The sequence below is a fragment of the Lolium perenne genome, chromosome 3 (genome assembly GCF_019359855.2).
Source record: "Lolium perenne isolate Kyuss_39 chromosome 3, Kyuss_2.0, whole genome shotgun sequence".
Lineage (NCBI taxonomy): Eukaryota > Viridiplantae > Streptophyta > Magnoliopsida > Poales > Poaceae > Lolium > Lolium perenne.
The window spans coordinates 85139715-85211803 of NC_067246.2; the positions used below are offsets into that span (position 1 = coordinate 85139715).

At 44.6% G+C, this 72089-nt stretch overlaps 1 long non-coding RNA gene across 22 annotated transcripts; it reads right to left on the bottom strand.

Annotated features, from left to right (window-relative positions):
- Positions 1 to 22161: 22161 nt before the first annotated feature.
- LOC127341743 (uncharacterized) lies at positions 22162 to 31665 on the bottom strand. Of its 22 annotated transcripts, none has more exons than XR_011755031.1 (16): positions 31208 to 31664; positions 30387 to 31114; positions 29381 to 29525; positions 28934 to 29008; positions 28376 to 28523; positions 28160 to 28277; positions 27998 to 28046; positions 27535 to 27758; positions 27263 to 27348; positions 26802 to 26857; positions 26513 to 26700; positions 25105 to 25179; positions 24773 to 24851; positions 24018 to 24115; positions 23120 to 23217; positions 22162 to 22520 (listed from the first exon to the last, which is right to left on the bottom strand). It is a non-coding gene; the product is annotated as an uncharacterized lncRNA (long non-coding RNA). The 22 variants fall into 22 exon arrangements; XR_011755029.1 differs by adding an exon at positions 24399 to 24516 and having other exon boundaries at positions 30387 to 31664; XR_011755036.1 differs by adding an exon at positions 29226 to 29308 and having other exon boundaries at positions 28962 to 29008; positions 30387 to 31664.
- Positions 31666 to 72089: the final 40424 nt, after the last annotated feature.

Consider the following 72089-nt stretch of genomic DNA (forward strand, 5'->3'; position numbering starts at 1 on the left):
TGCCGCCGTAGGCAGAGCTATGTTGTCTATATTCTGTCTATCTGTTGTCCTCCTTATTTCGGGTACCCTGGCTAGCTTTATATATGCAACCAGCCTAGGGTTTTACAAGAGTCCTAGTCGACTACTTCTTCGGGTTGCCTTGTTGGGCCTTCTCCATATTTGGTGTTCTCCATATTGGGCCGAGCCAGGTATACTAATAATGGGTACCCGAAGGGTATGCCCATGTCACTGAAGCTCTGACTTAATCCAACCTTCAGCAGAAGGACGGAGCCCTTGCCAGCTCTACCGCGCCGGCTGCCCGCAAAGCATATGGAGACTTGATTATGTTGTTGGAAGTGACTACCATTGTCGTGCTTACAGGGCTGTTGGAATCCGTGGTTGGCTAGCTTTTATCAGGTGCCAAATCGAGAACCACTCCCTTAATTATGCAAGCTTCATCGCCTTCCAGCTTTGATGTTGGATCTTCTCATTAATCTTTCTGCCATGTAGACTCTGATAGATTTACAGGGAAGCGCATGGGCCGTAGGTCCAGCCGTTGCTTCCATCGGTGCAATTCTGGGCACCAGCGACCTGGTGAACGGAGGGATACGGAGGGGCACCCGCCGCGCTAGGACCATATCGGCAAAGGCAGCCCTGTACGGTGAAGCCTAGGGAATCACACGGGGGAGGAGCATAGTCGGGTGGTGCCGACCTGGTTTGCCGCGGCATATGATATATCGAACTGCTGATTCGGCAAGGCCGGATATATGTACTCTATTCAAATACGGCCACATGATTAGCTATAGGACACCGCACCCAGGGATCGGTCGCGTGATCAGCTAGGACACGGCAGAAGCGATCGGTCAAAGAAGGAAACGATGGACGAAACAAGCACGACGGACGAACGGACGAATGGACCATACCACGGAAACGTTTCTCCCTTTATTATTATTGCCCGTGAAATTTTACCACGGAAAATTGCCCGTGCGTTGCAACGGAAAACATAAAAATCATATTCTAAAAAACCAATGTTAGCGTGACCTAAAATTTTGTCCCCAAACTCCCCAAACGGATGAGAAGAACTTCATTTCATGGGCTTCTTTATCGGCGAAACGGGCTACACTTCGTCTCTGAGAACATATCCTCGCCAGTTAGCAATACCTATCGAAAAGCAAGTAGAGTTAAGAGGGTTAAAGCCACGAACGAAAAGAGAACCAACAAACTCAAACGGGCGAAACCAAGAAAACGTGGATTCATCCTTTTCACATTCTTTATTTGAGTATAGAGCACCGGATTCTTGTTTATTGAAGGCATTGGACTGATCTATACACTATTAGTTAATTTTAAGTTTCTTTTGCGAATTCAGTTGGTTTTAATTTTAGTCATCACACATTTGCTATGAGATAATACAAAATATTTTTACGAACCACAGAGCTTCTTCCCAACAACATATATAAAAACAATGCAAAATCTGACGATAAAACGAGCCACAAATTGAGAATTAAGCTGAAACCCCTCTTTTTTCTCCTGGCTTTCGAAAATTTGAGTATTCGCCTCTATTTACACACATCGAGAAGGGCATAAGAAGAATTGTGGGATAAAGGCCTGATATGCAAGCAGTAACAAGCAAACATGCTTGTCCTCATGGTTTCATGGAGCTTCAACGCTGTAACAAATTAATGGTCTTCTTTACTGAACCGCTGCCTGCAGGATGACGCGAGGGATTGGACGACGCTAGCCCTGGTGATGGAGGCTGCTTGCGAGCGTACGTTGCATCAAGCTCAGAGGTGAGCATGTAGAACATGAGGTCATGACATACTCGTCCTCGCGGAGCTTCCGTATGCCAGCGCTGCCTGCATTACTATGTGCAGGTTCAGTATCAGATGAGCTTTCTCCCGAAGGTCTTCATGGTGCACCGCCCCATGCCCGAACTCCGTGCCGTCGTCGTCTCATTGTACCTGAAATTCGGCGACGTACGCGAGCTCACCAAGAAGCACGACCTCAGTTGCGTGACCCGGTCGTGGAGCCTAGCGTGCGGGTCCTAGTTGGCTGTCGGCAACGCTCATGTTCGCGCTAGATATGGTGCATGGTGGCAGAGAGAATAACTTGGAGAGAGCTCGTGTCATTGTGCCATGGAAAAAAGTCAGCACGACCGCCATGGGCCATGGCCTATCTCAGTATGGTCTCCATGAGCCATGGTCGCTCTCAGCACCATAGATGTTTGGAACCGCTAGAACTGCTGCTGGATGGAGTCGTCTTCAAGTTCATCTCCCCCGCCGGCAAGAAAACCGCCGCCTCCTACAGCCGACCTCACAACACCCCGGTAGCTAGTTTCCTCTCCTGTGATGCCGCGACGTTCTCTGGCTATTCCCGTTTTCCCGAGAGACCGACGGATGAAGACTGATGAATTAAACTGGCAGTGGACGCCGCCTCAGAAGAACCTGCTGGTCGGCAACGGACAAGCTCAGTCGCGCGCAGAGGAGCTAGGCTATGGCGTCGCATCTAGCCGGCTAGCACAAATTAGTATATCTCTGCCCCGTCGAACTTCCTCGCCGTCGGCTAGCTGCACAACGATTTCCACGAAGCCTACTGCGTCGACCGTCGCCGAGGGACGGGATCCCTGCTCTCGATCCCTTATTTGCCTTCTTCCGTTCGACCAGCTGATGTACGATTTGGTAGGGGTCGTGTAGATTATATATGGTTGGAAGATTACGACCTTTGATCCCAGGAGGTCCGCGTGGTCTATTATTTGGCGAAGAGTCGTATGTGTCGTGGATTTCTAATTGGTTCAGGCAGGTTATCCTAAACCGTATCGAGGTAGAGTTAGTTTTCTTCGAGGCTTCCACAGCAGCTTTATCGAGACGGAACTACAGCGGATGAAGGCGCACTTCACGGCGGACGAAAGCGTAAAGCGACGGACCAAACCAAGGAAACGTTAGCTCCTTTATTATTAGGTATAGATTATTATTAGGTAGGTATAGATATAGATATAGATTAGGTGCATGAATGTTTAGCTGTAGTTAATAAGAGACGAGTAGTTTGGCCATTGCTTTCTACATGTAGGATGTCCATTATAGGTTTTACCGAAATACATGATAAACAAGTGAAAACTTAAAAAAATGGAATATTGTGTAGTTATATTTACTATACACTAAAATATTTACATGCATTTTATTTTCACGTGACACGAAGAAAAAACATTAAGCCTTGTGGCAACGCACGGGCATTCAACTAGTTCTAGAATAAAATAGAAGTAAAAAGTGCAATAATTGTGGAATAAGTATAGACTAGGGAATATATATTTAGATACTTTGGAACAAGAAAATTATATATGAGAAAACACATCTCGTATACCCGGGGAAAAAATATTATTTCCAAGAAATACATCTCGTATATTTGGGGAACAAGAATATTTCATCCGAGGAACACATCTCGCCTACTCGGGGAACTAGAATAATGCTTCTCAGGAACACATCTTGTCTACTCGAGGAACAAGAATATTGGTTTCGAGGAACACATCTCATCTACTCGGGAACAAGCATATTAATTCTGAGATATCTCGTTTACTCGAGAAACAACAGTCTGAACAGAGGGACACAACAACTTGAACGAAGGGGAACAGCATCCTGAACAAAGGGGAACAACATCCTGAACAAAGGGGAACAAGATCCTGAATAAAGGGGAGCAACAACCAGAATGGATGGGAACAACAGATGGAGGGGAACATTAGCCGAGAGAGTGGGGAACAATAGTATAGACGGAGAGAAACAACATCGTAGAGATTGAGTAATAATAACCTAGACGGAGGGGAATAACATGATGGAGGGGCGTAAAATAGCCTAGACGATGGAGAACAACAGCCTGAACGGAGGGTAACAAGAAACTGAATGGAGGGGAACAACATCCTAGACTGTGGGGAACAACAACGTAGATGGAGAGGAACAATAGTGTAGACGGTGTGGAACAAAAGGCTAGACGGATGGGAACAAGAGCCTACACGAAGGGGAACAACTGGACGGAGGGAAACAATAGCCTAGACGATGGGGAACAATAGCCTAGACGATGGGGAACATCAGCCTGAACGGAGGGGAATAACAACCTGAATGGAGGGGAACAACATCCTAGACTGTGGGGAACAACGTAGATGGAGGAGAACAATAGTGTAGACGGTGTGGAACAAGTGGTTAGACTGATGGGAACAAGAGCCTACACGAAGGGGAACAACAGGAAAGAGGGGAACAATAGCCTAGATAATGGGAAACAATAGCCTAGACGATGGGGAACAACAACCTGAACGGAGGGGAACAACAACCTGAATGGAGGGGAACAACATCCTAGAATGTGTGGAACAACAACGTAGACGGAGGTGAACAATAGTGTAGACGGTGTGGAACAAGAGGCTAGACGGATGGGAACAAGAGTCTAGACGAAGAAAAAGGGCGGAGGGGAACAATAGCCTAGACAATAGGAAACAACAGCTGAACGGATGGGAACAATATCCTGAACAAAGGGGAACAACATGTTATACAAAGGGGAACACCAACCTAAACGGAGGAAAACAATAGCCTACACAGTGAAAACTGTAGGGATTCGTTGCATAGAAAACAAAAAAATTCCTACCGCGAACACGCAATTCAAGCCAAGATGCAATCTAGAAGACGGTAGCAACGAGGAGATGATCAAGACTCACCCTTGAAGATTTCCAAAGCCTACAAGATGAGGCTCTTGTTGCTGCGGTAGACGATCACTTACCGCTTGCAAAAGCGCGTAGAAGATCTTGATCAAGGTGCCACGATCGGGCAACACCTCCGTACTCGGTCACACGTTCGGTGTTGATGAAGTCGACGTCCACCTCCCCGTTCCAGCGGGAAGCGGAAGTAGTAGCTCCTCTTGAATCCGGCAGCACGACGGCGTGGTGGCGGTGGTGGTGGAGAACTCCGGCGGAGCTTCGCTAAGCGTGCGGGAGTGTTGGAGGAGAGAGGGGGCGGCTAGGGTTTGGAGGGGGGCGCCGGCCACTAGAGGGGTGCGGCCACCTTGTGGTCTTGGGGTGGCCGGCCCCCTCCCCTTGGCCCCTCATTATATAGGTGGAAGCCCCAAGTGTTGGACTACAAGTTTTCGAATAAGACCCCAACCCAAAACCTTCCATGTAGTAGGGAAACCTACCCAAGGTGGGAATCCCACTTGGGGTGGGATTCCCCCCTTCCATGTGGGGGGGTGGCCGGCCCCCTTGTTGGAGTCCAAGGTGGACTCCCCCCCTTAGGGTTGGCCGGCCATGGGGAGGTGGAGTCCCTCCGGGACTCCTCCTTCCTTAGTGATTTCTTCCGGACTTTTCTAGAACCTTCTAGAACCTTCCGTAGAATCTTCCGGATCATTTTAAATCTTATAAAATGACTTCCTATATATGAATCTTATTCTCCGGACCATTCCGGAACTCCTCGTGATGTCCGGGATCTCATCCGGGACTTCGAACAAATCTTCGAACTCCATTCCATATTCAAGTTCTACCATTTCAACATCAAACCTTAAGTGTGTCACCCTACGGTTCGCGAACTATGTGGACATGGTTGAGTACTCTCTCCGACCAATAACCAATAGCGGGATCTGGAGATCCATAATGGCTCCCACATATTCAACGATGACTTCAGTGATCGAATGAACCATTCACATACGATACCAATTCCCTTTGTCACGCGATATTTTACTTGTCCGAGGTTTGATCATCGGTATCACTCTATACCTTGTTCAACCTCGTCTCCTGACAAGTACTCTTTACTCGTACCGTGGTATGTGGTCTCTTATGAACTTATTCATATGCTTTCAAGACATTAGACGACATTCCACCGAGAGGGCCCAGAGTATATCTATCCGTCATCGGGATGGACAAATCCCACTGTTGATCCATATGCCTCAACTTATACTTTCCGGATACTTAATCCCACCTTTATAACCACCCATTTACGCAGTGGTGTTTGATGTAATCAAAGTACCTTTCCAGTATAAGTGATTTACATGATCTCATGGTCATAAGGACTAGGTAACTATGTATCGAAAGTTTATAGCAAATAACTTAATGACGTGATCTTATGCTACGCTTAATTGGGTGTGTCCATTACATCATTCATATAATGATATAACCTTGTTATTAATAACATCCAATGTTCATGATTATGAAACTAATCATCCATTAATCAACAAGCTAGTTAAGAGGCATACTAGGGACTCTTTGGTGTTTACATATCACACATGTATCAATGTTTCGGTTAATACAATTATAGCATGGTATATAAACATTTATCATAAACATAAAGATATACTCCCTCCGTTCCTGTCTATAGTGCCTATAGATTTTTGGCATTTGTTTCAGAATATAAGGTTGTAGCTTAGCTATTTTTTAGTTACGCCCTCCCTGTTCAGCTCCCAAATCGTTCAACTCCCAAATTTATTATGATAAGTTAGGAAGATATGGATTTCCCAAATTTTACGTTGATCTCAAATCGTTTAGCTAGGGGTCTTGTGTACAAAATACACTTGCGCTAATTTCCGTGCCAAAAAACTATAGGCACTATAGAATGGAACAGAGGAGTATAATAACCACTTTTATTATTGCCTCTTGGGCATATCTCCAATAGTCTCCCACTTGCACTAGAGTCAATAATCTAGATTACATTATAATGTACCTAACACCCATGGCATTCTGGTGTTGGTCATGCTTTGCCCTAGGGAGAGCTTTAGTCAACGGATCTGCTACATTCAGATCAGTGTGTACTTTGCAAATCTTTACTTCTCCATCTTCGATGTACTCGCGAATCGAGTGGTAACGCAGCTTGATATGCTTCAGCCTCTTGTGTGACCTTGGTTCTTGTGCATTGGCGATGGCACCCATGTTATCACAGTAGATGACTAGTGGGTCCAATGCACTAGGAACCACACCGAGCTCTACAAGAACCTCTTCATCCATACCGCTTCTGATGAAGCCTCTGAAGCCGCTATGTACTCTGATTCTGTTGAAGACTTCGCCACCGTGCACTGCTTCGAGCTTGCCCAGCTTACTGCAGCACCATTCAATATAAACACGTACCAGCACCGTGACTTAGAGTCATCAGGATCAGTGTTCCAACTTGCATCGGTGTAACCGCTTACAACGAGCTCTTGGTCACCTCCATAACAAAGAAACATATCCTTAGTTCTTTTCAAGTACTTCAGGATATTCTTGACCGCTGTCCAGTGTTCCATTCCTGGATCACTTTGATATCTGCTAGTCAAACTAACAGCATGTGCTATATCCGGTCTAGTACATAGCATGGCATACATGATAGATCCTACTGCCGAGGCATAGGGGATATTACTCATCCTTTCTCTTTCTTCTGCCGTAGCCGGTCCTTGAGTCTTACTCAAGACCTTGCCTGGTAACATAGGTAAGAACCCTTTCTTATTTTCGTCCATTCTAAACTTCTTTAGAATCTTGTCCAGGTATGTACTCTGTGATAGCCCTATTAGGCGTCTTGATCTATCTCTATAAATCTTGATGCCTAATATATACGATGCTTCACCAAGGTCTTTCATTGAAAAACTTTTATTCAAATAACCTTTTACACTGCTTAATAGTTCTATATAATTCCCAATCAATAATATGTCATCTACATATAATATCAGGAATGCTACAGAGCTCCCACTCACTTTCTTGTAAATACAGGCCTCTCCATGACACTGTATAAACCCGAAGTCTTTGATCACCTTATCAAAGCGTCGGTTCCAACTTCTTGATGCTTGCTTCAGTCCATAGATTGAACGCTGAAGTTTGCATACTTTGTCAGCATTTTTAGGATCTACAAAACCTTTGGGTTGTACCATATACAACTCTTCCTCAATGTCTCCATTAAGGAACGCCGTTTTGACATCCATCTGCCAAATCTCATAATCGAAAAATGCAGCTATTGCTAACAAAATCCCCATAGATTTTAGCTTCGCTACAGGTGAGAAAGTCTCATCGTAGTCAACTCCTTGAATTTGTCGGAAACCCTTTGCGACAAGTCGAGCTTTATAGACAGTAATATTACCATCAGCATCTGTTTTTCTCTTGAAGATCCATTTATTCTCGACAGCCTTGCGGCTATCAGGTAAGTCTACCAAAGTCCATACTTTGTTATCATACATGGATCCCATTTCGGATTTCATGGCTTCTTGCCATTTGTTGGAATCTGGGCTCATCATCGCTTCTTCATACGTCGCAGGGTCCTCATCATTGTTGTCCACAATCATGACATTTAAACAAGGATCATACCAATCAGGAGTGGCACGTTCCCTTGTCGATCTGCGAAGTTCAGTAGTTTCCTCGTTCGAAGTTTCATGATCATTATCATTAGCTTCCTCTGTTACCGGAGTAGGCGGTACAGGAACAGTTTCCGGTACTGCGCTACTCTGATCAACGAGTAAAGATTCATCAATCTCATCGAGTTCTACTTTTCTTCCAGTCACTTCTTTAGTGAGAAATTCTTTCTCAAGAAAGGTTCCGTTCTTAGCAACAAAGATTTTGCCTTCGGATCTGTGATAGAAAGTGTACCCTATAGTTTCCTTAGGGTATCATATGAAGACGCATTTCTCCGCTTTGGGTTCTAGCTTGTCCGGTTGTAACTTCTTTACAAAGGCTTCGCAACCCCAAACTTTAAGGAACGACAGCTTAGGTTTCTTATTAAACCATAATTCATACGGTGTCGTTTCTACGGATTTCGATGGTGCTCTATTTAAAGTGAATGCAGCCGTCTCTAATGCATAACTCCAAAATGATAACGGCAAATCAGTAAGAGACATCATAGAATGAACCATATCTAAGAGAGTTCGATTACGACGTTCGGACACACCGTTTCGTTGTGGTGTTCCCGGCGGTGTCAATTGTGAAAGTATTCCGCATTTCTTTAAATGCATGCCAAACTCATAACTCAGATATTCACCTCCGCGATCAGATCGTAGAAATTTAATCTTCTTGTTACGTTGATTTTCTACTTCACTTTGGAATTCCTTAAACTTCTCAAAAGTTTCGGATTTATGTTTCATGAAATAGATATACCCATATCTACTCAGATCATCTGTGAAGGTTAGAACATAACGATAACCACCGCGCGATGCTACACTCATTGGTCCGCACACATCTGTATGTATGATTTCCAATAAGTCAGTAGCTCGCTCCATCATACCAGAAAATGGAGTCTTAGTCATTTTTCCCATTAGACATGCTGCGCATCTATCAAGTGACTCAAAGTCAAGTGATTCAAGTAATCCATCGGTATGGAGTTTCTTCATGCGTTTCACTCCAATATGACCAAGACGACAGTGCCACATATAAGTAGAATTATCATTCAATTTAATTCGCTTAGCATCAATGTTATGTATATGCGTATCACTACTATCGAGATCTAACAGAAATAAGCCATTCTTTTCAGGTGCTTGACCATAAAAAATATTATTCATAAAAATAGAACAACCATTATTCTCAGACTTGAATGAATAACCGTCTTGCATTAAACAAGATCCAGATATAATGTTCATGCTCAACGCGGGTACAAAATAACAATTATTTAGGCTTAAAACTAATCCTGAAGGTAGATGTAGAGGAAGTGTGCCGACAGCGATCACATCGACTTTGGATCCGTTTCCAACGCGCATCGTCACTTCATCTTTCAGTAGTCTTCGTTTATTCTTTAGTTCATGTTTCGAGTTACAAATATGAGCAACCGAACCAGTATCAAATACCCAGGTACTAGAACGAGAACCAGTGAGATAAACATCTATAACATGTATATCAGATATACCTTCTTTCTTTTTCTTGACAAGGCCGCTCTTCAGATCAGCCAGATACTTGGAGCAACTACGCTTCCAGTGTCCCTTCTCCTTGCAGTAATAGCACTCAGCATCAGGCTTAGGGCCGTTCTTAGGTTTCATAGGAGGCGTGGCAGCTTTCTTGCCACCCTTCTTGAATTTCCCCTTAGACTTGCCCTGTTTCTTGAAACTGGTGGTCTTGTTGACCATCAACACTTGGTGCTCTTTCTTGATCTCAATCTCAGCAGCTTTTAGCATGCCAAAGAGTTCAGGTAACTCCTTGTTCATGTTCTGCATATTGTGGTTCATCACAAAGTTCTTGTAACTTGGTGGCAGTGATTGAAGGACACGATTAATCCACAGTCTGTTAGGAATCACTATTCCCAAGTCACTGAGTTTCTTCGCATGCCCGGTCATAACGAGCATGTGCTCACTAACGGAGCTGCCTTCTTCCATCATACAGCCGAAGAAGTGTTTCGATGCTTCATAGCATTCCACGGCCGCATGCGTCTCAAATATAGCTTTCAGCTCATTGACCAACTCATGAGGATCGTGGTGCTCAAAACGTTTTTGAAGATCGGATTCCAGACTGCACAGGATGGCACACTGTACTTGAGAGTACCGAGCTTTCCGAGTTGCGTAAACATTCTTTACTTCCTCGGTTTCAGTTTCTGCAGGAGGGTCACCTAGCGGTGCATCAAGCACATATTGCAGATTTCCGCCAGCGAGGAAGATCCTCACATGACGGAACCAGTCGGTGAACTTGCTACCGTTGCTCTTAAGCTTTTCTTTCTCTAGGAACTGGTTAAAATTGATTGGGGACGCCATCTCTACAATATATATTTGCAAAAGTTTAGACTAGGTTTATGACAAATTGATTTCAAATTTTAATTCAACATAATTAAAAATCTAGGTGAACTCCCACACAAAACAATATCCCTCGCATTGTCTTAGTGATCACACGAACCAAATCCACCACACCTAAGTCCGATCATCACGAGACAAGGTGTAATTTCAATGGCGAACACTCAAAGTGTTCATCATATCAACCATATGATTCATGCTCTACCTTTCGGTATCACGTGTTCCGAGACCATGTCTGTACATGCTAGGCTCGTCAAGGCCACCTTAGTATCCGCATGTGCAAAACTGTCTTGCACCCGTTGTATGCACTTGTTGATTCTATCACACCCGATCATCACGAGATGCTTCGAAACGACAAGTCTTGGCAACGGTGCTACTAAGGATGAACACTTTATTATCTTGAGATTTTAGTGATCGAGGGATCATCTTATAATGCTACCGTCGCGATCTAAGCAAAATAAGATGCATAAAAGGATTAACATCACATGCAGTTCATATGTGATATGATATGGCCCTTTTGTCTTTGCGCCTTTGATCTTCATTTCCAAAGCACAGACATGATCTCCATCATCTTCGGGCATGATCTCCATCATCATCGGCGTAGCGTCAAGGTCAATGGCGCCGTCTTCATGGTTGTTCACCTCATGTGGCAACTATTACAACTACTTTGAAACACTACTCAACATGAAATTTAAAGACAACCATGTGGCTCCTACCGGTTGCCACAATACAATAATGATCATCTCATACATATTCATCATCACATTATGGCCATATCACATCACCAAACCCTGCAAAAACAAGTTAGACGTCTCTAATTTGGTTTGCATATTTTACGTGGTTTAGGGTTTTCGAGAGAGATTTAATCTACCTACGAACATGAACCACAACGGTGATACTAATGTTGTCAATAGAAGAGTAAATTGAATCTTCACTATAGTAGGAGAGATAGACACCCGCAAAGCCTCTTATGCAATACAAGTTGCATGTCGAACGAGGAACAAGTCTCATGAACGCGGTCATGTAAAGTTAGTCCGAGCCGCTTCATCCCACTATGCCACAAAGATGCAAAGTACTCAAACTAAAGACAACAAGAGCATCAACGCCCACAAAACCATTGTGTTCTACTCGTGCAACCATCTATGCATAGACACGGCTCTGATACCACTGTAGGGATTCGTTGCATAGAAAACAAAAAATTTCCTACCGCGAACACGCAATCCAAGCCAAGATGCAATCTAGAAGACGGTAGCAACGAGGAGATGATCAAGACTCACCCTTGAAGATTTCCAAAGCCTACAAGATGAGGCTCTTGTTGCTGCGGTAGACGATCACTTGCCGCTTGCAAAAGCGCGTAGAAGATCTTGATCACGGTGCCACGATCGGGCAGCACCTCCGTACTCGGTCACACGTTCGGTATTGATGAAGTCGACGTCCACCTCCCCGTTCCAGTGGGCAGCGGAAGTAGTAGCTCCTCTTGAATCCGGCAGCACGACGGCGTGGTGGTGGTGGTGGTGGAGAACTCCGGCGGAGCTTCGCTAAGCGTGTGGGAGTGTTGGAGGAGAGAGGGGCGGCTAGGGTTTGGAGGGGGGCGCCGGCCACTAGGGGGTGCGGCCACCTTGTGGTCTTGGGGTGGCCGGCCCCCTCCCCTTGGCCCCTCATTATATAGGTGGAAGCCCCAAGTGTTGGACTACAAGTCTTCGAATAAGACCCAACCCAAAACCTTCCATGTAGTAGGGAAACCTACCCAAGGTGGGATTCCCCCCTTCCATGTGGGGGGGTGGCCGGCCCCGTTGGTGGAGTCCAAGGTGGACTCCCCCCCTTAGGGTTGGCCGGCCATGGGGAGGTGGAGTCCCTCCGGGACTCCTCTTTCCTTAGTGATTTCTTCCAGACTTTTCTAGAACCTTCTAGAACCTTTCGTAGAATCTTCCGGATCATTTTAAATCTTATAAAATGACTTCCTATATATGAATCTTATTCTCCGGACCATTCCGGAACTCCTCGTGATGTCCGGGATCTCATCCGGGACTTCGAACAAATCTTTGAATTCCATTCCATATTCAAGTTCTACCATTTCAACATCAAACCTTAAGTGTGTCACCCTACGGTTCGCGAACTACGTGGACATGGTTGAGTACTCTCTCCGACCAATAACCAATAGCGGGATCTGGAGATACATAATGGCTCCCACATATTCAACGATGACATCAGTGATCGAATGAACCATTCACATACGATACCAATTCCCTTTGTCACGCGATATTTTACTTGTCCGAGGTTTGATCATCGGTATCACTCTATACCTTGTTCAGCCTCGTCTCCTGACAAGTACTCTTTACTCGTACCGTGGTATGTGGTCTCTTATGAACTTATTGTTATCACCAGAATTTGACCGAGTCAGGGGTGGGCCGCGATCAAGATGGGCTTGAAGAATATACATGGAAGAATATACGTGAATCGGCCTTATATGCAAAGTTTGGGCTAGTTTGCCCGTGTATCTGTAATATAGTAGGATACGTATCGATTAGTTAGAGTTTGGCTCGTGCCCGGTTGGGATTATTCCCACGTTAGAAAGTCTACGGACTATAAATATGTATCTAGGGTTTATGAAATAAACAACAATCACGTTCACCACAAACCAATCTAGGCGCATCGCCAACTCCCTTGTCTCGAGGGTTTCTTCCGGGTAAGCATCATGATGCCTAGATCGCATCTTGCGATCTAGGCAGTACAAGTTTATTCGTTGTTCATGCGTTGCTCGTACTGAAGCCTTTTTGATGGCGAGCAATGTAGTTATCTTAGATGTGTTAGGGTTCGCATTGTTCTTCGAATCATATGCTGTCGTCGTGCAACCTTTAGACATCTAGCCGCCCTTACACCTATCTTAGGTGTAGGGGCGGCACCCCGCTTGATCATTATTTAGTAGATCCGATCCGTTATGGTTGCTCCTTGTTCTACAAGGATTAGTTTAATATCTGCATAGTTAGGCCTTACAAACGGGTTGAAGGATCCAGTGGCGCGTAGGGTGTAGTTTGCTAACCCTAGACAGGATGTTCCGGGGATCAACTTCGTGTTGGTTTTTAGGCCTTGTCTAGGGTCGGTTTACGATCACCGTGCGTGGCCGCCAGGCTCAATCACGAGTAGGATGTTCCGATTATGTGGTGAAAACCCTAAATCGTAGTAGATCGTTTTAGCTTTATTCTGATCAAGCAGGACCACCGTATATTCGCACACCTCGTGCGAATCATGGGTGGATCGGCTCTTTGAGCCGATTCACAGGACAACCTGAGAGCCGATCGAGGCTCGTATTTAATGTTTACGTGTATGCCATGCAGGAAACTAAGCAAGGCACATCCATCACCTTCCTGACCAGGTATAGGTCAGGTGGCACGCCCTTGCACCAGCATCGGACGTGCGTGCCGAGTCTTTGCGGGCCGTCGCTCGGAGGGACCAGGGCCAGCCGCAGTCCTGGGAGCCTCCCGGCTCTACTGTGTTGCCCATCGCTGCTCGCCGGTGGGTTTCTGACCGCAACACATTCTGGCACGCCCGGTGGGACAAGATCAACCGCATCGCCATCTACATCCGAGATGGCGGAGGGCACTCCAGTCACGTACGAGGATTTGACCGAGGAACTCAAGAAGAAGTATGACGAGGTCAAAGCAATCCTCGAAGCCGACCTCATCGGCTCTTTTCACAGAACCCGCTCACATGGCGTCAGGTGGAAAGCGTTCTCCCCTGAAGGCGCGCTCGATGGAGTGGACCTGTCCGCCCCGTCCGAAGAACGCACCAGGTCCCTGCATCAGGAGATTAACTACATGGTAGCTCACTCGCTGCACCGCCATTCTGAGAGCCTGGTGAACACTTTGGAGCGTGTCGCTCTTCGGGTGATCCAGGAAATCATGAGGCATCAGTACTCTCCGTCAGGACCAGCTCTCGGGACTTACCAAGGAGAGATGCCACTCCAGTCCCGTCCACCGCTGCCATTCGCGTTGGCAGCACCAGAAGTGCCAAATTCACTGGCATACGTCGTCTACAAGATCGGTGGTGACCCTAGCGACTACCAGTTCTTGCATGAGGCGCCTAAGGAGATCCCTCACGAATACACGTGCACATACGTGCCAGACTACGGTAACTGGGCACTCACAAACCAGACTGCAACAGCAGGGACTTCTGGAACAACAGGAGGGACTTCGGGAACAGATCTTGAGAAGCAGACGTGGCTAGCTAAGTATGCCACCCCGACAAACCTCCAGAGCTCAGCTCCTGCAGTAGGCTCAGAGCTGGAAAAGCAAGCATGGCTGGCTAAGTATGCCACTCCGGCGAATCTTCAGAGTTCGACTCCTATAGCCAGCACCGCGGATCAGATCAGTACAATCCTGAGAGACCAGTTCGGCATGGTGCCGAAAAGGAGGATAATCGGCTATTCCAAGCCGTATCCCAATGAGTACGAGTTGATCCCGCTACCACCCAAATATCGGCTCCCTGATTTCTCCAAATTTAATGGATCAGATGGTTCCAGCTCCATCGAGCATGTGAGCCGATATTTGGCACAGCTGGGCACGATCTCAGCATCAGATCCACTACGCGTGAGGTTCTTCGCACAGTCCCTCACAGGATCGGCTTTCGGGTGGTACACTTCGTTGCCAGCAGACTCGATCCGGACTTGGAAGCAGTTGGAAGAACAGTTCCACATGCAGTATCACTCAGAGGCTTCCGAGTCTGGCATTGCCGATCTAGCACAAGTACGTCAGAAGCGTGGAGAAACCGTGGCAGAATACATCCAGCGCTTCAGAACTGTTAGGAACCGATGTTATTCGGCTCGTGTGACTGAAAAAGAAGCAGTCGAGTTGGCGGTGGTGTGCCTTGCATCCCCAATCAAGGATATGGCCTCCCAAGCAGACTACCCTTCACTGGCGCACATGGTTCGGAAACTGTCGTTATATGAACAGCGCCACCCAGACTTGTACCAGGACAAATTCAAGCGTGCGGTAGTCCTGGTTGAGGCAGATGAAGACGAAGGCTCTGCGGGAGATCAAGAGGTAGCAGTGGCTGAATGGACTCGGGGGGCAAGCCCCGTGTCCTGCAAATGGGTTAAGCCACCAGGTCCGCCCAGAGGGTTTGATTTCGACGTAACTAAAACTGAGCAAATTTTTGACCTCTTACTTAAGGAGAAGCAGTTGAAGTTACCCGAAGGCCTCAAAATCCCCACGGTACAGGAGCTGAACGGAAAGCCATACTGCAAATGGCATAACTCGTTCTCCCATACCACCAACGACTGCAGGGTGTGGCGTCAGCAGATCCAAATGGCGATAGAACAAGGACGTCTAATTTTCAACCAGTACGCCATGAAAGTCGACACTCACCCCTTCCCCGCCGTTAACATGGTGGAGTGCACTTACCCTGGAGGGTGCCAGCCAGGATTCTCGTTCAACATCAACATGGTAGGACCTGGACACCACTCTGGTAAGGACGGAGACGAGGGCAGCTGCTCTCGTAGCAAGGACACAGAGGAAGCCGTTCCACGCGATCGGCTCCGTCACGATGGCAAGCGCTACATCACAGAGGGAGAAGTGAGGAATGTGAGATATCAGCGACCTCTCTCTGATCACCTCCTCAACAAGTATGTGAGTCAATATGACCAACGCCGACGACCCAATGACGATGATGAAAGAGATCGTCTGGCTAGGGATGCCAGGAGACATCGTCGGCATGATCGCGACGAGGAGGGATATGAGTGCTACGCCAAGGAGAAGTCGAGAGAACAGGACGACGTGGACAAGCACTGGGACTGCCCTTTCTTCAAACACTGCTGGGATTCAGGAATGAGCCGATTGCCTACAATCGGCAACTGCCCATAATGTAGACAGAAGAGGAAGGATGCAGCTAACGTGTCCGTGTTCCAACGTCTAGGGCCTCTCCTGCCTCGGAACAAGCACGCTGAGTCCCCTCGGGTGGAAGATCTCGAGGATTTGGAAGACGACGATGAAGAAGAAGAAGATAAGTACCACCGGCCAAGGTGGTGCCCTGATGGACTCAGCCGTTCCCAAAAGCGTAGGGTTCAGCGATTGCGTGGCTTGGAGGAAGCCGAAAGGTTATACTTGCACACGCTAAGGAAAGCGCGGCCTGATCTGGCCGTGAAAATTCAACGAACCCTGGATGAAGAAGGTCGACCACAAAAAATGGAGTGGCGCCCCAAGCAAAGGAAAGCCGATGATGAATCATCGGCTGGCACAAACATGGTGTTCATCCTTCCGACGGAGTTTAGTGCTCCAGGATTAGACGAAGCACCTGTGGCACAACTTGACTGCGGCCCACGACCAGTTATCTTTGAGAAGCCACGAGAAAGAAGCTACAGACATCTGAAGGCCCTGTACTTGCGAGGTTATATCAATGGGCAGCCTGTCAACAAGATGCTGGTGGACACCGAAACGGCAGTCAACATCATGCCATACTCCATGCTACGTCGGTTGGGACGCTCTAGCTCGGATCTGATCAAGACCAACGTGACATTGAGCGATTTCAATGGCCAAGCGTCTGACGCACAAGGTGTTCTGAACGTGGATCTGACCGTAGGAAGGAAAACCATCCCTACGACGTTCTTTATTGTCGATAGCAAGAGCACCTATGCTGTCCTGCTAGGAAGAGATTGGATCCACGCCAACTGTTGCATTCCATCCACGATGCATGCACCAATGCGTAATACAGTGGGATGGAGATAAGGTAGAGGTCGTCCATGCAGATGACTTAGCCGAGATTTCAACGGCTGGCATGAACGCTTGGGAGACAGCAGGCCAAGAGCCACTCTCAGGCATCAATTTGGACGACTGCGAGCGCATCGACGTGACAAAGGATGGGGTTAGGTTGGTCTTATCCACCGGCCTGACCGTATAGCAAGAACATACCTATGGACAAACGTGGCGAGGCCGATCCTTGGGATCGGCCCCAAAGATCTATGGAGGGACATTGCAAAACCTTCATTGAGCGCTTCGATCAACATGGAGGCCGATTCCAGCAATCGGCCAAAGTTATCCTCACCATACGTTCTGCCTGTGTGCAACATCGATCTAATGGGCAGCGGTTTTACGTCGGCTGATGAGAGTCAACATTAGTCCTAACGGGGCCGACGTTCAAATACAGTCCCTTGGCTAACTATAGAGCCGATATCCGCAGTTACCTGGCAGATTCGGCTCGGGGGGCACCTAATCAGATGAACATGTGCGATACATGTGCAGTGAAATATTGGGGGCCGATAGAAAATCGGCCAGTAAAAAAAAATTCTTCTCATGGTATACAGCCGTTGCACGGACATCGACTTTAGAGCTAAGAAACAAAGCCGATGCACAGCCATCGACTCTAGTACAATTACACAGGATCTACCTGCTGCGTGTTCAAGACGCGGATTTTCACCAAGTCCAGTTCAGCTGTGAGGCCTCTTCGAGGACTTCCAACCCTTTGCGCCAGTTCAGCAGTACTGTCAGAAGTCAGTTTTGGCATGCAAGGCAACCTTTTGCTCATTAAGCCGTTAGTGTTTCGTCTACAATCTCGGCTTGCAGCGGAAGAAAAGGCGATCGATGGGGGGCAAGTTTGGCTGACTCTGCATGGTGGCTGTCTCAGAATTACCTGAGTTCAAAGCTCTTTGTCTGATCTGTGCATCCTCACCGTTATTCTCGCCTTGACTAAGGCTCGGGGGGCAGCTGGCCTGGTAGATGCTCTGTTTTTAGAAGCCGTTTGGAGTGTCATCGGCTGGTCCTGCGTCGCAACCTTCTTCAAAAATGGTGAGTTCTTGCAGAAGAGGATCACTAGAGCTGGTGGGAGGAATTTAAGGGCTCTCTTGAAGGCAAGGGTCTTCCACATTATCCACCAGATCTCAAAAGTTATCAGTGGAGGGGTTGAAGGATAGATCGTGAAGGACCGATGCGTTGCCATCGGCTCATTGAGCATTGGCTAAATCGGCAAAATCAGTATGAGGGGGAATCGGCTAAATTAGCTTAAAGGAAATCGGCAAAATCAAATTGGGGGAAATTCTTCATTGATAAACAGGATTTCTTACATGAAGAGCTGATTGTTCTCAAAAAGAAGTACTAGGGGATACATTGCCCCATCTACTACTACTGATCCTATGCTAAAGGTCCTATCTACGGGCCGTCGCTGCCCTCGTCGTCGTCGTCGTCACCGCTGTCGGCGCTACTCCCGGCGGGCTCGTCGTCGCTGCTGCAGCGGCCGCCGACAGGGCCCTCGTTGTCCTCATCCTCCTCGTCAGCGTCGTCATCGTCGCTGTCGAAGTCGCTGAGGTTCCCCGGCCAGGGACAGAAGCGTTTGGCCAGCGGTTCATCGGAGGAGGTGTCGTCCTCCTCCTCCTTCTCCTCCTCCTCCTCCTCGGGGGAGGTGAAGTCATCACAGGAGAAGCGATCGTCATCGCTCTCCTCCTCCGTTTCCCCGTCAGCAAGGAAGCGGAGGTCACTTTCCCCGTTGGTCGAGGACTTGTCGTCCTCGGACCAGACGGAGAAGTCGTGACTGGACTCCTCCCCGGCTTCGATGGCGCGGCGGACGTTGGCCGCATGGGCCTCCTCCGGGTTCCACTCCAGCGTCGGCTCGCGGGAGGAGGAGGATTGGGTGGAAAGACCCGATGAGGCAGAGGAGGAAGAAGACATGGTGGCGCAGGAGGGCTTTTGGAGTGCTAATGCGAAGGGGATGAAGAAGCAAACTGTTTCGAGCGGTTAAATAAAAGGGGATATAGTGGAAATTCAATGCCACAGCAGTTTCCGAGGAAGTGGTGCCCAACAAAAAGAAAAAAAAACTGCCAGGTCACGCGGAGAAGTTGAGAAGGCAAGGCATCATGATGATGGATACTGCGACGGTTCTGCCACGACATGACCCGACGAAGAAAAGCAGAGTGATTTTGGAATTATCAATTCCAAAACCAGGGGGCATGTGTTATCACCAGAATTTGACCGAGTCAGGGGTGGGCCGCGATCAAAATGGGCTTGAAGAATATACATGGAAGAATATACGTGAATCGGCCTTATATGCAAAGTTTGGGCTAGTTTGCCCGTGTATCTGTAATATAGTAGGATACGTATCGATTAGTTAGAGTTTGGCTCGTGCCCGGTTGGGATTATTCCCACGTTAGAAAGTCTACGGACTATAAATATGTATCTAGGGTTTATGAAATAAACAACAATCACGTTCACCACAAACCAATCTAGGCGCATCGCCAACTCCCTTGTCTCGAGGGTTTCTTCCGGGTAAGCATCATGCTGCCTAGATCGCATCTTGCGATCTAGGCAGTACAAGTTTATTCGCTGTTCATGCGTTGCTCGTACTGAAGCCTTTTTGATGGCGAGCAACGTAGTTATCTTAGATGTGTTAGGGTTCGCATTGTTCTTAGTATCATATGCTGTCGTCGTGCAACCCTTAGACATCTAGCCGCCCTTACACCTATCTTAGGTGTAGGGGCGGCACCCCGCTTGATCATTATTTAGTAGATCCGATCCGTTATGGTTGCTCCTTGTTCTACAAGGATTAGTTTAATATCTGCATAGTTAGGCCTTACAAACGGGTTGAAGGATCCAGTGGCGCGTAGGGTGTAGTTTGCTAACCCTAGACAGGATGTTTCGGGGATCAACTTCGTGTTGGTTTTTAGGCCTTGTCTAGGGTCGGTTTACGATCACCGTGCGTAGCCGCCAGGCTCAATCACGAGTAGGATGTTCCGATTATGTGGTGAAAACCCTAAATCGTAGTAGATCGTTTTAGCTTTATTCTGATCAAGCAGGACCACCGTATATTCGCACACCTCGTGCGAATCATGGGTGGATCGGCTCTTTGAGCCGATTCACAGGACAACCTGAGAGCCGATCGAGTCTCGTATTTAATGTTTACGTGTATGCCATGCAGGAAACTAAGCAAGGCACATCCATCACCTTCCTGACCAGGTATAGATCAGGTGGCACGCCCTTGCACCAGCATCGGACGTGCGTGCCGAGTCTTTGCGGGCCGTCGCTCGGAGGGACCAGGGCCAGCCGCAGTCCTGGGAGCCTCCCGGCTCTACTGTGTTGTCCGTCGCTGCTCGCCGGTGGGTTTCTGACCGCAACACTTATTCATATGCTTGCAAGACATTAGACGACATTCCACCGAGAGGGCCCAGAGTATATCTATCCGTCATCGGGATGGAAAAATCCCACTGTTGATCCATATGCCTCAACTCATACTTTCCGGATACTTAATCCCACCTTTATATCCACCCATTTACGCAGTGGCATTTGATGTAATCAAAGTACCTTTCCAGTATAAGTGATTTACATGATCTCATGGTCATAAGGACTAGGTAACTATGTATCGAAAGCTTATAGCAAATAACTTAATGACGTGATCTTAGGCTACGCTTAATTGGGTGTGTCCATTACATCATTCATATAATGATATAACCTTGTTATTAATAACATCCAATGTTCATGATTATGAAACTAATCATCCATTAATCAACAAGCTAGTTAAGAGGCATACTAGGGACTCTTTATTGTTTACATATCACACATGTATCAATGTTTCGGTTAATACAATTATAGCATGGTATATAAACATTTATCATAAACATAAAGATATATAATAACCACTTTTATTATTGCCTCTTGGGCATATCTCCAACAAAAACAACATCGTTGACGGTGAGAAAAAAGAGCATATGAGAAAAAGAACAAGAGGGTAGACAATGAAAAACAAGAGTCTACGAGGAGGCAAACAAAAACGTTTAGAGAAACAAGAAAATATGGTAAACCTAGATGAAAAAAATCCAACTAAAAATAAAAAATGAAAAAGTAAAATAAAAGAAATGTAAGAAAGAAGAAGAAAAAAGGCATACATGTAGAAAAGAATGTAAGAAATAAGAAAAAATGTTAAAGAAAAAATAGAAAGGAAAACGTGTGAAATAAGCATATGTGAAAAGGAAAAGAATTATATCGAAGACTGGAAACAAGACAACTAAACGGAAAAGGAACAGCAGAATGTTTTCCTCTTGAATTTTAGATCTCACACGTAGCGATACATGAAAAACGATGCTGCGTATAGTTAGTCAGCATCATGGTTTTTTTTCTCGGTTACAATTTTTTTACCGGAGGTCCCCAGAAGAACCGGTTACCGCGAAATCTCGGATATCTCAGACTTTTTCCGTTCAAGATTATTCAAACAAAATTTGAAATTTAAAAATTTCGAGCACAAAACGAAGAAACTTCTAACGTAAATTAGATGTACAGCTTCTGCAGCGCAGCGGTAAGACTCTTCCGTCCAATAACAACAAGTCGCGGCCTCGAATCAAAGTTTTGCCAACTGCATGGAGTTGAACTCGTGACCTTTCTTAATCAACAGCACACCATATGCCACCACGCCACACCAAGCTTCATGTATACTAGATTTAGATGTGCGCCTTGGCGCACGACCCCGTAAAATTCGTATCGGTTTAACTTTGTATATTTATGGAACGAAATAGATAGGATTGAACACACGAAATCATAAATGGAGTAGCAAACACTTAGATATAATCGAGAAAATAGAAGAAATGGATAAATATTTTGGGGCTAACATTGGCTTCTAGACCCAAAAAACAGTTTGTAGAACACTATATTAAGCATATGTAGAAATCGATGGTAATAAAACATCAAATAGAAGAACTATCTGCTGGATGAAACACTGTGTAAAACATCAATAGTACTACATCTATCTTTTAATTTATTAAAAAATGTCAAACAAATAAAAAATGTCACTTGGCCTTGGTGGCTATAGTGTTGTTAATGGATTTGGAAGCTGCAGATGGTGAGTGTCGCCTTCATCATGAACTTGGATGGAATATCAACGATATCCATGGCTTAAACCTAGCAAGAAAGGACGGGAGATCATATTAGCAAAGTTGTAGCCAGATTTTATAGCTACACCCCTAATTTGATAACACAAACTAAATGCAAGTGAATAGGTGAATAGAGATTAATGATACACACTTAATTTAATCACCAGTAGGCGACACAGCCATGACACAGGGTTGCAAAGAAAGAAGCAACGTACATACACACTTGTTTCTCTGACGGTTCTGAAGAAGCATATGTAGTATATATAACTTTCTTTAGGTCTTCAGAACCTTTTATCAGCAATATCCCTAATAGATATATATCGGTTCTAATCTAAGCACATGCACATCAAAGCTTAGACAGAGAAAGACCATTCAGTAACATTATATACTAACATCACTCAAATACAGTAAAGAAGCTATTGATATAAGCATAATAGTGTGCATAATAAAAATGAAAGTACATACTCCTACGAATGGTCATTCTATAAGAGTATATCAGAAAGAGGAAGACCGGTGCTCTTGTGGTAAAAAAAGGTAATACAGTTACTTTCAAGACAAAAAACAAATACTGAAATAGCAAATCATTGTTTAAACATCTGAACTCATAATTACAAAAACTGAGATTACCTCAAGGTCAACACACGTCATTTGTAACCTAGGAGTCCAACATCTCCTTAATCGCAGTGTAAATTGAAGCGTAGAATGGTCTCATTTTTATCTCAAATCTAAGAGAAAGTAAATTACCAACTTAGTCCAGGCAAAGAGAAACAAAAAGGTAGTAAGTAGGAACCAAGCATCAAAATATAAGATGTGGCCGCTCATTGAGAGAAAGATGCCATGAGGCAATGAGCACACATTTGCATAGTATCGCACAAATATTATATCTTGAAAAAAAAGAACATGAACCACACCAATTTTATTCAATTATTCAATTATTTAAAGCTATAAATTTTACACTGACCAAAAGAAGAAGAAAATGGTGAATTGACATCTTCGGCGTACAGATACAAAGCACTCACACTACCAGATCTTCCACTATTCTGCACTTAAGGAAGGAGACGTGGTGGAAGAAGCAGCAAAGTTAGGTGAGGAGGACAACATGGAGACACTCACAATGGATCACCGAGGATATCACCAATCATACAGAAGATATAACAACCCCGCAAAAGGAAGCATGCATGGCCAGCTCAGAAAAACCCATTACAGAAAAGGCTAGGCCTCCAAACAGTTCGACCACATCGCTCTAAAGATGTATATGGTCTAAAGATGTTAGTGTATAATGTTACTGAATGGTCTTTCTCTGTCTAAGCTTTGATGTGCATGTGCTTAATAAAAATGAAAGTACATACTCCTCCGAATGGTCATTCTATAAGAGTATATCAGAAAGAGGAAGGCCGGTGCTCTTGTGGGAAAAAAGGCAATACAATTATGAAGTTCTAAACACTACTTTGAAGAAAAAACAAGTACTGAAATAGCAAATCATTTTTTAAACATCTGAACTCGTAATTACAAAAACTGAGATTACCTCATGGTCAACGCACATCATTTGTAACCTAGGAGTCCAACATCTCCTTAATCGCAGTGTAAATTGAAGCGTAGAATGGTCTCATTTTTATATCAAACCTAAGAGAAAGTAAATTACCAACTTAGTCGAGGAAAAAAAGGTAGTAAGTAGGAACCAAGCATTAAAATATAAGATGTGACCGCTCATTGAGAGAAAGATGCCATGAGGCAAAGAGGGCATATTTGCATAGTATCGCACAAATATTATCACCCGGAAAAAAGAATATGAACCACACCAATTTTATTCTATTATTCAATTATTTAAAGCTATAAATTTGACACTGGCCAAAAGAAGAAAAAATGGTGAACTGATATCTTCGGCGTACAGACACAAAGCACTCACACTACCAAATCTTCCACTATTCTGCACTTAAGGAAGGAGATGTGGTGGAAGAAACAACAAAGTTAGGTGAGGAGGACAACATGGAGACACTCCCAATTGATCACCGATACCCCAAATCCTATTAAAAACAGGATATCACCGATCAGACAGAAGATGTAACCACCTCGCAAAAGGAATGCATGGCCACATCAGACAAACCCATTACAGAAAAGGCTAGGCCTCCAAAAAGTTCAACCACATCGCTCTAAAGATGTATATGGTCTATCCGGAGGTCAAATATGCAAGGATTCATTATAAGGAGAGAATAAACAGCGGAAAAATGAATAAATACTGGCATGTATGTCAACCGGTAAGAAACCAGAGGAGCAACTCACCCAGGAGACTATGCATTCAATTCAAATTCGTTTGGAAGCCCCATGACATCACCTGATCTGCATTAATACCTAGGGATACCTGCACTATATGCCTTGTTTTTAACCGTATCTATGATGCTTGTACATTCAGTTTATATGAAAACAAATCAAATATAGAAATGATAATATCCAAATCACATACTGACATCGGTCAACTTATAACTAAATGACATTACATATGGAAAACTTTTGTTTATTTTTGGCGAAATGGATCGAGAAGTTTCAATTGCAAGCATTTGGAGGGAATCGATTATATTGTACACAATAGTAGTCAAGGAAATAAACGACATTACCTTTATGGAGAACACATGATCGTTTTTCAGCATCTTGCCACCTCAGTATTTTTCTAATGTTTATGACCTTACCACCTGAAATCAAGGCAAAATGGTCCAAACTGAGAATGCACTAATCCAAGGGAAGAATCACGAAAATAAAATAAAAAAGAATTGCACGGAGAAAAAGTTTACAGTAAAATGAGATAAGAAAATAGAAACCGCATATGCTTCTCACTTTATTAGTTACTTCCATTCCCGGTAATTCTTACCAGTTTAATATGTATTGTTCTATAGGAGTGCATGTGCACGCAATATTTTTTAGAACTAACTAATCTGGATAATAATGTAACTTCACATCTCACAAGCAGGTCGTTAACGTCCTATAGGAGGGCGTGGGCATGAGATATTTAGTAACATCCATTAATCTGGATCAAAACATACTTGTGCTTGGTGATTCACTGACTCTCCCACACCATACATCTAAAAAGTGATACAGAGAAGGCGGAATGGTCGATGACAACAAAGTACCCTTAGAGAGTACTCGTATATTACTCTGAACCACAAAATGGATGTATTCTAGCAGTTTTGAGAGAACACCAAAGTAATGCAGAAAAGGAATATGAGTTGTTCTGCTATGTAATAATGAAACAAAAATACAATTTTACCAAATAAATAAAATTTGGTTTAATTAAAAGAGTTACATTTACTTTTTTATTAGAGAAAATAATCCAACAATATCATCCCACTCAAGAAAAAATACCTGAAGAGGGATTTACCTAAATATATTTATCTTATACTGTATGTAACATATCTCTAATATCTCTGCGATGAAGAAATTTGTCCTCTACAAAATTATAATTAGCATTTTCTTTCGCTCATATCCTAAAAAGGTTCAGAAATGTATGTTAACATTTCCATTCGCAAAACACTAAATCAGCAGGTACAGAATGTAACTAAAAAGGCGGACTATTGTGAACTGAAGTACTAACCATTAAAATATGTAGCAATGCCATGAGCTAACCAATATCTGAATATCCTAAAATTAGTACACTTATGTGTAAGATGACTTCCATCCATTGTCATTTCACCAAGAACAGAAGCTAGCTACTAACTTGACATAAGATGATATAGGACGTGTCAATCCGCTTCCTAAGAGGGTGGCTCATGCACTGTACTTTGAGTTAAAATCAGTTCAGCAAGCACTACAGCCTTGTTTTTAAACTCTGCACGTACCACTATTTTCACTGGAAGCTTAACCGTCGAATCAAAATTATCATTGAAATTTCGTTTGTTGCACTAATGTACCAGAATATGTTTTTCCAATTATGTTTATTGCACAACCGAGCACGAGGTCTGATCTATCCTTGCCCAACAGTACAAAGATAAAATATGGTACATTGACATATGCAAAGGAAGTAGCATATACTTTGAGGCTAGGTCCTCTAGTGGACAGTGGCTCCTCCATGCTGAGTAAGTGGAGCACCACGCAGGAAAGTCATTTCTAAGGTCTCAGCAATTTTGGAGTCCATTCAAAATAAGACAGCTGAGATGCCAGAAAGGTTTATATGGGATACAATGGAGTATCAAACCAAATATATAAAAATATATATGAACCTGTATCAAGTAATCGTAACAAATTAGTTCTCAAAATCCAAGTATTATGTAGTTAGGGAAACCGAAGAAAACTGCAGGAGGTGGAGATTGCATGTCCTCACCTGAAATGTCTGAACTTTATGGATGTCAATCTGAGATGCTTCTTTTTTTATCGGATCTTTTCATGCAGTAAATGACAAGAGATGGTTGTCCTTGTCAGAATAAAAACAAATTATGTAACAAAAGTGAAATCACGACAACCTATGAAGTATGTAACCGAAGCAGAAAGACAAAATGTACACTAAATATGTGTTAGTCTGTGATGAAACAAAGCATATTGCACATGATGACTGCTAAGGTGGAGGTAGCAGCTCGGTAGTTAGTAGTAGTTAGTACTGAGATGTACCTAGAACATGCATAATAGAAGGGATGATTCTAAAAACATATGTATGCTAGCAGAATAATATCGGAAAATATAGTGCTCCTCAATGTTGGGAATTAACTGTTCTATAATTTACAGAGCTAATAAAGTATATATGTTATATACTATATTTCTAGAATCTTGAGGAGGGGAAGAAAGAACCTGCTCGCTGCAATTGGAACATAAATATTCAGTAAATTCAATGTGGCCATGTTCAATGCTTCAATTATAGTTCTTTCACTGCCATCCTACCAAAAAGGAAAATAAGATCAAAATAAAAAGAGACCAGCAGCCGAGCACACTTCTTTCACCTTAACAAATTGAAATCGAGAATTTTCAGAGCGTGAGCAAGGATCAAAATGAACATGCCAACTCCGCGACTACATGTGGTTTACAGGTCTATTCCTCAAATGCTAATGATAGGGTTACTTTACCTGATTGTGGCCTCAAACAAGTCCCTGCTTTGGATCATCTTATTCTAAAAACGCCGACTGCCACCACTTGCAGAGACTCCCAGTTGGTCATAGTTGTTGAGCGACACGGAGAATATCACCACCCGTAGATCCTCGGATATTTCCACCATTTGCAGCCCTCTTTCATGCCCTTGGTGTTTACTCTAATCAGCTGATATCTGAGTAGCTTTCTGGGATAAAAAATACTGCAGATATCCAAAGGAGAAATTAGTTCAAAGAAGAGAGCCAAGCATTTCAAATTTGCACAAAAGACTGCTTGCAAGTTTGAGTAAAATTTGCAGGAGTATATGCTTAGAAGTATTGAAAGGAAAATGAGCTTGGCGTGTACCATATAATCATGTGTTAATAATATATAAAATCAATCTTGTACTACTAAAATGAATCAAGTACGTGTCAGATCAAATGCAAGGGAAATAGGGAAAACCTTGATCTGTTTGATATCTCCACTGCATCTGATGTTTATGGTTTGTTACCTAATACAACCAGTGCCAAAAAACAAAATGACCAAAACGACACATTCAAGTTTAAATCTTCTAATATGCGGGGGATCAAACCAATCTCATCATTAAAGAGCAAAGTGTCATACATTTCAATTGGTCTTCAGAGTCGATGGCTTGTGAAGTGTGCAACTGTGCTTCAAGTCGTGGTGCATCATAGCCGGGGATGTCTGCTCATGTCGAAACTCCACGCACAGCCGGGGACACCTGCAACCAGTGGAGGAGCGTGACTAAAATTTTAGTCTGGGCCAAATTAGCAATGTGGGGCTAATGAAACTAAATATCCTTAATAGCTCATTATTTACCAGATCAGTGAATGAGATAAGCTGATAAAAATGATTTTCACTTTTAGAAGACTGGGCCGCCACCCAGGTTGGCCTCCATGACGCGTCGCCACTGCCTGCCAGAATCTTTTGAGTTCTACCTCACTACATGTTACTTCTTCTCAACCTCCTACAAAATCCAAAACAATATAGCTTGGATTAGTAAGTAATTATCTCATGATATGGATATAGCTAATATACCAATCTAATAATAAGATTTTCACTGGACGGAGGACAATTTTCTTCTTCTACTGATTTCAAGGCAATCTCAGGGAAAAGCTTTATCGAAAAATGCAAAGAGTGGAGCACAGATTATGGTTTGGCTTAAGGAGATGGTACGGGAAAAAATAGTAGGAAGCACATTGAGGTACTTTGATTTACCAATCATACTGGTGTCATAAAATCAACAGAATGGAGAAACTGGGAGTACAAATCGAGTGCATATCTTCATGGGAAATAACCTAATTTTATCTTCTAATTTCACAAGCCATCACAGGCACCAGAAATATCACACAAATAGAAAGTACCAAGAGCATATACCTGATTACTTCCATGTGATGGTACTCACCTACATGTGGGGGACGATTTGCTTTCGTCTATTGTTTACAATCAATCCTACCAACAAAAAGACAAAAATAAATTATTATAGGCAGTAAATACAAGAGTAGGTAATCTAGCGAGCAATATCGAAGTTAACTAAACTATATTGAGGGAGTGGTGATATAGTTGGATTAACAACATAACAATAGAAGAGTAGATATTTAACTTAACAATACAACCAATGAGATAAAAAAAGTCAAATCGTACATGGCGCCATTAACAAAGAGGATACCTTCAGCTAAAAATAAGAGGTAGCTGCTCAGAACCACAAAATGACTTCTCTCTGTGCATATCACTCACCATGCAGCAGCAGAACTAAAGAAGTAAAACAAAATGCTCTTCATTTCTATCGCCAACTGAAATCAGCAGGAACAGAACTGAACATACCTTGTGGTTACAATGTGTCCCTCCACTGCTTCCAAAAGCAATCTAAATAGTCATCTTACAATGTGCTTGTACATCATCATTTGAAAAGTTATAAATTATGTTTTTATGTTAGGCCTGCATCCACCACCAATCTTCCAAGATTGCACTGCATATTCCAAAGTAAGAGGAAACTGGTCACATCAAAATAGGATGGTAAATTAATTAGAGAAATTTGGAAGGGAGCGGCTGGAGATGAGGATGAAAATATTGTTTCTTTTCATAGCATAATCTGACAAAAAGGGATCACACCGACAATTTTCATTCAAGCTATGAAAACCTAAAATCCCTGTGACCATACACCCGACCATAGGAACTATCCTGCAAGGTATGTAAGCAAAATAGTAATCATCTAAGAACTGAAATATTATATGGTGAATAATCACAAAACCAGTAAGCATGTAGGCATACAAAGAAACGATGTTGAGCAATTGATTCTCAAGCAATTCAGTAGCAATCTGTACAGAACTAAAAGAGTACCAAATTAAACAACGAAAAGTGGGCATTGCCAAGAGAATGAAGAGAAGGGGATAATATTCATCGGGCTGTTAGCCATATATTTTCTTAAGATGCAACATATCCGACACACAAAGAATGCTGCAATTTTGGCAACTAAACAAGTCATAAATGGCTAAGGATCGGAAGAATGACTTGAGCCATGCATGCTTTTAATCAGACGATCAATATATTGCAGCAACTACAATACATGTAGAAAACCTTTAATGCCAGATCATCAACGGAGGCAACCCCACAGACATGCCTTGTTGTACCAGACAAACCGGAGCCCATTTATATATCATTTTCCCTAGCCAGGGGATAGGTTAAAACAATTATAATCCTGTATTCGGGATAAAGTGTAACCCTCCCTAGACATCATGTCCCATCCAATAAACAACAACAGTAGAAGTTCAGTGAGAAATAGTTAGATTAACAGATAGTACTATCGTGGTAAACTAAAATTAAAATGTACCTCTGGATTGACGCGGGTTAGAATTGCATTCCTCTCCGGTAGCCGGATTTACAGTCCGCAAAAGACACTGCTGGGTACCAATAGGCTGAACCTCCTCCTTCTGGGTCCCAAGGATCTTGCCATTGTTTGTAATGGTATCCGTGTCAATGAACTCCTTGAGAAGCTCCATGTCCTCAATGTAGCGCTTGATTTCCGCAGACATCCCATCTACCCTGCCAGGGTCATCTTCAACATCCATCCTGCGGGAGAGGCTCTCGATGCAGCTCTCGAAGGACCTCATCGTGTTGGCAATGATGATGGTCTCATCAAGATCAAACACAATAGGTCAAGATCAAACACAATAGCGAGGCACCGGAGGTTGAGCATCCCAATTGATGACGCGTACAGCCCAACACGTAAAGAGCAGCACCAGAAGCATGGCACATTCTCCACCTTGCTCCGCATTGCGACCAGGTGCAGTTCCTCGTCTCCAACCAGAACCGATTCAAGTAATAAGTGAAATAGTGAATACATAGCACAATCAGCAACCACAAAAGTCTGAATGTCGAATCGGAATTAATATTTACTACAGCTCTACAGCTACACAATTTAAAAAAAAAACTGAATCTAATAGCTGACAGGCATCAGAATTCAATCAAAGAAAATTCGGATCTGTGCCCGGTGGAGGAAGTGGCAGAGGAGCAGGAAACTGGACTCCACCCAAACCTCCGCCAACTCAAACGGGCGGCCTGTTACACGGAGAGATACCATTGTTCGCCTTCTTCACGAGCTGCCACAAGAAGGGGGTCCTGAGAGAGAGAGAGAGAGAGAGAGAGAGAGACCTGAAGAAGAGCCGGAGGAAGGCAGGCCGTTATACTGTTGCCCAGCTTCGTCGCTCCATGGATGGCCCCTTCATTCTCTTGCGATGCTGCGTCGTTGCCATGGATGGCCCGTCCCCTTCAGCTCCACCGCACCGCCTAGAAGAGGCGGAGGAACGCCCCCCTTGCTGCTTCTTCTCCGCGCCGCCAGGGGAGTTGGCGGCATGAACGGGGACGAGAGATGGACGGGAGGAGGATGCGTGCCTCCCGCTGGCCTCTAGGCAGTCCTGTTTGGTGGTGCCATGGTGGGAGAGGAGAAAGCGCGGGATGGGGAAGGGGCCGGCGCCGGCGCAAGGACGAAGGGGATTGGGGACGGGACAGGGGAGGGGAGGGTGGAGGAGGCGAGGATGCGCGGCGACGGGGATGGAGGCCAGAGGCGGCGGCTGCGAGGATAGGAATGTTTGGTCGCTAGGTTTTGCCCGTCCTCCCGATACCTTTTCTATTACTCGCTCGAGCCAACCAGACGCCGACGCGTGGCCCAATCGGTGAGACGAAGCGAGGCGCTCGCCCAGCCCTTCCGTGCCTGATGGCATATCGTGGATAGGCCAGGAGTGCTCCGTGAGGGGGCATCGTTTATACCTTCAGATTACGTCATACGTCGCCTATTTGACCAAATACTAGAGTTCAAATTCAAATGTAGCCGAAATATTTTGGTCGGTATCAATTATTCTCGGGGGTAACGAGATTATCGTTTTCCGCCGAATTTTTGGAAATTCCGGCCGAGAAAAAAATCCCTGGTCAGCATCAACCGATCAACCCAGCATTCTCCCTCAATCAAGCTTACCATGCACATGTTCGTTTCCATGTGCGGTTGGTGGATTCAAAAGGCTCAATCAATCTGCACTGTCAACATAATAAAACGGTACGGACTAGGACTACGGAGTGCAGACCCGAATACGAGTCCAATCCAGAGACCGGCTTCGACTCGCATAGCAGGCGAGCCGTCTATATTAAGTAAGCAACGGAACGAACGGGGGGAGCCAAAGAAGACGGCGATCGTATCCAAGTACAGCCACATAAACAGGCGGTTTTCCGGAAGCAAACAATAGACCCATCACCTAGCCTATTCGCCCTCTTTCTTTAGAAAAGACTAGCACAATTGCCCGTGCGTTGCATCGGTAGAAAAACTTTAATTATAACTAATTATTATTACTCCCTATTTTATTTTAAAGAAATATTCATATATTATATTGAAAAAAGAAGCATCTCAATAATATACTCCCTTTGTTTCTTGATATGAGCCATATAGTTTTTTTAAAAAAAATTCAAAATATAAGATATATTGCGTTGTATCACTTGTATGGAGTTTTTTTTTTGAATTTTTATTATGTTTACTTATCTAATGTAAACTCCTCTATTTTCTCAAGTCAATTAACCAGGAGTAATTTTGGCCAAATCTGCTCTAGCTTTGCCTCCAAGTACGTTCTTTAATATCCGTACGAAAAACTATACGATTTATATTTAGGATTGGAGGGAGTAGGAAACTTCCAAATTTTGAATACGCATACTACCTCCAATGGTGGCCCATACTCGTACAGTTTTTTTTTTTGCCAATGATCACCATCTCCTCCAGGTGTGTGGGGTTGGCGAGCGGCGCAGGGGGCTTCCGTGGTAGCAGGCTTCCTTTTCTCATTATATTTTACCCAAGCAGATTCTTGATAGATTTCATAGCTCGAGCTAGGTCTGACCGCCGGCAGACCCGTGGCTCCTTTGATTATTCCTTCCATATCTGAGTGAGACTTTATTTCTGGTTGCTGCACGCTCCAATGATCACCACAGCCGCTGGTACCCGACAAGTTATTTCCTTCCCGATCATGATGATGCATCTTTTTCTCAGGCGGCTTGTCGAAATCAACAGAATTTGCCTATATAAATCGGCAGGACTGCTTATAAGGCAGCGATGTGCCATCGCCCAACTCCCTGGAGACCAGGTGGCGGCCAGATCCAATCTCCACCGGCGTGAGATCTGGGCCCCTCTCCCTCTGCTTGCCGCTCCGGCGGCAGGAGGGGGAGGGGACCTCGTTCCTCCTCCGTTTTGTAGTTAGGGCTTGGCTGCTGTGGTGCGTCGTTGGGGTGGTGGGAGCGGCGCCCGGGCAAATAAATCTGCCTCAACTCCACTCCCACATCGGCGGCGACCTTCACGGCGGCGTCTCGGAGTTGTTGGCAACGTGTGCTTGTCGATCTTTCAGGTTGGCAGCTTGGTTTTCTCGCCGGTCTTCAGATCTGGCGAGATCTGTTTCTCGATGTGTCACTGGCGCTTGTCGTTGTCCACGACGGCTCTGGGGGCCGGGGCGAGGTGGTTCTTCTGGAGCGAAGATGTTGGTCCGGAGGTGGTTGGTATGCGGTTCTTCTCCGACTTCGTCGATGGGAGGCGGCGTATCTTGGTCCAAGACAGCACGGGGACGTCCCCCGGTCGACGTGCCACAGCGACATGTGCCTCGGCCGCTTGCGGCGAGCCTGTTCATCGACTCACAAAGCCTCGTTGGCGATGGTGCTTTTTGGATCTTGCAATGGTGGAGGCTCGGCGTCACTTCTTGCGTCCGTCTCGGCGGCGTTGGAATTGGGCTACGGCCGTGGCTACTGATGGTTGCAGGAAATCCTAGGGATCGTTTTGTATTTCTCGATCTTTTAGGATTTTATCTGCAAATTCAGGATAATCATTTTATCCCGGTTTGTCTTTTAGTTTCCACATGTGTTGCATGTAACTTGGTTTTCGATTAATGAAATATGTGGTTCTCAAAAAAAAAAAAAAATAGGAGAACGTACAAACTGTTTGGCTGGGCGTTCGCTGGTTTATGTTGTATGGCTAATTTTGTTTCGGTGTGTCTTTTCCTGCCCAATCCAATACAGAACAAAGTCGGCCCACTGGACGCAAGCAAGCCCAGCGCAAGCCCAGCGTGAGAACACCACGGAACAAAGCCCATAGTAACGGAGCAAACGCCCAGCGGGAGCGAGAGACCCGATCGAGCAACCTTTCCCTACCCGATCGAGAACACACGGATCGAAATAAAACAAACTGAAACGTTTTCTTAATTAACCGGTGGCACTGCCTGTAATTTCCATTAGAAAATAAGGGTAAATTTAAAACGGACGAAAAAACTGGGGAGAAACCTTATTTCCTTTATTAGTAGGTAAAGAAGAGAGGGGAGATCGTTCGAGGCAGCATGAAGATAGGAAGCAGCTCGAGAGCAGAGAGCATGGCCACCGCCGCCGCCCGATACATAAAGCGGCCGGGCAAGGCGACGCACCAGACAGACGAGCAGAAGTTGGCGCGGCTGCAGGCGGTGTCGGCGTTTCGCGAGGCGTTGTGCGCGGACATCGAGCTCTACACGGGCATGAAGGAGGAGGACGTGGTCGACGAGTACCGGCAAGCTGGAAAACTCCACACGTACGATATGGACAAGGAGTGGAAGAAACGCTTAGCCAGGGTCGCCAAACTCCACCCGTCGCTCCCATGGCACTTGGATCCAGATATCGAAGAATACATGTATTACCTCGAGGAGAACGAGGACGATTTCAGGATAGGCCTTTATTCACTATTAATCGGGCATGAAATTTTAGGTTAGCTAGATGTGTCTTTATAGATACATGCGCAGTCTATATAACTATGTGGCATCATGTTATCTTAGTTCAGTTATTCTTGTTGTTAATGGATACAAAGTCGAGTATAATAGAGTCCTTCGTAAGTGCAAAACTCCTTATACCCCTTCGCTCGTGAGAGTTCTCACTCCTCAGGTGATTAGGGTTTCTCTGCCTCCCGCCGGCGGCCGCCTCCGATCTAGATACCTCTGGCCTTCGAGCCATGGAGGTACTCGTCGATGGGAGGGCTCCGTTTTTCAGTTTTGGGGACTTCGGTCCCCGTCTTTAGGGTTTTTGTTTATAAGGGCGGCGCTTGGGTGGTGGTGGTGGCGGCACCTCGTGCAATAGCGTTTTCTCGGTTTCAGCCCATCACGACGCGACATCAAGAAGCTTGTGGGTATGGTGTGGTCTTCGAGAAGTTTGTCTGGCTTTGGGCATCTTCTGATCGCCAAGGAGAGCGTCATCGGCAGTTCATGCTACTTCTTCGTCTCCGCGACGGATGTGGTCTTTTCGACCCGTTCAGCGACTTCCCGTCCGCAACCAACAACGTCAGGCCGACTCAGGGAGAAGCGGCGACGCGCCGTTGACACAGTCAAGAGGTTGAAGATGAAGGGCTTCTCAAGGATCTCGTTGTAATTTTCGTTTTTCTTAGACTGCTTTGTACTGCTCCATGTTTGTTTTAATGCCAGTGTCCTATTCACACAAAAAAAAGTTGAGTATAACAGATATTTGTCACATTTTTTTTATCCGAAGCATATTCTATGTGTACCGTTATCGCCCGAGGAGCTAAACCGATCTACCAAGTCGAAGCAATCACAATAACGACATAGAGTTTTGGTAACCCGGTTTAGCGATCACCACTGGTCCAGTGCATATGTAGGGAGGGGGCATGCTTACGCTCCTCTCCGTATGCTACTGAACATAGTGCCACTGATAGTTTTGTTAGATGACACAAAAACCACCTTTAGTCCCGGCTGGTGGGTACAACCACCTTAGTCCATGGTTTCTAAAACCACCTTAGTCCCGGTTGCACCCACCACCCGGGACTAAAGGTTAGATGGTCAGCTCTGGCTTCCTCTTCTTCCTCTATATGCTCACCACCGGCTCTGGGTTTCTATTCTTCGTCCTCCTCATCATCAGCGTCAACCACGATGAAGCCACGAGCTCTGGGTTCCTCTTCTTCCTCCTCCAGATTAAGCCCCCCATGTTTTGACCCGGTTTGAGCCCCCACCCCGGATAAAAGGGTATATAAACTAAATTTAAACTAAAACAACCGACAACGATTTTATTGAAATTTAACTAGATATGTTAACTAAATTTAAACCAAAGTAACGACTACGACTTTATTGGAATTTAACTCGATACGTTAACTAAATTTAAACTAAAATAACAACTTCGACTAGTTCTTCCGTGCATCCGCTGCTGCCCTCCTGGCTGGCGCCTCCTGCCGCAGCTCCTTCTCACGACGACGCTTATGCATCTTCTCACTATCCAGATCCGCCACACGCCGCCGCTTATGCAGCTCCTGGAGACTCTGCCTCTCAAATGCTTCTATGCTAGCCGCTAGCGCCGCCTCCTCCCACTCCTCTATCTCTGCGAGCTGCGGGTCCACCTCATCCGATGCTGCCCACCTGGCTGCCGTCTCCTGCCACAGCTGCTGCTGCAGCTCCTCCCACTCCTCTATCTCGGCGAGCTGCGGGTCCACCTCCACCAGAGGCGGGTGCAACTTTGGGGGCATTGTGAATTGGGCTAGTGTTCGGTGAGTGAAGTGGGAGATGGGGACGTAGGAGCTATTTATAGAGGCGTTGACATAGGCATCCCCAATGGGCCTGCCGAAGATAGTACCCGGGGTTTACTGAAGGCCCGTTACCCGAAGAATAAGAAGATTCGGAAGCCCAAGATATTGTTAAGGAAAGCTAGAGTTGTAATAGGAAGCATTATTTGTAATCTTGCGGGATGAGTTAGAAACCTTCCCGGACTCTGTAACTTGTACAATACGAATCCCTCGACTCCCCCTTATATAGGAGGCGGAGCCGAGGGATTCGTATTGTACAAGTTACAGAGTCCGGGAAGGTTTCTAACTCATCCCGCAAGATTACAAATAATGCTTCCTATTACAACTCTAGCTTTCCTTAACAATATCTTGGGCTTCCGAATCTTCTTATTCTTCGGGTAATGGGCCTTCAGTAAACCCTGGGTACTATCTTCGGCAGGCCCATTGGGGATGCCTATGTCAGTAGCCCCCGAGATTTTGCTTGAATCGTAGAGTCAGGGAAAATCTCCACTGTTTATTTTTACTCGACAACTTAAAACTTTTCAATATTTCTTCACATAAATTTCTGTATTGTACAGGGATAATGGTAGTTGGGGCTAGTTCATCTGATGGATCAGGTACTAGTTAACTGCTCTAGTGGCAATCCGCAAAAACCTACTTCAAGATCACGTCCCTGGACATGATCTCGGGATACTGGTGTAAACTTCGACAGGTGCCGCTTAAGGTCTTACCATTCTGTCGAGTCCCAGTCATATTTATCGGGTACCTAACGCGTCCGTTAGGATTTTTCTTCGTATCTGTTGATACGGATAAAAGTAGCAAACCGACGTCAGAGACGGCGCCACGCCACACAGAATGGATCTGGGGTCTTACCTTCGCAAAGTTTTGCGGCATTCAGAAATTGATCGCAACTTTAGCGTTCTGAGAATATATTGTCGAGTGCTTATTCGGCTGTTGGAATGGCACATTGTATTGAGTCAAAGATGACTTATATTGCTCTCCCGATGGGAGTATATGCAGAGTTATTTATAACTCGAAATATACTCTTTTGCTCTTCTATCTTTCTTCTTTTCATTCTTTTTTTTTATAATTTCATCGGGCACGCGAACAGCGTTCCCGATGGGAGTAGCCCCCGAGGCTACAGCCAAGGACTTGTGCTTGGATGTAGGCTCCACGCCTTATGCTGCTATATTTTCTTTCTCTCCCGAAGTTTTATAATTTCTCGGGTGCGCGAACAGCGCTCCCGATGGGAGTGGCCCCCGAGGCTATGAGCAAATATTTGTATTTGATCATAGGCTCTCGCCATTTCTATTTTGTCTTTCTTGATCTTTTCATTTTTTCAAAGTAGCCCCCGAGCATTTAATCAAAAACTTGTATTTGATCAAAGGCTCACCAATATTTTTCCATGTCACCTTTTTATGAAGCTATTGAGGCAAATTTTTTCTTCTACCAAGGTGACGTTATTGCTGATGATAACCACGATTGCGAGTCCAAAAATCGCGAGAAGTCTTCTCCCGCTGCCTTGCGGGCCCAACTTATCCATTATCTTGACACGTCGTGCAAGTGGGGGACACACGTCCTCCGCTTTTCCTGGCGCACGTACCGTAACTTCTCCAGTGTTAAAATACTTTCTTACCCCTATTCCACGTGGTTATCATCTGCCACACAGTTTTTCCATCCAACGGTCCGCCGCTTCGCCGCACCTCTATATAAGATCTCCTTCTTCCTCGAGCACTTCCGCTCGCGCCGTTCTCCTGCTCTCCTCTGCAAAACTTCCTCATGCGCCCCACAACTCCCTAAGCTCATCTTCTCCAAGCTGCATTCCTGCGCCATTGTTGATGCCACCGCGTCGATTGATCAAACACATCACGCCGGAATCGTCAATGGCTGCCGTAGATCTGGGAAGCGCGGAGTGGGAAAGGTCCAAAATTTCCACCCAGGACATCAATCTCTTGAAGAAGCTGGGGCTCAGCAAGAAGCCCAAGGCGCTGTGCTTCCCTAGTGAAGAAAGCTACCCAACCCCTCCAATGGGGTATCGGGTAAGTTTCGTCGACCATCTCATCCGCGGTCTTTCCACCCCCATTCATCCTTTCCTCCGCGGATTGCTTTTTGTTTATGGTCTGCAACTTCACCACCTCACGCCCAATTCTATCCTCCATATTTCCATTTTCATCACCCTCTACGAGGCCTTCCTTGGCGTCCAGCCTAACTGGGCGCTATGGAAGCGCATTTTCTTTTGTCGCTGCAATGGCTCTCCCAATGTCGCCTATAATATAGGCGGCGTTGTTATCTCCGTTCGCCCCGCAGTCGATTACTTCGACGTCAAACTCCCTGACTCAGTTCAAGGGTGGCGCAAGAAGTGGTTGTACATTCAGGAGGAAAACCATGGATGTGCTGAAGACAACATCCCTCCTTTTGACGGTGCCGAGAAAATCCTTCGCCGCCGCTCCTGGGATGCAGAGGCTACCGAGGAAGAAAGAATATCGACAGAAGCCCTGATGACTCGCATCCATGAGTTGCAGAATACTCGCGGCAAAGAGTTGTCAGGTATCCAAATTACGGCGTATTTTCTTAGAACCAGAGTGCAGCCTCTTCAGGCTCGCAAATACCCTCTCTGGAAGTACGCTGGCGACAAGGACGCAGACCGGTTGTCGGCGGATTTAGAGGTCAAGGACTTAGAGAAGCTTGTCCGAAAAATCTCCTCTCTCAGCAAAAAAGATCCTGTCCCTTCTTCTTGTCGTGTAAAACCGTATAGCGCCATCAATGCGCTTCCCAAGGTAACCTTTGTCGATTGATTTGTTATTGCCTTGCTATCTTTTTTGTAACTCCTTTTTTGACATCTTCCCCTTTTTTTGTATAGAACCATCCAAATCTTGTCTCGCTTCCTCCCCTTCCTGAAGGTGGAGAAGTCGATGAAAGGGTCGTTGTCACCGACGACAACCAAGACGCCCCCTCTTTTGTGAATGAACCCGCAGATTCTCAAAAATCTGCGGGATCTTCTGAAAAGGAGGCTGCCTCTGAAGGCACTGCATCGGCACAATCTCCTCCTCCTGCTGTTTCTCCAAGGAACAAAAGGAAAAGGGATGATGTCGAAGATTCCGGCACCTCCAAAGCCGAAGAAGCTGTTCCTTCACGTCAGAAGGCAGCTTATGATCCATACCTTGAGGCCCTCATCAGCTCGTAAGTTTCCTTTTATCTCCCTTTATTTTTGTACTCGAAGATTTTTGTCTATCCTGCTTTTTATGCTGCCGACATTTAATCGCAGTGATGATGAAGAAGAAGTACCAGCTTTTGATGTGGCTGCTCGAACGAGTACGTCACATACTCTAGTTGTTTCGGAGACGCCAGTCGAAGGAGAGGAATCCTCGCCTCCTCAACAAAACATTGGTGCTCCCACTCCTCATGCAAGTCCTCTTGTCCCTTCACCAAAAAGGACAAGGGTTGAAACGATCATGGAGCCTACCCTACAATTGGGTAGCTCCTCGAGTCCTCTTTTGGACGATGTAAGTCCGTAATTTCTTTTTTGTTATTGTCTATCTTTTCTGTATTTGCTTCTTTGTGCCATCGTGTTTTTTTTTCTCATACCTATGCTTTTTTTTCCCTTTTTCCTTCTTTGACAGCCCATGATCAAAGAACTTATTCGCATTGGTGCCCAATTCATTGGGTATCGCGAATACGCCAGCAAAACCGAAGGTGATGATTCCCTGCTTGCTTTTTTTCATGGCTTCTTGCTCCTGTGTTATCGATATGTTGACTATTTTTGACTATTTTGGCAGAAAAACTTGCAGAGGCCAACAAACTTGCCGAAGCACTTTCTCAGAAATTAGAGCAAAGTGAGACGGCTCGCAAGAAGGCCGAACTTGATGCTGGCAAAGCGAAAGCAGAAGCTGAAAAGGCTAAGGCAGAAGCTGCTGGTGTCAAAGATCTGCAGAAAAGGCTTCATGATGCCGAAACTTCGTTGAACGAGCATAAAGCCGCACAGGCTACTCGTGAAAAGGCAATCATCAAGTGCTTGAACTCGCAGAATCGACGCTTTGTCGGTAAGTTTATCGATCCATTCTATCTTTTTTAGACTTGCTTTTCTTTACTTGTTTGTCGACCAACATATATTTTTTGTGACAGGTAAAACAAACCAAGAATTTGAGCTTGGAGATCCCGACAACGATCCTCTTCTCAACGCACTCTCTGTCCTCGAGTTTCATGGAACCGAAGCTCGTGAAGGCATTGAATAGGCTGACGCAGGATTGTCACGGCTGTTTCCCTACTTCTTCCCGAAGAAAACGGAACCCAAGACTTTCCTTGCTCTTGCCAAGGACTTCAATCCACCAGAAGATCTTGGACTGAAGATGCGCCAAGAAAACATGAAGATTGCTGCCGAAAGTACTGTCTCCTTGGTTGCTGACAGCCAGCAAACTATCGACTGGGCGAAAGTAGGCGACACAGAACAGATGGAGACCACAAAATGGCGAGCGCTGATCAGGGCGGCAAAGCCCAATACGAAGAAAATCCTGGCCTATCTCGGAATCAAGCCATCGTCGACTCCTAGCTCATCAAAGCCGGAGGTCTAGTTGAATGCCTCTTCTTTTTCTTTCTTTGTTTTTTCTGTTTCTTTTGCTATTGTCGCCATATTAGCTTTGGCGATAATGACCTTAGTAGTCCCTTTGAAGAACTCCTTCTGTAATATCCATGTAAATTTCCTGAAGATCAATGGAATTCTGTCTTTGTGCAATCATTTGATATTGAAATTTTCTTTTCCAGTTGATATTTGATAACTACTCTGCCAATCCTCTATCTGCCGATACTTCTCCTGCTTCCTCCTTCTCGAAGAAAACACTGGTCGATGATAACCTCATCGAAGGTTCTTCAAGCCAACATTTGTCGCAAGATTTGCAAGAACTGCGCCAACAACTTCAATCCATGAAAAAACAGACTCTGGCAATGATGGAGCAATCGCGACAAGCATCCAAGAGAGAGAAAATTGCTCTTCAACAGGCGAAAGAAGCCATTGCTGCAAAGGATGCTGCTGTTGCTGAGGCTACCGAAGCTTCTTCTCGAGAAAATTATATGCTTCAGCTAATGACAGACGCCAGCCTGGACATGACAGGTATGTTTCTTGTTCATAACCATGCTGGATGTTGTTCTTGCTATTTTTCCTCCCTTGACAATTTATTTGCTGTACCAGGCTCATTTTTGGATACTGCTGCCGAAGATCAACGTGTTGAAGCTCGAGCAATGTTCTGCTCAGACTAGCTGCACAACATGGTTCTAACTTTTGGGTTACTCCTGAACGTACCCGCCAAATTGTCAGATTCCAAGATCGCGCGGCTCAGGTCCGTGACTTCGTTGACTTCTGTACGAAGACTTTGTTTTTAGTTTATGGAACCATGTTCCCTCGCAACAAGATGCCAGAAACTCTTCCTGCTTTAATGGAAAAATTTCGAGATGCTCCTCGAATCCATGGATTTGTGCGGGCTCAACTCTCTGCTGGCGCAAGATTTGCTATGATGATGATAAAGATTTGCTATCCAAAATTTCCCATGGATCAAATTGTTTCCACGTGCCTGGCTAAGATGTCAAAGAAAAAGAGAAACATGGGCAAGATTGATGATCTTGTGACTCATGTAGCCGAAGATATGATGGATGAACTTCTTCGGATGGATGCTGAGTTTTTTGTGAAGGGTAGCTATGCCGAGCATAGTACTCGTCCTTCCAATGAGCGAATAACCATAGACCATGTGCTAGGTATCCGCTGAGGCTTTTTTCCTTTTTCTTGCTATAGTTTCACCATTGATACGTCTTTGTGTATTTGTAAACATGATCTATATTGTAAAGCTGTCAACTCTGTAAATATGTATTGTTTCTATTTTTGATCGTTGAGCCCCCGAGCCTTTGGCTGGAGTTTATACTGTTTTGTTATCCCGAAGATTTTTCTCTTGTTGCAAGAAGATATATATATTCTGCTGTCGATGGGTACGAGCCCCCGAGTGTCTTGGTGGTGACGTTCTATATTTTTGTTGCGAGGTTTTCAGACCAAAGCTGTAAAATTTTGACGAGTACACTATATTTATAGTTGTTAGCTCCCGATGTTCTATTTGGCGAGGTATTCTCGTACCAAGGCGAAATATTTCGGTAAGTCTAGTTTATCTATATTGTGTATATTTTGTAACTTGAAGGCGTTGAGCCCCCGAGCGTGTCGAAGAATAAGAAGTATATCTCCACTATCTTTATTATATTGCAGCACCGCGAGCCCGCCTCATTAAAAACCTTTCCGGCCCCACTCGGTGCCTCGAAAAGGAAAAGAGTGCGTCTGAAAACTCGCGGGCATTTCAGTACATTGTATTTTTACAGAGGAGGACTATATTTCGACTCTAAGCGTAGAACCGCCTGAGCTGCGCCACGTTCCAGGGGTTTTTCTCGGGAACCCCTGTCTTCTTGTCCTTGATCATGTATCCTCCTCCGTCGATGACTTCCGTGACGACGTAAGGTCCCAACCATGGTGACTCGAGCTTTTCAGTACTTTGCTGGTTAAGCAGTAGGACCAAATCGCCGACCTGGAAAGATCTGGGCCGCAATCGTCGACTGTGGTAGTTTTTCAGGTCCTGCTGGTACTTGGTGACTCGTGATAGTACTTCGTCTCGAGCTTCATCGAGTGCATCCATATCGTCCTCCCGAGCTTTTCGTGATGTTTCCTCGTCATACTCTGTCACTCTTGGAGAATCGTGCTCTATTTCGATTGGTAGTACTGCTTCGGCTCCGTGGACGAGAAAAAACGTAGTTTCTTGTGTCGCCGTATTTGGTGTAGTTCGGATGCTCCACAAAACACTTGGCAATTCTTCTGGCCAGGTATGTCGAGCCTTTTCGAGCGGTCCTAGTAGGCGCTTTTTAATGCCGTTGCAGATGATACCATTGGCTTTTTCGACTTGGCCATTGGTTTGCGGGTGTCCAACTGACGCAAAGTGCAATTTGATGCCTACTTCTGCACAGTATGCCTTGAACTCCTTAGCTGTAAAGTTAGTACCGTTGTCTGTGACAATGCTGTGAGGCACTCCAAACCGAAAAACGAGGCCTTTGACAAACTTTATTGCCGACGCTGCATCTGGTGAGTTTATTGGCTTCGCTTCTACCCACTTGGTGAATTTGTCGACAGCAACCAGCAGGTACGAATATCCTCCTGGCGAAGCTTTGTGCAATTTGCCCACCATATCGAGTCCCCATTGGGCAAAGGGCCACGACAATGGTATTGGCATCAGCTCTACCGCCGGAGAGTGAGGTTTTGCGGCGAATCTCTGGCACGCGTCGCAGGTTCGTACTATCTCTTTTGCATCCTCGATTGCTGTCAACCAGTAAAATCCTACCCGAAAAACCTTGGCTGCAATAGCTCGGCTGCTCGCGTGGTGACCACATATTCCTTCATGCACATCCTTTAGGATTATCCTTCCTTCTTCGGGTGTGACGCACCTTTGCAGGACGCCTGAAATACTTCGCTTGTATAACTCCCCTTTGACCACTGTGAAAGCTTTGGATCGTCGAATAATTCGCCTTGCCACAACTGGATCCTCGGGTATTTCTTTTCTAAGGATATACGATATGTACGCTTGCATCCAAGGAACTTCTACCATCATCACAAGTTCTTGGTCCTCTTCGTCCTCCACGGCTTCTTTGAGGGGCGCCGAAGCTTTTTCTTCCTTTGCTTTTTTCTGCGCCTTCTTCGGCTTTGTGGATCTCTCCGCTATTTCTTCCCAAAATACACCTGGCGGGATTGGAAGGCACTGCGACCCGATGTTTGCGAGAACGTCGGCTTCATCATTGCTCAACCTACTGATGTGATTTACCTCGCATCCATCAAACAGCTTCTCAAGCTCATTGTACACCTCCTTATATGCTATCATGCTATCATTGACTGCATCACATTGGTTCATAACTTGCTGAGCCACCAATTGTGAGTCGCCAAAGATTTTTAGTCGAGTTGCACCGCAAGCTTTCGCCATCTTCATCCCGTGTATGAGGGCATCGTATTCTGCTTCATTGTTAGATGCGTTTGGGAACGTCATCCGTAGGACATACTTTAACTTGTCGCCTTCGGGTGATATAAGTATCACCTCGCGCTTGACTCCTTCTACTCTCTTGGATCCATCAAAGTTCATGGTCCAAGTTCTCGACAAATCTGGGGGTCCCGTGTTTTGCAGCTCCATCCACTCTGCAATGAAATCTGGCAAAAACTTGCGACTTGATTGCCTTTCTTTTTTCATACGTGATGTCTCGAGGGGAAAGTTCTATTCCCCAAAGGGAGACACGCCCTGTAGCTTCAGGATTGTTCAGTATATTTGAAAGAGGTGCTTCATTGACTACTATTATCGGGTGTGCCAAAAAATAGTGGCGCAACTTTCTTGCCGTTGTAATCACTCCATATGCTAGTTTTTGGTACTGCGGGTACCGCTGTTTGGAAGGCGATAAAACTTCGCTGATGAAATATACCGGCCTTTGCACTCCATGGAGTTTCCCTTCTTCTTCTCTTTCGACGACTAGCACCGTGCTAACCACCTGGGGTGTGGCTGCAATGTACAGCAGGAGAGCTTCCTTTTCCTTCGGCGCCACCAAGATTGGTGGTGTCGATATTGTACGTTTCAGATCCTCGAAAGCTCTATCGGCTTCTTCGTTCCACTGGAATTTCTCCCCTTGCTTTATTAAAGCGTAGAACGGTAACGCTTTTTCTCCCAGCCTGGCGACGAATCTGCTTAAAGCTGCAACTCGCCCAGTTAATTGCTGTATTTCTTTCAACTTTGTTGGCTTCCTCATTGTTACGATAGCTTGTATTTTGTCGGGATTTGCTTCAATCCCTCTTGCTGAAACTAAAAACCCAAGAAGTTCTCCTGCTGGGACACCGAAGGAGCACTTCGTCGGGTTCAGCTTGAGGCAGAATTTGTCGAGGTTGTCAAAGATTTCCTTGAGATCCTCGATCAGCGTCGCCCCCTTTTTTGACGTTATGACGACATCGTCGATGTACACTTGCACATTTTTTCCAATCTGTGTCGCCAAACACTTCTGCATCATCCTCTGATATGTTGCTCCCGCGTTTTTCAGACCAAAGGGCATTGTTTTGTAGCAAAACACGCCGTAAGGTGTGATGAACGCTGTTTTTACTTCATCTTCTTCTTTTAATCTGATCTGGTTATAACCAGAATATGCGTCCAAAAAGGAAAGACGTGAAGGAGATATGCCCTAGAGGCAATAATAAAGTGGTTATTATTTATATCTTTATGTTTATGATAAATGCTTATATATCATGCTATAATTGTATTAACCGAAACATTAGTACATGTGTGATATGTAGACAACAAGAAGTCCCTAGTATGCCTCTTAAACTAGCTTGTTGATTAATGGATGATTAGTTTCATAATCATGAACATTGGATGTTATTAAAAACAAGGTTATATCATTATATGAATGATGTAATGGACACACCCAATTAAGCGTAGCATAAGATCTCGTCATTAAGTTATTTGCTATAAGCTTTCGATACATAGTTACCTAGTCCTTATGACCATGAGATCATGTAAATCATTTATACCGGAAAGGTACTTTGATTACACCAAACACCACTGCGTAAATGGGTGGCTATAAAGGTGGGATTAAGTATCCGAAAAGTATGAGTTGAGGCATATGGATCAACAGTGGGATTTGTCCATCCCGATGACGGATAGATATACTCTGGGCCCTCTCGGTGGAATGTCGTCTAATGTCTTGCAAGCATATGAATGAGTTCATAAGAGACCACATACCACGGTATTTAGTAAAGAGTACTTGTCAGGAGACGAGGTTGAACAAGGTATAGAGTGATACCGAAGATCAAACCTCGGACAAGTAAAATATCGCGTGACAAAGGGAATTGGTATTGTATGTGAATGGTTCATTCGATCATTAAAGTCATCGTTGAATATGTGGGAGCCATTATGGATCTCCAGATCCCGCTATTGGTTATTGGTCGGAGTGAGTACTCAACCATGTCCACATAGTTCACGAACCGTAGGGTGACACACTTAAAGTTGGATGTTGAAATGGTAGAACTTGAATATGGAATGGAGTTCGAATATTTGTTCGGAGTCCCGGATGAGATCCCGGACATCACGAGGAGTTCCGGAATGGTCCGGAGAATAAGATTCATATATAGGATGTCATTTTATGTGAATTAAAATGTCGCGGAAGGTTCTATGGAAGGTTCTAGAAGGTTCTAGAAAAGTCCGGAAGAAACCACCAAGGAAGGTGGAGTCCACATGGGACTCCACCTCCATGGCCGGCCAACCCTAGTGGGGGAGGAGTCCCAAGTGGACTCCCCCTTAGGGGGCCGGCCACCCCCCCATATGGGAGGTGGAACTCCCACCTCTAGTGGGAGTCCTAGCTTGGCTAGGTTTCCCCTCCATATGGAAGGTTTTTGGTTCGGGTCTTATTCGAAGACTTGGAGACCAACTCTTGGGGATCCACCTATATAATGAGGGGCCAAGGGAGGGGGCCGGCCACCCCAAGACCACAAGCTGGCCGCCCCCTGTAACATCCCAAAAATATCAAAATAAAACAAATGAATTTCCCTTGTTCCAAATTTTGGAACCAACAAAAACTTTTATTCAATTAAGTTGATACATAGTGATCTTGCTTAATTATTGTTCTATTGCCATGATTGCTTGTTATTAGTATTTTAAATAATCTTAAACCCTAAACCTCACCCCTCTTTTCACCTTCCTAGTTAAAAATAAAATAAAAGGAAATTAAATAAGAAAAAGGCATATGTGCCTATGGCTATAATTATAAATCTTTACCCTAGAACTTTCCACTTTGTTTAGAGGTTTGGAAAACCTTCACACACCTTACCTAGTACTTATCAAACCTAATTCAAATTGTTTCCAAAGAAAATAAAAAAAGAAACTAAAAATGCCATAGAGGCATATGAGAGTAAAATGCAAATTTGTGAATTTGAGAAGATTGACCCTAGGACTTGTTGTGAATTGTTGGATCACTTCCATATACCATTTCAACACTCAACAACACCATTTGGGCCAACCCAAGATCAATTTAAAATTTAAATGCAACATATGCATAGAGGCATATGTGACACATAGCCATAATCCCCAAATCTTGATCTATGACTTTAAACCTTGACCAAATGAGGTGAAACCTTTTCTAAACATAATCTAACTCTAAATTGACCCTAACCAATGTCCAAGTAAAGCAAGATCAACAATTTACAAGTTTAGTAAAATTTGACACATCACCTCTTATGTGTTATGGCCATTTTTGCAAATCTTTGACCAAGACCATTTGAAATGGTTTCAATGGTCTTAAAATGTTTCTAAACTAATAAGAACCACATTAGAGTCAACAAAAGTCAAATTCATTGGAGAGAATTCAAATGATGAGATAATTCCAATTTTTACTCACATACACTAAGGGCAATTTTACAAATCTTCACTCTAGGCCATAATTGCTTGCCCTCTTGATTGTAGAATACCTAAATATGATAAACTAACACAATTGCATCAATGAAACCAGAATCAAACCAAAGGAAATCTCAAAATCTTCACACATATGATAATGGTCATATGTCACCAAAATATTTTCTTCACTACTTTACCCCTCTGGTTTTCTCTATTCTTAAACTAAACTTGGTCAACTATGACCATGTCATCCAAGACCATGTCAAGGTCAACAACTTTCATGTTGACCATCTCTGCAAATGTTGACCAGGTTGACCAGTAGAGAAGTGACAAGTGGAGACTTTGAATTAAAGAGAAGATGATCCACTTTTTGAAACTTTGCAAATCTTCACCAAAATGGACACCACCACCACCATTCTTTCTCTTTAATTATATAAGTGAGCTCCACCAAAAAGAATTGCAAATTTCCAAATAAAATTTCATGCGGCCATTTCATCATACACCTTGGGTGCACAAATCTGGAAATGTGAGACATGCTATTATCCAGAGGATTCTTGCCTAAACCCCTTTCTCCCTTTGATCATTGTTGCTCTAGTACCTCCTCTGCATCAAACAAAGCCACTTGGCACTGGTTAAAGTGGTACCATGATCCAATATCATCCCTGTAAAGTCCCATGCCGGCCACACTCACTCCATCTCTCCCTGGCTCTCCCCTCTCTCTCTCACCATGTCATCGAGCTTCTATGTACTCCCCTAAGCACGCCTGTACCAGCCCTACGCAAAGAGACACACGCAATTGTCCAGAACAAGCGTGCCCAGATGCGCCAGAAAACGTGCCAGGCACGCGGTGACCGGGCCCCGACCCAACCCTGGACGCGCCAGGACGCCTCCGTGTCCGGTCGCCCTCGTCCTTCCCCTGCATGTCTACCCCTACCTAGCGCTTCGCCAACCCCTCCTCTACGCAGTAGACATGCTCGCTGGCTCGCTCGTGCATCGTCGCCCTCGCCATCATCAAACCCCTGCCGCGCCGGTACCGCAAGGACGGCGATGATGCCGCACGCTCCTGTCCTCCCCTAGCTAAACCATCAAGCGCTCTAGCACCTCCTAGCCGTCGCCTACACGACGCCCCCATCGCCTTGCCCCTTCGCGTCCTGAATCGCCGGCGCCATGGACGACCTCCCACGGGCACCCGCAGCACCTCAACCCCCTATAAAAGGAGAGCTCCCGCGCTCAAATCTTTCACACCAACAAGTTGCTCTCATCCCTCTGATCCTCCTCAACACCTTCCCCTCCTCAATTAGCCTGCCTCTCGCCGGAATTTGACCGGAACCCGCCGCCACAGTAGCTCCTCGCCGCCGACGATTGACGCCACCCCACGCCTCGCCGACGGTACCAGCCGACTCCTCGTCATCGACAACGTCGCCTAGCCTCCGCGACAGCCCCGCGGGAACCTCTGTCACGCCGCCGACCCCCTACCTCGCCGGCGCAGCAAGCCTCCTCCCTCGACGTTGACGACGATCCCCCATCGTCCGATCCAGCTCTAATCGCACGGTCGAGATTGCCAGGTACCGCTTCGGCAGTTATAAGTCGCTGACGCGCAGGCCCCACTCCGTCAGATGGCCCGTGGCGTGGGCAGCGCTAGTTGGGCCAGCCCAGCTCGTCTCCCCTCGTCCTGGCCCATTCTGTTTCCCGCGTGGCCCAATAATTCAAATATGATTTAATCCATTTCAGCTTTTATTTCAATCTGGTCTATCCTATAAATTGAATAGTTCAAATTCTACAAACTCGAATTTAGCAAATACAAATGTTCTGGAAAGCTTATGATCTGCTCTAACTAACCCCACTGGATTCAACCCCATATATTGTGTAGTTTTTGAATAGCAAAAATAACAAAGCAGTAACTTTTCAAACTTCAAACAATTATTAAAAATCAACCATAAATGCTTTTGAGTTGATTCCAACTCTCATAATTCACTTTTCAAATACTCTAATTGATTATGTAAAAATAGGATATGGGTACTGTATATGATCATGGGCTAGATTCAAATAGTGGCTATATGGCCATTTCTAGCTCATTTAAACTATTTCAAAAATAGTATTTAAATTATATGAGGTGTAGCATCTCATTTAAATCCTTACTCCAAATGATTCAGTGAGAGTTGATGACACATGTCTTCATGATCCATATGTTCTTATTTGAAAATATTAAATCATTCTCATAGTAGTATTTAAATTGTTCAAAACTACTTATTAAATCATATGAGATGTATTGGTCTCATTTAAATCTTTGTCTCAAGTAATTCTACGTGAGGTAGAGACCATGGTCTATTAACTCTCATATTGAATTATTTGATGATATTAAATCATTATTATGTTGGTATTAAATTGCATGAGGTGCATCACCTCATTTAAATCATTTTCCCAAATGATGAGTATGAAGTGTTGACCTTGGTCAACATGAGTCATATATTATCATATGAGGAAATTAAATCTTAAACAGGATTCAATGAGAGGAAATTATTTTCCTAATATTAAATAAGGAAACCCTAGCATAAATTGTGAATAAATGTTAAGTAGCGATGCTAGATCATTTGTGTGAGCCAATAAGGCTAATTAAGACTACTTAAGTGTTGTTTGGTGATTGTATCCTCGTATTCGTTTATAGACGCTAGTACCGGAGACTATCAAGAGGAGGAGGTATTCTACCTGGAGGAAGAGCCAGAAAACTTTGATCACCTCACCAATCAAGGCAAGCTAATATTCTTGCAAGCTAACACTCTTGCAAGGTCCCCTTGTACAAAGCTCTACAAGAGCAAGGCACCATTATTTTTTTTACTTTATGCTTAATGCTCCTATCCCAAGTTTTTACTTTACAAGCTTTTCTAAATTTTGTTTATCAAAGTTTACTTCTTGATTCATGATTCACTTGGTTTAGATATAGAGTAGAACAAGAGCATCAAAGTTAGCCTAGAGCAAGAAAAGCTAGTTAGCACCCCTCATGACTAGTTGCTATTGCTAAATAAATAAAATTGATTACTCTAGATGGGATCATGTGAAATGAAATGACTTTGAAAACCTTGGGAATGATGATTCATTCTATTGAAAGATTTTGAAGGTGAATATGACTGGTGAATGACTTGGTGAATTTTACAAAAACTGATGGTTGGGTTCGGATGCGATACCATTCCAATTTGAAAGTACCCCCACAATACCCAATATGGGTAAGGGCTTAACTAGAAATTTATGTGCTTTAGTATGGGTTCCCTCTAAACAAGCGTCATCGGGGTTAGGCTGAAGGCTGCCTCTACAACAAAAAAAAAAGTGATGTGATATGATGTTAATATGAGGTGAATGTACGGCCCAAGCCCTGTGCAGTTCCCGGGTTGACCGCGGTTTTCACCGGGAGGCCAAGCTCATGGGGAGAGGTGCTCATACTAGAGTATGTAAGTGAAAGGTTATGGTTGGTAGTCCGCATACGGAGTATGGTAAATCAGGGCCAGTTAACCCTGACGGATTATTGCAAATGTTGTGGCACAAGTGTACGACCTCTGCAGAGTGTAGAACTATTCGAATAGCCGTGTCCACGGTTATGGACGGTTGGGAAGGCCATACTGTTCCGTCATCGGAATTTTTCTAAAAATATGAATGGAGACTTGTGATTTGAATTGAAAGGTGACTTTGACTTTGAATCACAACTGAGTTGTGGGAATGACACTAATGTTCCCACTTGAGTTAGTTTAGCAAATGAAGAGTCTTTCTAAATGTTTATGAAATAAACTTGGCTTTATGCAAATAAACCTAGAGCTTAGTATCCCCTTACTAAAAATTGATAGTGCTTACACTAGTATTAGTTTGCGAGTACTTTAAAAGTACTCATGGCTTTGTCCCTGGCTATTCAAATGGCCAGACTATGAAGGTGAACAGCAGTACGAGGAAGATGGACAGCAGGACGTCTACGACAACTAGGCCCGCTCCTAACGTCAAGCGTTGGCCTGTGGATTAGATAGCCACTACTACTTCGCTTCCGCTATTTGTGATGTTCGTTGATCGATAGATCAACTACTATTGTAATATGGGATCATGTGATCTACCTTTGTAAGACGATTATGTGTTGTAATAAATGATGACTCTATGATATTCAACTATTATGTCTCGCAACAACAATATTCCTGGGATTGCGATGTATGGCATAATAGGCATCTGGACTTAAAAATCCGGGTGTTGATAAGTTGGTATCAGAGCCATTGTTTGACCTTAGGAGACCCTAGTTAGAATGGACGTCCTAAAAACTTAGTTTCAAAACAAAGAAAGTGAATATTTCAGAAAACTTATTCTCACCCTTATCTTAAGATCTTTTCAAAAGAATAAATCCATGCTCTACTTTTCTTTATCATTGTACATAAAATTTTGCACACTTGATCACTTCATTAACTTACTCATCCTCATTGCTCACAGATGGAGTACCAATGGGAGTTCTATCAGCTTGGTCGCGGAGGAGACCTAACGTTCGAAAAAGATTTGAAGCAACTAGTGGAATACCTAGGCCACCCGTATCCCGAATTCTTCGGAATACCCCTCAAAAACCACTCCGGAGAACCACCTCGGTGGGACGTTTCTACTGACCTACGAAGAAAGCTCGGAGCCCCGGTATGGGAAACTATCTGGTTTTCTGTAACGGGAAACACTTGGAAAGAAGGACTAGTCAGAGCTATGCAAGAAGCAATTTTCCGTCTGTGCGGACAAAATGAGGACAAGATCAAGAACACTCGCTTCATCTACTACCCAAGACATGACCCCATGGGAAGACCGATGACCATGCCACCACATACGGAGATGAACCCCTATGTAGCACACCAGGACTTCAAGATGTACAAAACCCGCAGGGATTTGGACAACGCCCTCGCCTCTCGCCAAGCACATTACCCGTGAAGACGAAGAATTCCACCCTAAAGAGTAGTATCATTTAAGGCACTTTCGTATGTGTGAGTTGTATCAGGATCCCCTTGTATCGTAGAGCGAATGAATGGTTCTTCAAACCAACGGTGTGTTAGCTTTGTAATATGTGATGTTTGGTATGAATGAAAAAGTGTTGTTGGTTTTACCCCCGCAACACTACTCAAGTTTTCAATTTATGAACTTTTTAAATGTTAACAAAACAAAACCTAGAAATTTCCCTCTTATCTTATCATCTACCTCAATATTCAGATGGCCCCACCAACCCGCAACGCCACCCAGGATGCCATGATGCAACTGCTGCAGACGATGATGGCAGACCGCGAAGCCGAGAGAGCTGAACGCCAAGCAAACCTTGCCGCACTGCAACAGATAGCTCAGAACAATCAAGGCCATGGAAACCACGATCACCCTGGGTCAAAGCTGAAGAATTTTCAGAACACCAACCCACCGATGTTCAACAAGACTGAAGAGCCCCTAGATGCTGATGACTGGCTCCAGACCATGGAGAATAACCTCGAAGTTGCGGGAGTTGAAGCCGCAGAAAAAGTACTGTTTGCCACCCACTACCTGTCAGGACCTGCCAGAGCCTGGTGGACAAGTGCCCGTGCAATGAATGCGGGACAGATGATGACCTGGGAAGACTTCAAGCTGAAGTTCAGCAAATACCATGTGCCCCAAGGACTGATCAAGAAGATGAGAGACGAGTTCCGCGAACTCAAGCAAGGAAGGATGTCCGTGGTGGAATACCGCGACAGGTTTCTCACTCTGTCAAGGTACGCCCCGGATGAAACCGACACCAATGAGAAGAGGAAGGAAAGATTTCTGAACGGACTGCACGACGAGATGCAGACTGTGTTAGTGAATATTCCGTTCGCTGACCTCGAAGCCCTCGTGGACTCAGCCATACAGATGGAAGGAAAGCTGCATCAGGCCAATGAGAACCGCAAGCGCAGGATGATGAACCAGAATGGACCCCACCATAACCAGAAGTATCGCAACAACTCCTCTGGAGGATTCCCCCAGAGAAACAACAAGCCAACTGCTCAGAGTTATCGCCCCAACTACCCCAATAACAACGGAGGACCCCCGAAGACCGGAGGCAACAACAACAACAGCCACAACAACAACAACCCCAACAGCAACAACAATGGAAACAACAATAACACCAATACTGGCCCGAGGACTGGAAGCAATGCCATCCCCGTCACCCCGAAGGACAAATCCACGATCAACTGCTATGAATGTGGAGTTGTGGGCCACTACTCCAATGAGTGCCCCAAGAAGCTTGCCAAGATTGCCGCCAACACCGCTGCACCTGCCCAGCAACAGCGTCGCTTCGCCGGTAGAAGGAACCAGAACAACAACAACGGCCGTCTCTACCACATGACTGCCACTGAAGCTCAGGAAGCACCCCAGACCATGCCAAGTATGTCTTCCTGTTAATAAAATGCTCAATCTCTCTTAGGAACCTAACTTTTCTTAAAATCTCGGGACGAGATTTGTTTAAGGGGGAAGGGTTTGTAACATCCCAAAAATATCAAAATAAAACAAATGAATTTCCCTTGTTCCAAATTTTGGAACCAACAAAAACTTTTATTCAATTAAGTTGATACATAGTGATCTTGCTTAATTATTGTTCTATTGCCATGATTGCTTGTTATTAGTATTTGAAATAATCTTATACCCTAAACCTCACCCCTCTTTTCACCTTCCTAGTTAAAAATAAAATAAAAGGAAATTAAATAAGAAAAAGGCATATGTGCCTATGGCTATAATTATAAATCTTTACCCTAGAACTTTCCACTTTGTTTAGAGGTTTGGAAAACCTTCACACACCTTACCTAGTACTTATCAAACCTAATTCAAATTGTTTCCAAAGAAAATAAAAAAAGAAACTAAAAATGCCATAGAGGCATATGAGAGTAAAATGCAAATTTGTGAATTTGAGAAGATTGACCCTAGGACTTGTTGTGAATTGTTGGATCACTTCCATATACCATTTCAACACTCAACAACACCATTTGGGCCAACCCAAGATCAATTTAAAATTTAAATGCAACATATGCATAGAGGCATATGTGACACATAGCCATAATCCCCAAATCTTGATCTATGACTTTAAACCTTGACCAAATGAGGTGAAACCTTTTCTAAACATAATCTAACTCTAAATTGACCCTAACCAATGTCCAAGTAAAGCAAGATCAACAATTTACAAGTTTAGTAAAATTTGACACATCACCTCTTATGTGTTATGGCCATTTTTGCAAATCTTTGACCAAGACCATTTGAAATGGTTTCAATGGTCTTAAAATGTTTCTAAACTAATAAGAACCACATTAGAGTCAACAAAAGTCAAATTCATTGGAGAGAATTCAAATGATGAGATAATTCCAATTTTTACTCACATACACTAAGGGCAATTTTACAAATCTTCACTCTAGGCCATAATTGCTTGCCCTCTTGATTGTAGAATACCTAAATATGATAAACTAACACAATTGCATCAATGAAACCAGAATCAAACCAAAGGAAATCTCAAAATCTTCACACATATGATAATGGTCATATGTCACCAAAATATTTTCTTCACTACTTTACCCCTCTGGTTTTCTCTATTCTTAAACTAAACTTGGTCAACTATGACCATGTCATCCAAGACCATGTCAAGGTCAACAACTTTCATGTTGACCATCTCTGCAAATGTTGACCAGGTTGACCAGTAGAGAAGTGACAAGTGGAGACTTTGAATTAAAGAGAAGATGATCCACTTTTTGAAACTTTGCAAATCTTCACCAAAATGGACACCACCACCACCATTCTTTCTCTTTAATTATATAAGTGAGCTCCACCAAAAAGAATTGCAAATTTCCAAATAAAATTTCATGCGGCCATTTCATCATACACCTTGGGTGCACAAATCTGGAAATGTGAGACATGCTATTATCCAGAGGATTCTTGCCTAAACCCCTTTCTCCCTTTGATCATTGTTGCTCTAGTACCTCCTCTGCATCAAACAAAGCCACTTGGCACTGGTTAAAGTGGTACCATGATCCAATATCATCCCTGTAAAGTCCCATGCCGGCCACACTCACTCCATCTCTCCCTGGCTCTCCCCTCTCTCTCTCACCATGTCATCGAGCTTCTATGTACTCCCCTAAGCACGCCTGTACCAGCCCTACGCAAAGAGACACACGCAATTGTCCAGAACAAGCGTGCCCAGACGCGCCAGAAAACGTGCCAGGCACGCGGTGACCGCGCCCCGACCCAACCCTGGACGCGCCAGGACGCCTCCGTGTTCGGTCGCCCTCGTCCTTCCCCTGCATGTCTATCCCTACCTAGCGCTTCGCCAACCCCTCCTCTACGCAGTAGACATGCTCGCTGGCTCGCTCGTGCACCGTCGCCCTCGCCATCATCAAACCCCTGCCGCGCCGGTACCGCAAGGACGGCGATGATGCCGCACGCTCCTGTCCTCCCCTAGCTAAACCATCAAGCGCTCTAGCACCTTCTAGCCATCGCCTACACGACGCCCCCATCGCCTTGCCCCTTCGCATCCTGAATTGCCGGCGCCATGGACGACCTCCCACGGGCACCCGCAGCACCTCAACCCCCTATAAAAGGAGAGCTCCCGCGCTCAAATCTTTCACACCAACAAGTTGCTCTCATCCCTCTGATCCTCCTCAACACCTTCCCCTCCTCAATTAGCCTGCCTCTCGCCGGAATTTGACCGGAACCCGCCGCCACAGTAGCTCCTCGCCGCCGACGATTGACGCCACCCCACGCCTCGCCGACGGTACCAGCCGACTCCTCGTCATCGACAACGTCGCCTAGCCTCCGCGACAGCCCCGCGGGAACCTCTGTCACGCCGCCGACCCCCTACCTCGCCGGCGCAGCAAGCCTCCTCCCCCGACGTTGACAACGATCCCCCATCGTCCGATCCAGCTCTAATCGCACGGTCGAGATTGCCAGGTACCGCTTCGGCAGTTATAAGTCGCTGACGCGTAGGCCCCACTCCGTCAGATGGCCCGTGGCGTGGGCAGCGCTAGTTGGGCCAGCCCAGCTCGTCTCCCCTCGTCCTGGCCCATTCTGTTTCCCGCGTGGCCCAATAATTCAAATATGATTTAATCCATTTCAGCTTTTATTTCAATCTGGTCTCTCCTATAAATTGAATAGTTCAAATTCTACAAACTCGAATTTAGCAAATACAAATGTTCTGGAAAGCTTATGATCTGCTCTAACTAACCCCACTGGATTCAACCCCATATATTGTGTAGTTTTTGAATAGCAAAAATAACAAAGCAGTAACTTTTCAAACTTCAAACAATTATTAAAAATCAACCATAAATGCTTTTGAGTTGATTCCAACTCTCATAATTCACTTTTCAAATACTCTAATTGATTATGTAAAAATAGGATATGGGTACTGTATATGATCATGGGCTAGATTCAAATAGTGGCTATATGGCCATTTCTAGCTCATTTAAACTATTTCAAAAATAGTATTTAAATTATATGAGGTGTAGCATCTCATTTAAATCCTTACTCCAAATGATTCAGTGAGAGTTGATGACACATGTCTTCATGATCCATATGTTCTTATTTGAAAATATTAAATCATTCTCATAGTAGTATTTAAATTGTTCAAAACTACTTATTAAATCATATGAGATGTATTGGTCTCATTTAAATCTTTGTCTCAAGTAATTCTACGTGAGGTAGAGACCATGGTCTATTAACTCTCATATTGAATTATTTGATGATATTAAATCATTATTATGTTGGTATTAAATTGCATGAGGTGCATCACCTCATTTAAATCATTTTCCCAAATGATGAGTATGAAGTGTTGACCTTGGTCAACATGAGTCATATATTATCATATGAGGAAATTAAATCTTAAACAGGATTCAATGAGAGGAAATTATTTTCCTAATATTAAATAAGGAAACCCTAGCATAAATTGTGAATAAATGTTAAGTAGCGATGCTAGATCATTTGTGTGAGCCAATAAGGCTAATTAAGACTACTTAAGTGTTGTTTGGTGACTGTATCCTCATATTCGTTTATAGACGCTAGTACCGGAGACTATCAAGAGGAGGAGGTATTCTACCAGGAGGAAGAGCCAGAAAACTTTGATCACCTCACCAATCAAGGCAAGCTAATATTCTTGCAAGCTAACACTCTTGCAAGGTCCCCTTGTGCAAAGCTCTACAAGAGCAAGGCACCATTATTTTTTTTACTTTATGCTTAATGCTCCTATCCCAAGTTTTTACTTTACAAGCTTTTCTAAATTTTGTTTATCAAAGTTTACTTCTTGATTCATGATTCACTTGGTTTAGATATAGAGTAGAACAAGAGCATCAAAGTTAGCCTAGAGCAAGAAAAGCTAGTTAGCACCCCTCATGACTAGTTGCTATTGCTAAATAAATAAAATTGATTACTCTAGATGGGATCATGTGAAATGAAATGACTTTGAAAACCTTGGGAATGATGATTCATTCTATTGAAAGATTTTGAAGGTGAATATGACTGGTGAATGACTTGGTGAATTTTACAAAAACTGATGGTTGGGTTCGGATGCGATACCATTCCAATTTGAAAGTACCCCCACAATACCCAATATGGGTAAGGGCTTAACTAGAAATTTATGTGCTTTAGTATGGGTTCCCTCTAAACAAGCGTCATCGGGGTTAGGCTGAAGGCTGCCTCTACAACAAAAAAAAAAAGTGATGTGATATGATGTTAATATGAGGTGAATGTACGGCCCAAGCCCTGTGCAGTTCCCGGGTTGACTGCGGTTTTCACCGGGAGGCCAAGCTCATGGGGAGAGGTGCTCATACTAGAGTATGTAAGTGAAAGGTTATGGTTGGTAGTCCGCATACGGAGTATGGTAAATCAGGGCCAGTTAACCCTGATGGATTATTGCAAATGTTGTGGCACAAGTGTACGACCTCTGCAGAGTGTAGAACTATTCGAATAGCCGTGTCCACGGTTATGGACGGTTGGGAAGGCCATACTGTTCCGTCATCAGAATTTTTCTAAAAATATGAATGGAGACTTGTGATTTGAATTGAAAGGTGACTTTGACTTTGAATCACAACTGAGTTGTGGGAATGACACTAATGTTCCCACTTGAGTTAGTTTAGCAAATGAAGAGTCTTTCTAAATGTTTATGAAATAAACTTGGCTTTATGCAAATAAACCTAGAGCTTAGTATCCCCTTACTAAAAATTGATAGTGCTTACACTAGTATTAGTTTGCGAGTACTTTAAAAGTACTCATGGCTTTGTCCCTGGCTATTCAAATGGCCAGACTATGAAGGTGAACAGCAGTACGAGGAAGATGGACAGCAGGACGTCTACGACAACTAGGCCCGCTCCTGACGTCAAGCGTTGGCCTGTGGATTAGATAGCCACTACTACTTCGCTTCCGCTATTTGTGATGTTCGTTGATCGATAGATCAACTACTATTGTAATATGGGATCATGTGATCTACCTTTGTAAGACGATTATGTGTTGTAATAAATGATGACTCTATGATATTCAACTATTATGTCTCGCAACAACAATATTCCTGGGATTGCGATGTATGGCATAATAGGCATCTGGACTTAAAAATCCGGGTGTTGACACCCCCCTTGAAGTGGCCGGCCACCCCCTCCCAAACCCTAGCCGCCCCCCTCTCCTCCATATCTCCCGCGTAGCTTTAGCGAAGCTCCGTCGGAGTTCTCCACCGCCACCGACACCACGCCGTCGTGCTGTCGGATTCAAGAGGAGCTACTACTTCTGCTGCCCGCTGGAACGGGAGGTGGACGTCGTCTTCATCAACAACCGAACGTGTGACCGAGTACGGAGGTGCTACCCGTTCGTGGCGCCGGAACCGATCATGATCAAGATCTTCTACGCGCTTTTGCAAGCGGCAAGTGAACGTCTACCGCAGCAACAAGAGCCTCCTCTTGTAGGCTTTGGAATCTCTTCAAGGGTGAGACTCGATAAACCCCTCGTTGCTACCGTCTTCTAGATTGCATCTTGGCTTGGATTGCGTGTTCGCGGTAGGAAAATTTTTGTTTTCTATGCAACGTTATCCTACAGTGGTATCAGAGCCGTGTCTATGCATAGATGGTTGCACGAGTAGAACACAATGGTTTTGTGGGCGTTGATGCTCTTGTTATCTTTAGTTTGAGTACTTTGCATCTTTGTGGCATAGTGGGATGAAGCGGCTCGGACTAACTTTACATGACCGCGTTCATGAGACTTGTTCCTCGTTCGACATGCAACTTGTATTGCATAAGAGGCTTTGCGGGTGTCTGTCTCTCCTACTATAGTGAAGATTCAATTTACTCTTCTATTGAAAACATTAGTATCAACGTTGTGGTTCATGTTCGTAGGTAGATTAGATCTCTCTCGAAAACCCTAAACCACGTAAAATATGCAAACCAAATTAGAGACGTCTAACTTGTTTTTGCAGGGTTTGGTGATGTGATATGGCCATAATGTGATGATGAATATGTATGAGATGATCATTATTGTATTGTGGCAACCGGCAGGAGCCTTATGGTTGTCTTTAAATTTCATGTTGAGTAGTATTTCAAAGTAGTTGTAATAGTTGCTACATGGAGGACAATCATGAAGACGGCGCCATTGACCTTGACGCTACGCCGACGATGATGGAGATCATGCCCGAAGATGATGGAGATCATGTCCGTGCTTTGGAGATGAAGATCAAAGGCGCAAAGACAAAAGGGCCATATCATATCACATATGAACTGCATGTGATGTTAATCCTTTTATGCATCTTATTTTGCTTAGATTGCGACGGTAGCATTATAAGATGATCCCTCACTAAAATCTCAAGATAATAAAGTGTTCATCCTTAGTAGCACCGTTGCCAAGACTTGTCGTTTCGAAGCATCTCGTGATGATCGGGTGTGATAGAATCAACAAGTGCATACAACGGGTGCAAGACAGTTTTGCACATGCGGATACTAAGGTGGCCTTGACGAGCCTAGCATGTACAGACATGGTCTCGGAACACGTGATACCGAAAGGTAGATCATGAATCATATGGTTGATATGATGAACACTTTGAGTGTTCGCCATTGAAATCACACCTTGTATCGTGATGATCAGACATAGGTGCGATGGATTTGGTTCATGTGATCAATAAGACAATGCGAGGGATATTGTTTTGAGTGGGAGTTCATCTAGATTTTTAATTATGTTGAATTAAAATTTGAACTCAATTTATCATAAACTTAGTCTAAACTTTTGCAAATATATGTTGTAGAGATGGCGTCCCCAATCAATTTTAATCAGTTCCTAGAGAAAGAGAAACTTAAGAGCAACGGTAGCAACTTCACCGACTGGTTCCGTCATGTGAGGATCTTCCTCTCTGGCGGAAATCTGCAATATGTGCTTGATGCACCGCTAGGTGACCCTCCTGCAGAAACTGAAACCGATGAAGTAAAAGCTGTTTACGAGACTCGGAAAATTCGGTACTCTCAAGTTCAGTGTGCCATCCTGTGCGATGGAATCCGATCTTCAAAAACGTTTTGAGCACCACGATCCTCATGAGTTGATGAAAGAGCTGAAAGCTATTTTTGAGACTCATGCGGCCGTGGAATGCTATGAAGCATCGAAACAATTCTTCAGCTGCATGATGGAAGAAGGCAGCTCCGTTAGTGAGCACATGCTCGCCATGACCGGGTATGCGAAGAAACTCAGTGACTTGGGAATAGTGATTCCTAACAGACTGGGGATTAATCGTGTCCTTCAATCACTGCCATCAATTTACAAGAACTTTGTGATGAACTACAATATGCAGAACATGAACAAGGAGTTACCTAAACTCTTTGGCATGCTAAAAGCTGCTGAGATTGAGATCAAGAAAGAGCACCAAGTGTTGATGGTCAACAAGACCACCAGTTTCAAGAAACAGGGCAAAGTCAAAGGTAAAATTCAAGAAGGGTGGCAAGAAAGCTGCCACGCCTCCTATGAAACCTAAGAACGGCCCTAAGCCTGATGCTGAGTGCTATTACTGCAAGGAGAAGGGACACTGGAAGCGTAATTGCTCCAAGTATCTGGCTGATCTGAAGAGCGGCCTTGTCAAGAAGAAGAAAGAAGGTATATCTGATATACATGTTATAGATGTTTATCTCACTGGTTCTCGTTCTAGTACCTGGGTATTTGATACTGGTTCGGTTGCTCATATCTGTAACTCGAAACAGGAACTAAAGAATAAACGAAGACTACTGAAAGATGAAGTGACGATGCGCGTTGGAAATGGATCCAAAGTCGATGTGATCGCTGTCGGCACACTTCCTCTACATCTACCTTCGGGATTAGTTTTAAGCCTAAATAATTGTTATTTTGTACCCGCGTTGAGCATGAACATTATATCTGGATCTTGTTTAATGCAAGACGGTTATTCATTCAAGTCTGAGAATAATGGTTGTTCTATTTTTATGAATAATATCTTTTATGGTCGAGCACCACAAAAGAATGGCTTATTTCTGTTAGATCTCGATAGTAGTGATACGCATATACATAACATTGATGCTAAGCGAATTAAATTGAATGATAATTCTACTTATATGTAGCACTGTCGTCTTGGTCATATTGGAGTGAAACGCATGAAGAAACTCCATACTGATGGATTACTTGAATCACTTGACTTTGAGTCACTTGATAGATGCGAAGCATGTCTAATGGGAAAAATGACAAAGACTCCATTTTTTGGTATGATGGAGCGAGCTACTGACTTATTGGAAATCATACATACCGATGTGTGTGGACCAATGAGCGTAGCATCGCGCGGTGGTTATCGTTATGTTCTAACCTTCACAGATGATCTGAGTAGATATGGGTATATCTATTTCATGAAACATAAATCCGAAACTTTCGAGAAGTTTAAGGAATTCCAAAGTGAAGTAGAAAATCAACGTAACAAGAAGATCAAATTTCTACAATCTGATCATGGAGGTGAATATCTGAGTTATGAGTTTGGCATGCATTTAAAGAAATGCGGAATACTTTCACAATTGACACCGCCGGGAACACCTCAACGTAACGGTGTGTCCGAACATCGTAATCGAACTCTCTTAGATATGGTTCGTTCTATGATGTCTCTAACTGATTTGCCGTTATCTTTTTGGAGTTATGCATTAGAGACAGCCGCATTCACTTTAAATAGAGCACCATCAAAATCCGTAGAAACGACACCGTATGAATTATGGTTTAATAGGAAACCTAAGCTGTCGTTCCTGAAAGTTTGGGGTTGCGAAGCCTATGTAAAGAAGTTACAACCGGACAAGCTAGAACCCAAAGCGGAGAAATGCGTCTTCATAGGATACCCTAAGGAAACTATAGGGTATACTTTCTATCACAAATCCGAAGGCAAAATCTTTGTTGCTAAGAACGGAACCTTTCTTGAGAAAGAATTTCTCACTAAAGAAGTGACTGGAAGAAAAGTAGAACTCGATGAGATTGATGAATCTATACTCGTTGATCAGAGTAGCGCAGTACCGGAAGTTGTACCAGTACCGCCTACACCGGCAACAGAGGAAGCTAATGATAATGATCATGAAACTTCGAACGAGGAAACTACTGAACCTCGCAGATCGACAAGGGAACGTACCACTCCTGATTGGTATGATCCTTGTCTAAATGTCATGATTGTGGATAACAATGATGAGGACCCTGCGACGTATGAAGAAGCGATGATGAGCCCAGATTCCAACAAATGGCAAGAAGCCATGAAATCCGAAATGGGATCCATGTATGATAACAAAGTATGGACTTTGGTAGACTTACCTGATAGCCGAAAGGCTGTCGAGAATAAATGGATCTTCAAGAAAAACAGATGCGAGATGGTAATATTATCGTCTATAAAGCTCGACTTGTCGCAAAGGGTTTCCGACAAATTCAAGGAGTTGACTACGATGAGACTTTCTCACCTGTAGCGAAGCTAAAATCTGTGAGGATTTTGTTAGCAATAGCTGCATTTTTCGATTATGAGATTTGGCAGATGGATGTCAAAACAGCATTCCTTAATGGAGACATTGAGGAAGAGTTGTATATGGTACAACCCAAAGGTTTTGTCGATCCTAAAAATGCTGACAAAGTATGCAAACTTCAGCGTTCAATCTATGGACTGAAGCAAGCATCAAGAAGTTGGAACCAACGCTTTGATAAGGTGATCAAAGACTTCGGGTTTATACAGTGTCATGGAGAGGCCTGTATTTACAAGAAAGTGAGTGGGAGCTACGTAGCATTCACGATATTATATGTAGATGACATATTATTGATCGGGAATGATATAGAACTATTAAGCAGTGTTAAAGGTTATTTGAATAATAGTTTTTCAATGAAAGACCTTGGTGAAGCATCGTATATATTAGGCATCAAGATTTATAGAGATAGATCAAGACGCCTAATAGGGCTATCACAGAGTACATATCTGGACAAGATTCTAAAGAAGTTTAGAATGGACGAAAGTAAGAAAGGGTTCTTACCTATGTTACCAGGCAAAGTCTTGAGTAAGACTCAAGGACCGGCTACGACGAGTAAGAAAGAGAAAGGATGAGTAAAATCCCCTATGCCTCGGCAGTAGGATCTATCATGTATGCCATGCTATGTACTAGACCGGATATAGCACATGCTGTTAGTTTGACTAGCAGATATCAAAGTGATCCAGGAATGGAACACTGGACAGCGGTCAAGAATATCCTGAAGTACTTGAAAAGAACTAAGGATATGTTTCTTTGTTATGGAGGTGACCAAGAGCTCGTTGTAAGTGGTTACACCGATGCAAGTTGGAACACTGATCCTGATGACTCTAAGTCACAATCTGGGTACGTGTTTATATTGAATGGTACTGCAGTAAGCTGGGCAAGCTCGAAGCAGTGCACGGTGGCGAAGTCTTCAACAGAATCAGAGTACATAGTGGCTTCAGAGGCTTCATCAGAAGCGGTATGGATGAAGAGGTTCATTATAGAGCTTGGTGTGGTTCCTAGTGCATTGGACCCATTAATCATTTACTGTGATAACATGGGTGCCATCGCCAATGCACAAGAGCCAAGGTCACACAAGAGGCTGAAGCATATCAAGCTGCGTTACCACTCGATTCGCGAGTACATCGAAGATGGAGAAGTAAAGATTTGCAAAGTACACACTGATTTGAATGTAGCAGATCCATTGACTAAAGCTCTCCCTAGGGCAAAGCATGACCAACACCAGAATGCGATGGGTGTTAGGTATATTACAATGTAATCTAGATTATTGACTCTAGTGCAAGTGGGAGACTGAAGGAGATATGCCCTAGAGGCAATAATAAAGTGGTTATTATTTATATCTTTATGTTTATGAGAAATGTTTATATATCATGCTATAATTGTATTAACCGAAACATTAGTACATGTGTGATATGTAGACAACAAGAAGTCCCTAGTATGCCTCTTAAACTAGCTTGTTGATTAATGGATGATTAGTTTCATAATCATGAACATTGGATGTTATTAATAACAAGGTTATATCATTATATGAATGATGTAATGGACACACCCAATTAAGCGTAGCATAAGATCTCGTCATTAAGTTATTTGCTATAAGCTTTCGATACATAGTTACCTAGTCCTTATGACCATGAGATCATGTAAATTATTTATACCGGAAAGGTACTTTGATTACACCAAACACCACTGCGTAAATGGGTGGCTATAAAGGTGGGATTAAGTATCCGAAAAGTATGAGTTGAGGCATATGGATCAACAGTGGGATTTGTCCATCCCGATGACGGATAGATATACTCTGGGCCCTCTCGGTGGAATGTCGTCTAATGTCTTGCAAGCATATGAATGAGTTCATAAGAGACCACATACCACGGTATGAGTAAAGAGTACTTGTCAGGAGATGAGGTTGAACAAGGTATAGAGTGATACCGAAGATCAAACCTCGGACAAGTAAAATATCGCGTGACAAAGGGAATTGGTATTGTATGTGAATGGTTCATTCGATCACTAAAGTCATCGTTGAATATGTGGGAGCCATTATGGATCTCCAGATCCCGCTATTGGTTATTGGTCGGAGTGAGTACTCAACCATGTCCACATAGTTCACGAACCGTAGGGTGACACACTTAAAGTTGGATGTTGAAATGGTAGAACTTGAATATGGAATGGAGTTCGAATATTTGTTCGGAGTCCCGGATGAGATCCCGGACATCACGAGGAGTTCCGGAATGGTCCGGAGAATAAGATTCATATATAGGATGTCATTTTATGTGAATTAAAATGTCGCGGAAGGTTATATGGAAGGTTCTAGAAGGTTCTAGAAAAGTCCGGAAGAAACCACCAAGGAAGGTGGAGTCCACATGGGACTCCACCTCCATGGCCGGCCAACCCTAGTGGGGGAGGAGTCCCAAGTGGACTCCCCCTTAGGGGGCCGGCCACCCCCCCATATGGGAGGTGGAACTCCCACCTCTAGTGGGAGTCCTAGCTTGGCTAGGTTTCCCCTCCATATGGAAGGTTTTGGTTCGGGTCTTATTCGAAGACTTGGAGACCAACTCTTGGGGATCCACCTATATAATGAGGGGCCAAGGGAGGGGGCCGGCCACCCCAAGACCACAAGCTGGCCGCCCCCCTTGAAGTGGCCGGCCACCCCCTCCCAAACCCTAGCCGCCCCCCTCTCCTCCATATCTCCCGCGTAGCTTTAGCGAAGCTCCGCCGGAGTTCTCCACCGCCACCGACACCACGCCGTCGTGCTGTCGGATTCAAGAGGAGCTACTACTTCCGCTGCCCGCTGGAACGGGAGGTGGACGTCGTCTTCATCAACAACCGAACGTGTGACCGAGTACGGAGGTGCTGCCCGTTCGTGGCGCCGGAACCGATCGTGATCAAGATCTTCTACGCGCTTTTGCAAGCGGCAAGTGAACGTCTACCGCAGCAACAAGAGCCTCCTCTTGTAGGCTTTGGAATCTCTTCAAGGGTGAGACTCGATAAACCCCTCGTTGCTACCGTCTTCTAGATTGCATCTTGGCTTGGATTGCGTGTTCGCGGTAGGAAAATTTTTGTTTTCTATGCAACGTTATCCTACAAGACGTTCACATCCTGCCGTGGAGTCGATAATTTGGTCGATCCTCGGGAGGGGAAAGTGATCCTTTGGACAATGTTTATTGAGACAGGTAAAGTCGACGCACATGCGAAGGACCTTAGTGTTTTTCTTCGGCACCAACACTAGATTTGCTACCCATGTGGCCTCTGTGTGCAGCTCCTTGATAAAACCAGCTTCTCTCAGTCGATCAATTTCTGACAGCATAGCCTTGCGGTTTGGTTCCGAAAAACGTCGCAAAGGTTGTTTGATTGGTCTCGCTAGTGGATCCAAGTTTAGGTGGTGCTCGGCAAGTTCCCTGGGTACTCCTGGCATGTCAGCTGGACACCATGCGAAGATTTTCCAGTTCTCACGGAGGAACTCGACGAGCGCACTTTCCTATGCGAGGTCCATGTCGTTTGCGATGGATGTCGTCTTTTTTGGATCTGTCGGGTGAATCTGCACCTCCTTAGAATTTTTCTCAGTGTTGAAAGTTGATTCTTTATTTGGCCTTCCGACGTCTGGCAGCACGTCGTAGTCAGTCATAAGCCTTGACGCCAAATACTCAGCTTGCATCCCGAAAGTTTCTGATATTCGATGAAAATCCTTGTCACATTTATCGGCTAAGGCAAAGCTTCCTTTGACTGTGATTGGTCCCTTAGGTCCAGGCATCCTCCACAACAGGTACGTGTAATGTGGTACCGCCATAAATCTAGCATATGCTGGTCGTCCCAACAAAGCGTGGTACTGTGATGGGAAATCTACGACTTCGAACTCCAGCTTCTCGATTCTGTAATTTTCTCGGGTCCCAAACTGAACGTCGAGATTAATCTTCCCCAGCGGATAACTTGGCTTCTCCGGTGTGATACCATGGAACCTCGTGTCCGTTGGTTTCAGGTTTGCTAGGGATATGTTCATCTTCCTTAGTGTATCTGCATACATAAGGTTTAAGCTGCTGCCGCCATCTATGAACACGCGAGATACGTCGAACCCTGCGATGACTGCTGGTAGGATAAGTGCTGACTGCCCTGGTCGAGGAACTTGCTGTGGATGATCCGCTATGGTGAAGCCAATGTCTTGCCCTGACCAATTAAGATACTCGACTGTTGGTGGAGGCATTTTTTCTGCCATGAACACCTGTCGCGAGATTACTTTCTAGGCTCTGTTGGATGGCCTTCCTTTCTGAATCATCGAGACTGCTCCGTTAGAGTTAGGATCAACGTAAGGTGGTGGTGCAGGTGCTGCCGCTATTCTGATCTGATGCCGATTGTCGTCCGTAATCGCGGGAGGATGTGGCAAGTGAATCTCACTCCTGGTTTCTCGAGGATTTCTCTGTGCTGCCTGAGCATTACCATGCCCTGCATACCTTAGCATTGCCTGGAAATTTCGACAATCCTTCTGCAGATGTCCTGACTGTCTTTTTCCGTTGCTGTCGAGGAAAAAATGCATCTGACACGGCCCATTCATCATCTCTTCGGGAGACACGAAAGGCCTCTGGAACCTTGGCCCGTTATTTTGCCTATTGTTTCGAGAGTCATCTCTATTGTCGCCTCGTTGCTCATTACTTCTCTGGTAATCATCTCTGTTGTTTCCTCCTGCGCTTGCTCGGAAACCAGCCGAGATTTGTCTTGGAGCATCATAGCTCGAGTACTGCCGAGGAAATCGTCGTCTTGGTTGATAATTTCGACCGCGGTCTTCCTCTGGCGACCTGTGCCGTTTGTTGTGAACAGCATCTTCCCCATCTGCCCATCTGTTTGCTATTTCCATTAGTGCGGATACTGTCTTTGGATTGGTCCTCCCCAAATCCTCGACAAAATCTCCACGCCTGATTCCTGCGACAAACGCATCTATTGCTCTCTCGTCAGATATATTTTCTGCCGAGTTTTTGATGATATTCCACCTTTGGATATACTTTCTCATTGGCTCGTCTGGCTTTTGTCGGCACGCTCTCAATTCCTCTAATGACGCAGGTTTTTTACATGTACACCGGAAGTTCTTGATGAACACGTCCTCTAAGCTATCCCAGCTGTCGATAGATCCTGGAGGAAGTTTCTTTATCCAAGATCGTGCGGCTCCGCTCAAATGCACCTGGATGCTTTGCATAGCTGTTGCTCTGGTTCCTCTTGTGAGCTTCACCGTCTCGAGGTAATCAACTAGCCAATCCTATGGATCTTGAAGGCCGTCGAATTTCTTGAAGTTATCAGGTAACTTGAATCCTGAAGGGACTCGAGTTTTTCGAACTCTCCTTGTGAAGCATGGCAAACCGCACATATCCTCGTCGTTTAACTCTGGGGACTGCTGATGTTCCCTTCTGCTTTGTCGCGCACTGTCGACCCTTGCTTGTGCTGCCGTGTCCCTTGCTCCACTTGGTCCTTCGGGAGCTGCTGCTGTTGCTGCCACAGGTTGTGGACTATTTTGCCTTGCTGTTCCTTCGGGAGGTGTTGGTACAAACGCCGTTCCCATGGCTCCAACTCCTGCCATTGCCATGTTATATAGTGCCTCCCTTGGATCTCCTGGGGGTGGCCTTGATGCAAGGATGAAAGCTTGTGTCGCCATATACCCAGCTTCTGGTGTCTTGGGGATGATGTTCCCTCTCGTATCTATCGACATAAAAGATATGTCGAGGTTTTGAACCAAGTGCTCTCTTTCTCCTTCAGGTACGTTTTGTAACCTTGATCTTGCTCTGTTCCGAGCCTCCCTGTGGCTATCACCCGAAGTTCTAGATTGTCAACTCAGCTCTGCCCTTCGCCTACTTGATGCAGAGGCTGCCTCCTTTCTTCTGTTTAACTCAGCTGTCTGTTTTTCCAATTCCCTTGCAGCTCGTGCGAGCCTATATTGATATGCCTGTAACTCTTCTGGCGTGGCTGTGGTGGCCATTGGTTCTGAGCCATCCATAGCTCTTGCGGCTCTATCCCATGCTGCTTGCGGAAGTTGGACTCTATCTCGTGGCTGTGGCCCGATATATTTATTGCCTAGGCCTCGTCGCAAATCAGAGGGATCGACGTATGGATTTCCCAAATCGTCGAAAGCCTCAGATGTTTCCTCCTGGTCACGGCTTGGCTCTCCGATGACATAAATCTGATGATACTTTGTATTCAGATCTATGTTGGGTTTGGTTACACCATCATTAAGATTGGCGAAGACCTTGCCCACTGTAGTAGATTTGTCGATGAAGTTGTAGCTGTCGACACTGCTTGAGCCATCGCTTATATAGGAGTCCGCAGATGACTCAAACGACATGTCGCTGAAGATCTTGGCGAGTTTTTCTCTTGCCCTGGTGCTGATGAAGCGTGACGACGAAGTTTCTTCCTCTCCTGATTCGGTTGACGATGTATAGCTTGAAAAATCGGAATCGACCGCCGACGATTGATACGCGTACAGCACGCGTCCGTTGGGAACCCCAAGAGGAAGGTGTGATGCGTACAGCGGCAAGTTTTCCCTCAGTATGAAACCAAGGTTTATCGAACCAGTAGGAGCCAAGAAGCACGTTGAAGGTTGATGGCGGCGAGATGTAGTGCGGTGCAACACCAGGGATTCCGGCGCCAACGTGGAACCTGCACAACACAACCAAAGTACTTTGCCCCAACGAAACAGTGAGGTTGTCAATCTCACCGGCTTGCTCTAACAAAGGATTAGATGTATAGTGTGGAAGATGATTGTTTGCAGAGAACAGTAGAACAATTGCAGTAGATTGTATTTCAGATGTAAAGAATGGACCGGGGTCCACAGTTCACTAGAGGTGTCTCTCCCATAAGATAAATAGCATGTTGGGTGAACAAATTACAGTTGGGCAATTGACAAATAGAGAGGGCATGACAATGCACATACATGATATGATGAGTATTGTGAGATTTAATTGGGCATTACGACAAACTACATAGACCGCTATCCAGCATGCATCTATGCCTAAAAAGTCCACCTTCAGGTTATCATCCGAACCCCTTCCAGTATTAAGTTGAAAACAACAGACAATTGCATTAAGTATGGTGCGTAATGTAATCAATAACTACATCCTCGTACATAGCATCAATGTTTTATCCCTAGTGGCAACAGCACATCCATAATCTTAGAGGTTTCTCTCACTCCCCCAGATTCACGGAGACATGAACCCACTATCGAGCATAAATACTCCCTCTTGGAGTTACTAGCAAAAACTTGGCCATAGCCCCTACTAATAACGGAGAGCATGCAAGATCATAAACAACACATAGACATAAATTGATAATCAACATAACATAGTATTCTCTATTCATCGGATCCCAACAAACACAACATATAGCATTACAGATAGATGATCTTGATCATGTTCGGCAGCTCACAAGATCCGACAATGAAGCACATAAGGAGAAGACAACCATCTAGCTACTGCTATGGACCCATAGTCCAGGGGTAGACTACTCACTCGTCACTCCGGAGGCGACCATGGCGGTGTAGAGTCCTCCGGGAGATGAATCCCTTCTCCGGCAGGGTGCCGGAGGCGATCTCCTGAATCCTCCGAGATGGGATTGGCGGCGGCGGCGTCTCTGGAAGGTTTTCTGTATCGTGGCTCTCGGTACTGGGGGTTTCACGACGAAGGCTATTTGTAGGCGGAAGGGCAGGTCAAGGGGCGTCACGAGGGGCCCACACCATAGGTCGGCGCGGCCAGGGCTTGGGCCACGCCGCCCTATGGCGTCGCCACCTCGTGGCCCCACTTTGTTGACTCTTCGGTCTTCTGGAAGCTTCGTGTGAAAATAGGCCCCTGGGCGTTGATTTCGTCCAATTCCGAGAATATTTCCTTACTAGGATTTCTGAAACCAAAAACAGCAGAAAACAGCAACAGGCTCTTTGGCATCTCGTCAATAGGTTAGTTCCAAAAAATGCATAAATATGACATAAAGTATGCATAAAACATGTAGATATCATCAATAATGTGGCATGGAACATAAGAAATTATCGATACGTCGGAGACGTATCAGCATCCCCAAGCTTAGTTTCTGCTCGTCCCGAGCAGGTAAACGATAACAAAGATAATTTCTGGAGTGACATG